This window comes from Mytilus californianus, unplaced genomic scaffold (assembly GCF_021869535.1).
Source record: "Mytilus californianus isolate M0D057914Y unplaced genomic scaffold, xbMytCali1.0.p SCAF_4, whole genome shotgun sequence".
Classification (NCBI taxonomy): domain Eukaryota; kingdom Metazoa; phylum Mollusca; class Bivalvia; order Mytilida; family Mytilidae; genus Mytilus; species Mytilus californianus.
The window spans coordinates 75620195-75692283 of record NW_026262690.1 but is presented as its reverse complement, the minus strand read 5'-3'; the positions used below and the strand labels follow the sequence as shown (position 1 = coordinate 75692283).

Sequence of the window (72089 nt, the reverse complement as noted above, 5' to 3'; positions counted from 1 at the left end):
CTTCAACAATGAGAAAACCCATACCGTATGGTCGCCTATAAAAGGGCACCGACTTGAAAAATATGAAACAATTCAATTGAGAAAACTAACGGCATAATTTAAAAAAACAGTTTACGAAAAACAAATATGACAGACATGAACCAACGACAACCACTGAACTACAGGCTCCTGACTTGGGACAGGCACATAAAGAATGTGGCGGGGTTAAACATGTTTGTGAGCGCTCAAAGCTCCCCCTAACCTGAGACAGTGGTGTAACAGTACAACATAAGAAGGACGTGGACGGGTACTTATACATCTCAAAAACAAAAAGACACTGAGTACAGATCTTAGAGTACTCGCAGTTACTGACAGCTAGTTCAAAGCCAATAACAACTAATGAAAAAAAATCGTGTATCTAAGACTATTAAGATTAAGATTGTATATTTCAACAATCAAAGTTTTTAGATCGGACAGTTAAGGCTAGATTGCAGTAAAAAAAATCATTTACATATTCCAACCTATTTGCCTTTAGACAAAACATCTGCGTTTTGATGTATGTTTATTAAACATGTGAAAAATCAAGTAGAATGATAACACAGTTAATATATAATTTATGTTTTGAGACGGTCCCTGTATATATGTGTAGTATTGATACAACGTGCTATTGTGCATTGTGAAAATACACCTGGGAATAGTATGCTGACAATATATTATGTCCCAGAATAAACAGATTATTTTTTACCGTTTACCACGTGATATTTTGTATGTCCATCATAGCCTGAGCAAATGCCGGAAAGCAAGAAGAAATTTAACGATATTTCTCTTAAAAATGGTTATCTTAGGTCGGAAAACACAGTGGTCAAAAACTAGAAAGATAATTAAACAAAATGATTTTTCTGTCAAAATATTTAATTTCGTTAATAGATACTAACAGACCAAGGGAATATCCATTGAAATTATAAAGTTTAAACTGAAATTAAATTTATCTTTGATAGAATATAATTAATAATCATAGTTATATTATGTCCAACAAGTTTAAACAGTGAATACAATGACGAAAATTATATGCAACAAATAAGCACCAATTATCAGGAATGCACACAAACAGATTAGTATCTGTAACTGTAGTGAATGAAAAACCAAAACAGTTGCATGGTTTCAATTCACAAAAATTTTTAAATCCTAGCATCTCACAAAAATATAATTGATATTTTACAATAATTACTTAATTACTACGCTAATTATTTTAAACCGTTTTGAATGGTTTTGTATAGCAATATATTCATAAAATGGAAAGTTAGACTTGAAGAATAGAATAATTTGACAGAAAAATGTCAATCAGTAAATACTTTACGTTTGTGTTTATTGATAGTGTACAAGTACGCAGCCACGTCCAGTAAGAATAGGAACGTGAAATCCGATGCTTCGTGTAAATAAAATTCCACGCTCTTTGCACGTTAAGAACCCTTGCAACAACTTTTAAAGGCACAATTTCTGTCCCTATCCTGGACGTTTAGCAACCAACAGTCAATCAACCAATTAATACTATTTCTTGCGCAAGAAAAACCACGTGCATGCATAAATATTAACTTCATTCACGGAATGTGAATTTTCCCATTTCTTAACTAAATTCAGAACACGGCAGTAAGAGCTTGACATGTGACTTTGAAGCATGGTCATTATTTAGGTATTCTGACCTCTAGTTGTTTCTCATTTCATTTTCTTTGTTTTTGAATGACTGTCCTAGACATATAATAAAAAAAGGACGATATAAAGACCTTAACTTCTGTTTATATTATAAAAAATAAAAGCCGGTAATGACGAATACAAAGGAGATTTTACGGGTAAAATGTAAAAGTATCTGGGATTCAGAAGAAAACAGAGAAAGTGATTCAATGGAAAGTTTAAGTTTTGGAAGTTGTCAGTGTTGCTGTTAATGGTATAAGATTTTAAATGCACTGTTTTGTCAGTGGCATTTAACCAATGACCAAAGCGAGATTCTTTCACCTGACGGTAAAATAACTGAAGATTGGAGATGTTCAAAATTTTGCCAAGATAGTAATTACGAGGAAATCAACCCTCAACAGCATTGATGTCTACGTCGGACAAGGACTCAGCTGTAGTAACTACAGACCTTCTAAAATTCAAACTGACCATTATTCCGTGCGTTCATCGTGTATCGTGCGTGTTGCGTGCGTGTACCAATCGTGCGCTCATCATTCATCGTTCCGTGTATTTTCCGTGTAACGTGCGTGCATCGTGTATTCTTAATCGTGTATGGTGCGTGTATCGTGCGTTCATCAATCATTCATTCTTAACCGTGTATCGTGCGTTCGTCAATCGTGTATAACTGTGTACATCAGATAACGTGCATTTGTCAAACGTTCATCTCTAATCGGGTAACGTTCATTCATTGCGGTTTTTATATGATAGTCGGTTATAGAGCTCACCAGAGCTTGTATTTTATCTCACGGTTAAAGTGTATATATATGTTCCGACTTTAAATAAAATTTACATTCATACTTACTTTCTTGTGAACACTTAATTAACTTCATCGTACATAACGTTCATACAGATTCATGAATTTTTGTGTAAAATTTATTTATCATCTGTAAACATTTCGTGGTTATTCAGTGAATATTGGCTGGGACTGACACATTTTAATATAATGATACATGTTCTACGTACAAACAATAACATGATGACATTTCTACGACAGGACAGTTAAAATTGGAATTTCTATTCAACTGAGCGAAATGGGCTTAAAAATATACTGTTGGCCAACTGTTATTTGTTAAAAAATATTCCGCCAATTAAAAACAACAGTGCTTTTGCAAAATTTAGATGTGGGGTAGCTCCACTAAAAATAGAAGCTGGAAAATATGAAAGAAAAGAAGTCCACGAGATGACATGTGTTGTAGCTCTACTATTGAAGATGAACTTCATGTCATTTTAAAATGCCCATTATATGTAGATTTAAGACAAATTATGATACATTAAGCTAAACATTTTAATGAACATTTTAACCTTTAATTATCAGATAGCGAAAAATTTATATTTTTATTTAATAACGGCAATGTTGCTGCTATAGTTGCCAAAAACATCAACAATATTTCATTGAAAAGAAACGGCATTTTATTTCCTAGTTCTCAAAGAAAAAATGTTTTATTTTCATATAGTACAGGTGGACACTGTAAATTTTAAATGTAAATGAGTAAATATATTGTGTCTTAAAAGTCTCTCATTATTCTTTTTAAGATTGGTACATACAATGCAAATGTTTTAATGTTTTATGTTTATTTCTGTGATTCTCATTTTATGTTTGTATGTGGTGAGACTATAATAAAATATTGACTCAGTATTAACATGATTAATGTTCAACTTGAGTCATTTCTCCTATGTTGAACAATGCAAGATTATAATTCTTCGCTTATTTGGCAAATTCATATTCTACTAAATATTCAAACATTTAAGTTTTGATAAATACCATTACAAATATATTTTTTGTCTTCGTTTCTGATGGTCACGTGCAGGTAAGGTTATTCCATTGAGAAAATACAATATACAAGATTGTCGGGTAAATGTGGATTGCGGATTAAGATTTTAGATGTCAAACTTGAATTAACAAATTAAACTGAGGCGAATTTAACACGAATATGTATTTTCTCTTCAACAGTGTTTTTATTCTCTGTTCTTTATTTTCATTTAAAATAAGCTAAATATGTTTTGTGGAAAATTTGAATACAAATAAACATATGTATTTGAAGGCATTTTTTTAATTAAACAAGTATAATATCACGCAAATATATCCCGTATTCCTTAAGAAGGATTTTAAATTGAGGAACTTTTTAAACTTGAAATTGTGTTTACGAGTTTAAGGTAGCACAATACAAAGATTTTTTTACTTCCAATCTCCAACCTTTAAAATGATGTTACTTTCTTATGACTGCATACAAATTAATAAAAGAGGTATATATAGATAGATAAAAGATTAATCTTTTAAATGAATGCAATAGTTTTGTTATGCAATCATTATGTAATCAATTATTATGCATTTAATGCCAAAATCTTGGTCAGTTCACTTGAATGAATTTAGCTCTGACATCCCTATAACTACACAAGAAATTTTAACGTTATCTTAATCAACACAGCAGGAGCTACAAAAGGGTGTCTCAAATTATCGCTATCGTATTCCATTCTCTCATAAATCTGTAATTAGTGTAAATATCCTTACCACATAAAAGTAGATTATTTGATTAGGTGTTAAATTTGATCTATACATTCTATCCAAAATCTGAGACACGCTTTTGTAGATAATGGCTCTAGGAACAACATATTAGAAAATCAACCCTCTCGGGGTATCCATGAAGAAGCTAATTTCAATTGAAAGTGGAAATTTTTGTAAAATTTTGTAGACACAGTTATAATTATAATTAATTACATAATTGTTGTATAATACTAATATTACATTAATTTGAAAGAGTAATCTGTTAGCTATCCATAAATACCACTTTTATAAATTTTCAAGCATTATAAAGAAAGTTACAGCATTTTAAATCTGGGGAGTTGGTGGTATAAAATCTTTGTATTGTGCTACCTTAAGATATTCTTTTTTATTTAAATTTGATAAAATAGTTAAATATATTGTATTATCATAACAAGTCTTTATTTAAATGGAATAAACATGGAACACTTTCACAGATTCACTTTTCATTGTGTTCATGGTTGCATATCAAGGACACCGTTTTTAGTGTATGTCTAAAAGATTAATATCCGAAAAAATAATTCACAATAGTACTTTGTATTAAAGAATGACGGATTATTTTACCATGGGGGTATTTTTTGTTCCGTTACTGAGGACATTTTTTGTCCTTTATGAATCCATATGACAAATTTTACTCCAATAAGGATAAATTTTATCTTATAGAAAAATCGGTAGTTTATATCCGATAGATTTTGTGTTCATCTTTATCGGATATAAAAGATTGAAAAATACAAACAATTAATTGAAGTTTCGTATGCATCTATCACGATCCAGCAACTTTTGACTAGTATAAAGGGTTGCCTTGGTTTTATAGCTCAAAACGGTATCATTTGTTTTGCTTTACATTGGGTTAAATAATGAAATATATGTTTCAGAAATTTACACAAGTTTGATTTCGGCTTTGACTCCCGGGGACACTGTCGTTTACAGTAAAAGACGAAAATCTACACATGTACGTTCTTATAAAAAAGAAGTTGTGGTATGATTGCCAATGTTCATCATTATATCATAATTATTGTACTCCCCCTAATAATGAATCTATAATATATGCCACTGGACGTTAAACGATCAACTATTAATTCATCCATCTTATCCTTTTAGTTTTGTGATAATTTGCATATCAAATACATGAAACAACAGGGGCGGATCCAGCCATTTTAAAAAGGGGAGTTTCCAACACAGGGCAAAAGGGGGGGGGGGGGTTGGGGGTTGGGGAGGGGTTCCAACTATATGTCCCCATTCAAATGCATTGATCGTCCAAAAAAAGGGGGTTCTAACCCCCTGAACCCTCCTCCTGGATCCGTCACTGAACAACTGCAGAGTTTCACTAAAGTTAGAAGGCCGATATTATTGCACATATAAAACAGACATTAACATCGATCCCTACGTTTTGATCCCCTCACAAAACAACACTTTATAAATTTCATGCATCTATAACGCTTTTCTGGATTTACTTTCACTAGTAACGCTCAATGCTAAATATTTGAAAGCCAAAAAATGTATAAAATAGATAGGAGTGTAGAGCTATGTGACCAACAAAGGGCCTATACACATTCACAACATTCTGTGTATTTATGTGTCTGTCCAAAGTCAAAAGCACGTAGTTCAGTGGTTTTCGTAACATTAATTCTGTTATATACATGTATTTGGGCTTTTTTTTGTGGCAAGATACATGTAGCTTTGAAATAAAGAAGGCCGTTAGTTTGCTCAATTGAATTGTTTCATATTTTTTTCATGTCGGGGCGGGGCCTTTAATAACCGACTTTACAGTTCCCGTATTTTTTCATCATTGAAGGTTGTATAGATATAACTGCTAGCATTCCTCTTGATTTGAACTTTCTTGAATAGTTGACTCACTAGCAATTATACCACATTTTCTTATTTTTACATAAGCCTTCAATCCATCAAAAGCCAATTTAGTCTGCTGTAGCTGAAACCTACGTTTCTTAAAAAAAAATCTAAATTTATATACTGACAATTTAAGAAATGTTTGTCATAGATATCTGTTCGTGATATAAGTATCAAAATATTTTAGCTATGAAGATGTGTAAACCCTTAAATAAACCCTATTTCTTTGGGCAATACCTACGGGAATTAAAATAATAAAAACCATTATTAGAAAATCGGAATATATATGTGTGTATGACTCGGAGGTGCAATGGAGATCATAAAGTTTGATGGCCACGCGTGAAGTGCGCTGGTCTGCGCCGAAGTGCGATGAGCTGTTCGATGGTTTGCGATGGTTTATATAACGCGGGATACCTAGATTAAAGTCTACAGATGTGCAATTATTATGAGCAGTATATTTGTTTCAATGTCAGTATATAAAGCATTTACTAGTGTTATTGTCTATGAATGTAATAGTTAAAGTTGCCGCGTACTAATTTAGAGATCGTCCTATTTGATGTTTTGCATGTGGAAATTATTCTTGCTTCAACATGTATCTTTACTTAATTTGTTCCTCTAATGAGATCATCATTTACCGTTATATAATCATAAGAATAGTTTCACGGTGGACCCGTATGTATTGAGGGAATGACACTTCATCGTACGTAAAAACAAATATTTCGTATATTTCCCGTTTCACAGTCCTACATGTATATTGAATTTTACCCACAACTCAGAAAGTTGACCAGCGCGGGGTATGCTTAAACCTCTTATTCTAGATGTCAGGTAACTTACTCGTGTTTATGTTGGATTGCTGTCTGATTGACGAATATCCGTCATTTTATATATATATATATAACAAACAAATTTAAATTATATATATAACAAACAAATTTAAATTATATATATATATACAAGTCTAAATTGAAAACAACGTTCAAACCTATGATTGCGTTGGATAAAAATATATATATATAAAGAAAAGTTAGGGAGAATCCGTATGCTGGTAACATATAATAAGAAAATTAATAAAAGATAATAACGGTTTCAATTCATCACTTTTACTAGCGCTTTCACTGCTTTTACAGATCTTCAGGTAATATATATATATATATATTAAATTTGTTTTTTAGGGATGCATCCAGTTGCACCTTTTCATTTAAAATATATTTCCGTGAAGTAATCTCAAAAGATTACTCACTTCAATAAAAAATAAATAAGGGAAATGAAACCTCTTCTCGCATGTTGCACTTTGTGTTATTGTTCTCTTCGACAAAATACTGCCTTGAACTCAATTTTGGTATAAATATAAAGAAGCCATATTTGGTTCTTAAATGGATATTTTTTAAACACCTAAAGCTAGGTAAAGCCTATCTCTTGATATAGGCTCTTAAATTCGGCAACTTTTAGAGACCGACGTGCTTGGGCTGTATATCCAGTCAAGGTCGCTAAACTCTCATTATCCGTTTAGAGATTTTCTGAAATTAAATGGTTACTGTCTCATTAGAAACTAAAACCTTATCAAATATGGTGGCCTTCGGCTGTCATCTGCTCTTTTCGGGTTGTTGTCTCTTTGACATATTCATCATTTCCATTCTCAATTTTAAAATAACTAAAAATATGATAAACAGTTGTCAGATCAATATTCATTTAACAAGCCAGTGCGTTGATACAGGTTATATTCTACTGAATTTACTATATCCGTTATTATTACGTAATTATATAAGTCCCGTGTCCAGGTAAAAATAACAATTTGTGGTTTGTATGTCAGGTGAAAGTGACAACGGATAGTATGTATACTAAAATGTTTATCGTCTTCAATTATACATGAGGTGTGGATGGGGGTTTATAGAATAGAAAATTATTGACCAAAAAATAAAGAATACAAAAAATAACCAGACAAATATATAGAAAAGAAAATGATGAGGTACTAGAATATATGGAATAAAGAATGATCGACAAAAGGTATAACGATTAGAAAAAATTGCCTAAAATGATAGAATACAGAAATAATGAATCCCTATTCAGACCCTCATAATCTGACGATGACATTTAGCTTTAGGACAATTATGAGCATGTGTAGAGTTTTAGAACCACAGTGATATTTTTTTACAAAAGTTCACATATATACAAGCTAATTTTTACAAAATCAATTTGTATATGTAAAAAAAATTATATCTTCATGTGCTAAATTTAAAAGACAAATGGGTTTGAATTATTCGACATTAAAAAATTTTACTTATAACTTTTCGGTTTCTTGGACATTTTTGTCCTTTGAACAGACATCCTTAACTTTTTTGTTTCAAAAGATAAAGATATGCGGATTTCGGTAAAGAGATTAGGAATATCTTCGTTATAAAATTGGGCTCTACATTTGTGTAACAATTCTTTGTTGATATTTAATTTTTGTGAAAAGAAATTGATACAAGAAGAAAAAACGGTATTTTTGTTGTATATTTATCTAGTTAAAAAAAAGTCGGTAATTTCTTCATAAAAGTTGCAACGAATAATGTTCATACAGTATCAAGCAAAATGTCATGTCTAAAATGAGGGGGCCATAACTGATAACACTTTTTCCTAAAAAAAATGAAAACAATAATTATTTGGATAAGAAAATAACCCAGATATTTAGATATATTAGAATAAAAATATTTTTTTTATTTTTTAAAAATCATTTAATATTCATCGGTTTATGATTAAATGAAAAATATAGAAAATTGTTAAGTTGTTTTTAAGGAAGGAAAATAATGTTTGTCCCGAGAAAAAAGCCCACCCCCCCCTATAAATGATCATTAATTTACCTAAGTGCGGGCTTAAATTTGGAGACCGATCGCGAGGCCTGACTGCCATAAACAACAGATAACGAACAGCAAACAGTGGATACACCAATTGATATGTATGAAAGACAACGGCGGACACAAAATGATTGCACTGAATAATTTCAACTACCATTGAGATCGTTTTTTTTTCAAATCTCCTTATCAAATTAGAAATGCATTTTAAAAAACCTTGGGATATCTTTTACAGTTTGGAATTGGAATTGGAATTAAAAATTGCATTTCCCAAAGAGTTTCAGGTAAAACCCCGAGAATCTCACCTCCTAGAAATTTGAAGTGCCAGGATGTTTGAAAATATTTATGAATTTTATTACATACTTGAAATTGTAAAAGGAATATAAAAAGATTCAGTATGTTTACTGTACAAACAAACAACAGACACCAAGTAATGGATACAATTGTGGCTTATATTGTTTAATTCATTTTTACTGAGAGCAAAATTTGATTGATTGATTATTCAGTGGTTGTTTAAACGTCCAGTGGCAAACATTTCATGCATATTCAGGACGAAAAGTCGTTTCAGAAGTATATTATGAAGTATTTGGTATTACAAATGTTTAAATTTTCTCATTATTTGGTAAATTTCATTTTCTTAGCTATTTCTAATTAATTTGTACGAATCAGATTTTTCTGACAAATTATATATTTTGCTCTAAATTAACTCATACGATTCTGATAATATAAGGAACATTGTAACTTAAGTAAAAAAAAAAAGAGATTATGATTGTTTAATCAGTTGTTATGTAAGTTCGCTCGTGTCAGTCGGATCACTGATTTTCGGCAATATCAAGGAAAAACCGGCATGTTCCAAATATTGTTCAACTACTCATTTAATGGTGATTCTTTTTCTTTAAAAAATGGAATTTATGTAATAAAAATCTATCTATCTCTACCATAGTATGAAAACAGAGTACAAGTAACACGTCCTTTCTAGTCCTTAGTGGCATGTTATAAGTCCTTAGCAGTGTTTAGACGTACAGGCAGAAAACAGTCGAAGACCACCAATGGGTAGAAAATCCCGCACCGAAGGCGTTTTTCAGCTGGTCCCTAAACAAAAATGAATTTTAGTTCAGTGATAATGGACATCATACTAAACTTCGAAACATACAAATATTTCCTAAATTTCAGAACGTAAACATATGATAATTAATTAGTTAAGGCGAAGTGTACGTAATTGCACGCCTCTAGCGGAATTTAGGATAAAAAACGTGCGTCGTTAGATACGCGGGTTATCTCACCTACTCCAAGAAAGGAAAAATGGGCACATGAAAGAAAAATGACTTCGTGCGGTCTATCATGAATCCAAACAAGTATTCATGTGCTATCTCAAAACTTCAAAGAAATTATTAGAATGACTCCAATCAGAAATCTGAGTATCCTATTGTGAGTTAGTCTGACTTTATTACCACTGTTTTTGTTTTAGACACGCAGGAGCAGGTACACAATACGACTCGTGTTTTTTTCAACAGAAGGTAAAAACGCATAAACAACAAAATTATAACCAAATAAACAAATAAACCAGTGACAATTCTGCTTCTATTCGTATCAAATTCATTAAAATCAAACCAGAATTGACCCCACAATATTTTTTGAAAAACCATAGTTTTGAATGAAATTCACAGTGTAGCGTAAAATTGTAGGTAACGAATAATTATATTGCATGTGAATTTGTGTGTTGAACAAGAAAGACGTTGGCATGTCCGTTTTTATGCAATTGAAAATTTTATGATGTTTTATATTTTATTATTTATGTAAAAAGTATAAAAGATACTAAGGGGTAATCGACAACTAGTACAACATAATGAACATTTATAAGCCGAAGGCGAAGAAAAAGCCAACAGCAAAAAAAAACCCATCAGATTCCGTCCTCAAAACATGACACACTCAGAAACTAAGAATTGAGCACTATTACATTTATCTCAGAATAAGTAAAATATATGTCATCCAAATCTCAGTTTTCAAGGTGCAGAAAATAAACAGGTGTCTTCTATTCCGTCCGCAATTTTTGGGGAAAGTAAAATCTGAATTTAGAACCATGGTTGAAACTGAAACTACACATGTATGATAAAAATAGAACGTGTTATTTTTCTTTATCAAATATCAATTTCGAAGGGATAGCGAAATATGTTTTCTTTTGTTGTGCTTTTGTGTATCATTCAGCAGTAGTATAAGGTAGGGGAAGAAGGGGTAGGGGTGAAGAAAATAAGGTCTACAATGTCGGGGCTTTTTATAACCGATTATACGATATGGATTTTTCTCATTGTTGAAGGCCGTATGGTTGCCTGTAATAATTTCTTACATCCACATCATTTAAGGTAGCTGGACGATAAATTTTTCTTAAACTTCCGTAAAAGACTTCTGGGTCAATGTAATTTCAAATTTCAATATAAAAACTGGGGATCACGGACCTTGTTTTTTCGTAATAACACATTGAAATTAACGTAATTTGGGTTATTTTATATTGTTAATATAGGGGAAACTTAAGTTTTCCTTATTGCGGAAACATTAAACGATAGAATTGGCTAAAATTCGATGAGAAAATTGCTTTTCATTAATAACTCCGAAATATCAAAAAAAATTGGGGGTCACGGGCCTTATTTTCTTGAAAAAATCCCCCAAAATTTTAAATATACTTTACGACACTTAATTTTTTGATAGTTCAATCTTTAAATTTCAAGTTTTAGGTATTTTGTTGTATATTAAATGATACTTGGTAAAATATTTTTAAAACAAAAAAGTATTTTTGCAACATGATCAGAACGGACGCTCAGAAAAAGACACCCGATCTACCGTAAACTGTGGCAGATAGTTGTCTCATTTGCAATCATATCACATCTCCTTATTTTCATATTATATTAACAAAACTGCAATTCATTTGCATTATATACAGGGACAAGTTATATAAAAAACTCCGATCTGTTTTACTTTGCTAAAATTCATATGCGGGTTCTTCTTTTGACCTTATTACAGCCATAAAAATTCTCAAGATAATATGCAGATGCAGTTTTCTTATTTTTTGGGAGTCGTGCATGTGGATATTCAACAAATAATGGTACAAGAAATTATTTCCTTTTTTACTTAAAATCTCCAGCAAACATTATATTATGCTTTGTCGTGTAGTTAAAGAAAAGGGAAAGCGATCGAGACAGGAATTTTTTTAAATAAAATTGCAGAGTTGTGTCACGTGCACGTGTGATAACCTGACAAATAAAATGGGTTTTGTGCGCAATACCTCGAAGAGCGCCGGAAATGGTGAGGATGAAAAGATGCAGCAAATTATATACACTTTTTTAAAATACAAACATGCAGAAATAAGATTTTAAAAAAGACGTGTATACGCGATCCCAATATTATAACCGATTATTAAAATACGTATAGAATCATTCTGTCAACGCTGTGTTAACCGGGACAATTTCAAACTTGATATTTGATTCATAATTATTAGAACAATACAATATAAAAATAAGAAGATGTGGTATGATTGCCAATGAGACAACTCTCCACAAGAGTCCAAATGACACAGAAATTAACAACTATAGGTCACCGTACGGCCTTCAACAATGATCAAAGCCCATAGTCAGCTATAAATACAAGCATTTCAAAAAAGATGTGGAATCCTGTCTAATTAAGAAAAGATGGAGTTAAAGTCTATACAGTAACTTTCTTTCACTTGCAGTATATTTATTTGCCAATTTGCTTTTTTTTGGCAGCAGAATTATCCTTAAAAAATACTCAGTTTATTTCCTTATCAATTGATTACGCTTGAGCATTTGCAATAATTAGGAAAATGGGTTATAAATAATTCGTAAATATAAATCAACATGTAGACATCTTATACGTTCAGGTATTTCACATCCAATATTTTTTGGTAATATTCTTTACAAAGCACAAAAATGTCGGCATTCACCTCAAAAGCTAACCAAAACTTTAAACAGACTTATTTGGAAAGGATATAGTTACGATACTGTTGTCAGGTAATTAAGGATTGCATATTTTGGTATTAATATTGATTCACTCATAGGGTCTTTGCATCGGAAATAAACACTATTATTCTAAAACCAGTTGTTGGCATGATACGGGTTATGTTCTTCTCATATATTTTATGATTGTATGATACTAAACCCCTAACGGGAGGGATTGTACTTGATTTTCATATGATGAAGACATAATCTTTCAATCAGTTTAATTGAGGTCTGGAGCTGGCATGTCAATAACTGCTAGTAGTCCTTTGTTAATTTATGTATCATTGTCTTTTTGTTTAGTTTCTTTTGTTACCTATTCTGACATCGGACTCGGGCTTCTTTTAAACTGAGTTATACTGTGCGTATTGCTATGTGTTTCTTTATTCTACATTGGCTAGAGGTATAGGGGGAGGGTTGAGATCTCACAAAACATGTTTAACCCCGCCGCATTTTTGCGCCTGTCCCAAGTCAGGAGCCTCTGGCCTTTGTTAGTCTTGTATTTTTTTTTTAATTTTAGTTCATTTATATGTTTTGGAGTTTAGTGTGACGTCCATTTTCACTGAACTAGTACACAATTTTATTTAGGGGCCAGCTGAGGACCACCTCCGGGTGCGGGATTTTCTCACTGCGTTGAAGACCCATTGGTGGCCTTCGGCTGTTGTCTGCTCTTTGGTCGGGTTGTTGTCTGCTCTTTGGTCGGGTTGTTGTCTCTTTGACATATTCCCCATTTCCATTCTCAATTTTATACACACTCACGATTTTGTTTCGACACTGTACGGTATAATAGCGTTATAGAGTTATGTCTAGTAGAAATTGTGATGACGTTACAGTAGACATCAATAACGTCGCCGAATGTTTTTTATTCTTTCCGCTAAAAATCAAACTTCCACAGGATATAGCTTGAAAACTAGCACGGTTGCTAAGGACTTTCTTTGCACCAATGGGTTCGTCGTTCATTTTTGAATCGCATATCGATTTTTAAAAAAATTCTGTGGACCAACGAATTAGAAAATCTTGATAAAGTAAAAATATCTGCCGATTTTTATGATTTTCCCTATATATCCTTTGTATTTTTGGCGTATCATGCTGTTAATTTCAACAGCTTGTATCTGAAAAACGAAAACGGTTACCCCTTTTTTTATTTTATTGTCTGATGTATTTTTACAAGCAGAATCCACATGTAAAATTAAAAAAAATTCTGTGGAGTAGTTAATTACGTACACTTCGCCTTAAGGTTACAAATTTAGGCAGATAAAATGAAGGGGGGAGGGGGGGGGGTCAATGCATTTGAATGGGGACATATGGTTAAAACCACCCCTTTTATCCTGGGTTGAGAACCCTCTTTTTAAAAATGGCTGGAATCGCCACTCTTTAAAACGTAGCAATTTATAAATTATTTATATTAAGTAGAATTATAAAATCGATGAGTTTTATAATTTGACAACACTCATTGATATTGGAAATACTATACTACAATTAATTTATTTAATACATGGAGTGTTTAGTAAAACTGTCGACCAATCAACACAGAAAGCGAGATATCTAAAATTTGTATACCCTTATAGATTTTCATTATCATACATCAATTTTAAATGCAATTCCAAATAAAATGGCTTTGAGAACCGTGTATTAAGCGCTTATCGTTCATTCGTCAATGAATCATTCACCGTGCGTGTATCGTGTGTTCATCATTCATCGTGCGTGTATCGTGCGTTCATCATTCATCATTCATTTTTCGTTAATCCTCCGTGTAATGCTCATCGCTCATCGTGCGTGTATCGTGTATCGTGTATTCACTGTGCGTGTATCGTGCATTCACCGTGCGTGTATCGTGCGTGCGTGTATCGTGCGTGTGGTCAGTATGAATTTTAGAAGGTCTGTAGTAGTGTTCAATGTGGCTTTTTTGTACATTATTAGGTAAAATAATAGTGCTGTGAATCATATTAAACTAAAAACTATCATAAAAACATAACAAGTGCTAGAATCATATAATAAAAATATATTATACAATACTATACAAGCCTGCATGCACTATACGTTTTCCGCATTCATTCTTATGTATTAATTTAATTTAGATATTCATCCGAAATTAAAGAAAGATAATATGGTAAATAAAAATTCAACGACAAAGAGAGAAATACACTATCATTGTAAAACGATAAAAAAAGGATGGGAAAACTAGTCCGACAAGACTGACTAAATATTGAAACCTTGCAAGAGTGTCTAAATACTATAATACGGACCATACATGTATTTCGTGCACTCGAATCACGTTCAAAGAAAATAAAGTTATACTTACTTAAACGAAAAACAAAACACTTGATAAAAGTTTCGGTTAAGTTTTAAATCATGCTCTTTTGTATCTTTTATTATGTGAAGATGAATTAAGCTCATCTTAAATCGGAATGAAATAAGAATCAAACTATCTGCGTCTAGATCTATACTTTAAACACCTCTTTCTATATATGGCTACATGTAAAACAATTCTTGTAGTTAATGTTAAAGTCAGGAACATAATAAAACCGTGACAATGCAATACTTACATGTATACACATGTATTAGTTGATTGGTTTGGCGACAATCTGAAATGTCCATGGACTAATATCTTGTAACAAGAAACAAGTTTCACATGCGATTTCCTCAGGACTTGTTTGTTACCTTAAGGATGTTCGCTACTATGTTTCAAAATAACAAGCTTTTTAAAAGACTGTTATAAATTGATAGTATACAAATGAAGGAACTGAAAATGCAGAAAAAAATTAAGGGTCCGTGTGCTTGTTTTCTAGATATAAAATATTTAAAATTTGGCGGGAAATGATTCTCTCTAGATTTTTCATACACTTAACATTGGCACCTTTGTTCTTTCAAAAACAATGAAAAAATAACATGGATTTAATAAGATTTTCAAATATGGCTTTTTAAACTATATGTAATAAAATTATGAAAAGAAAAGTAGGGGTTAGCGGGCAAAATTTTTAATGGCACCACATGGATAAAACCAGAGGATTCCGAATATCTGGCAAAAAATCAAAAACAAGAGGAGCGAACATCCTTAAGGGCATACGATACAGTTACAGGGGAGGTAATGACATCACTAACGTAAAATGTTACTTTTCGCGACGTCAAACTGTGACATATCGAGAAAAGAGGCATTTTTCGACTGATTTTTATCACCCAGACTGATTAAACTTGAAAACGAGTTCATGGGCCCCTCTTTCGAAAAATGACATTAGGCTTGATTATGTAAGGATTATTTGTGCCAATTTTTGTGAACAAATCACCGATAATTTTTTTTAAATTAGATGAATGTACAGCCAAAAATGCCGTTTTTGACTAAAATCATGAAAATATGATAAAAAAGAATTATTTCCAAAAAATTGTTACACAAACTCAAAACACACTTATGTACCGAAGATATAATTCCAGATGTTTTTACGAAACTCCGCTTGCGTTTATCTTTTGAAACAAAAAAGTTAGGTGTGGCTTTACATTGAATAAAAATGTCCAAGAAACCAAAATGTCTAGTAAATTGCTAAAATTCGACCCCATTTATCTCTAAAAGTAGCACATGAAGGTATATTTTTTATTACATATTTGAATTGACTGCAAGAAAAATAGCTTGTTTGTAAACTTTCGTCAAAAATTCACAGTGGGATCAAAATTGTATCGTATGCCCTTAATTTGTCTCTTTATAATCGATTAACTAGATTTGGTCATCGATAAACTACTGTCACCATGATTCATGATAGTAACTAAAGTATTTTAAGGATGATAATGTCCGTTGCTCTGCTTTATTAAGCTTGATTATGTAGTTTTAAGTTAAGATTAAACCTGAAACTCTTTTACCGAGAACAAAGTAAACTTAGAAATGTAAGCGCAAATTACTTGGGCAGATGCATATGGCGATTTTGAGGGAAGCAATTTTTCAAAAGTGTCATATAAACTTATATATGTGTAATGTATGGTAAAAAATTCTTCAATATTTAATGGTTTATGTATTTCCACTCTGGAGAAAATTTACATTGCGGCATAATTAATATATTTTGACTTTTTCTCTCGAGTTAGTAATAACTATTTGGGGAATTGTACAAGATATTATTAGATGTTAATTTTTATGCAAGAATGTAAAAATATAGATATGATTAAAAAAAGTAATAAATTTAACTAATTAGAATGTGTTGTGTTTTGTTATAAGATGCCAGAAATGCTTTCAAGAAAAGATCATTTGTAATTAAAACTTTAACTCTGAATTACCAAAAACATTTCCCTGTCCAAACATAAACGATAGGTAAACTAATTACATGTAGTAGAAGTATTTAGGCAGTTAAAAGTATTCCTGTTTTACATTACGAAATTATCAAGAAACTATTGTACCAACGCTCTCAATCAAAGCTGACCTTATATAGATGATTTTGTGTATTTTTTTTTATATCCCTTTTGACCATATAGCTCCTCAAGTATAAACACATCATTTATCTTTTTGCTTTTTGGTTTTGTTTTGAGTTTCTATAAAGAAGATAAATCTAGAGGAGCGAGTCAGTAGGCTGTAATTCAGTGGTTGTCGTTTGTTACTGTATATTATTTTTGTATTTCTTTCATTGTTTTGTGCATAAATCAAGCCGTTAGTTTTCTCGTTTGAATTGTTTTACATTTGTCATTTCGGGGTCATTTATATCTGACGATGCGGTATGGGTTTTGCTCACTGTTGTAGGTCATACGGTGACCAATAGTTGTTAACTTATATGTCATTTGGTCTCTGGTGGAATATTATCTCATTGGCAATTATACAATACCTTCTTATTTTTATATCTCAACTAAATACCTTCTCTGATATGCAAACGTTCTGAAATTAAAAGAGAATAGAAGTATCGCACTCAAGTCGGCACTACGTGCACTCGAGTTAAGATTTTCGTTATCCCGTTATTTCTTACGTCTCTTGGGTATTTTCAAAATAATTGTTTGTACCTTTTAAGAGACGATGAACGTTTTCCTCTTCAATAAACGAAATCAATGTGTATACATCTGTATAAATTTGTATTTGCTTTTTCGCTGCCAAGTAAGCGAAATCATAAATATAAGCCTGCTCGCATTCAGAAAAAATAAAATCGAATGTTATACCATCTGTCTATAGACAACATACAATAGATAATAGTTGCCTAAATCCTCATCATTTGGACTCTGGAGGAGAGTTGTCTCATATGGGAATCACATAACATCTCCTCGTGTTTATATTGTCAGCATTCATGCTTATATTTTACCACGAGCATCACTAAACATAAATTAGTTATCGAAATGCGCATCTGGTGCAATACAATTGGCACCGATTATGTTATTTTAAATAACTCGGTCAACATATATGTCCATGAGAAAGCAGATTTTTTATTCATACACTAAGTTGTATCACATCAACATGTTCTTATTTTGATAATGATTGAACGATTATCCGACTGCATATAAAAATTCATCGTCATTATTTACTTCTAATAATGATACACCGGAAATACGATCAAGATGTCTTCTTATTCTTTTTGGGTGAATTGAAAACAACTATTACAATTGTCTTTTTTCAATTTCTATGTAATCAAAACACGTGCATATAGCTTCCGGGTAAAATGCTTTATTGTTGAATCATGTAAATATTTTGTCTTTCTTTGCTATAAAAATATAATTGTTTATTCCCTTTTTTTAATTATGATAGGTGTTGTAGCGATAATGCCAACAGAACTTAAGAAAATACTCATTAAAGTGTAAAGGTAATGGAATAAAACTAGATTAATGATAAAATCTACAATTTATTGTGTAACTCTACTCTCTGTCCCCGATCCGCCAGCCTGCAAAAGATGTCCACATATTGACATTGCTTACTATTTTTCCAACTGGTGTATATGTTGGACTAGTTCTTATGAATGTGACATCACCTTGAGCCAATTCAACAACTGCTGTTGTGGAAGATCCTGTATAGTCACATCCGCCGGCAGATTCAGGAAAAACCACGCCGTGTATTTGGTTATTTGCAACAAGTTCAAATGCGCCATAGCTGTTGCAATCTGGGACAATAGTATATGAAAAAACGTAAAGACCATCAATAGGTGCAGTAAATGCCCCTGAAAATTTGTTGTAGCCATTTCCACTGTTTGTGCTGATGATGTCAAATATGATAGTATGATGTTTCGCAGGCGTTTCAGTCTTGGAAAGACGAGCATGGAAAGCTATGGTAATTACTCCAGGGCTTGCACTGAGTAGACGACTACCTAAAAATTATGAAAATCTTATTAAATCCATCGACACCTAATAATATCTATCTAAATGTTAAAACTTATGTTTTTGATGACGCAGAAACATACACTGTTCTTGTCGAAGTAGTAAATTATTTTATAGAGTGATAATCTGCAGAAATGTTCATTTTTTAATTTATTTTAATACAAATAAACTCATCGTAGATACCAGAATTTAAAGTTGTGTACGCCAGACTAGCAGTTCGTCTACATAAGACTCATCAGTGAATCAAAAAAGTTTAAAAAAAAAAGCCAAATAAAGTACGAATTTGAAGGACCCAAAATTCCGATCGGTTTTGCAACAGGTCTTGATATGTAAAAATTAAGGCGGTGGCTCAAATAGATTTATTTTACTAATTATGCAATAACTTAAATATTTGCAGAAAAAAAATCATTGGACAGCTGTTAAAAAATCTGAAAGTATTTTTTCTTAACTTTTCCTCTTAATTTAAATCTTTATTGTACTAACTTTTATCCAAATAATTCATTTAAAGTTGGTGATCTACCATTGATGTACTGTTTCTTAAAAGTTTTTCATAAGATGGGGCGAAAACTTAAATGACCAGGGCACAGTATAGTTTTTGTCTCGCCTGTGACCAAAGTCGCAATATGCGAGACATAGGTATTACTATCAGGCGGCGACGGCGGCGTAAACTATTTGTATAAAGCTTTATATCTCAGAAGGTAGAAGACCTGGATGCTTCATACCTTGTATGCAGATACCTTATGTTACGAAGTTTCCGTCTGTCATATGCCCATAGTCTTTGCCTCATTTTCATGGTTCAGTGACTACTTGAACGAAAATTACAGTTATTTGTCATGTGAACTTCTCACTTATTATGAGTAATAGGATAGCTATATTTGGTATATGGGTTCCTTGCAATGTCTATATATCCGTCAGACACGGTTAACCTGACCTCGACCTCAATTCATGAATCAGTGATCAAGGTTAAAGTAACGTGATTAGGTCCGTTACTCAGATACTACAAGCAGCAGGTCAACTATATGTGGTATATGGAATGTTTGTAAGGTGTTCATGTCAGACTGACAGGTTTCATCTAACCTTGATCTCATTGTCATGGTTCATTGGTCAATGTTAAGTTTTGTGTTTTGGTCTGTTTTTCAAGTACTGATAGCAATAGGTCAATTATAATTGGTGCATGGAATGATTGTAAGGTGTACATGTCTGTCTAGCCGGTTTCATCTGACCGTGACTTCATTTTCATGGTTCATTGGTCAATGTTAAGGTTTTGTGTTTAAGTCTGTTTTTTAAGTATTAATAGCAATATGTCAACTATAATTGAGGTATGGAATGATTGTAAAGTGTACATGTCTGTCTAGCCGATGTCATCTGACCTTGACCTCATTTTCATGGTTCATTGGTCAATGTTAAGTTTTTGTGTTTAAGTCTGTTTTTCAAGTATTAATAGCAATATGTCAACTATAATTGAGGTATGGAATGATTGTAAAGTGTACATGTCTGTCTAGCCGATGTCATCTGACCTTGAACTCATTTTCATGGTTCATTGGTCATGGTTAACTTTTTGTGTTTTTGGTCTGTTTTTCAAATACTAATAGCAATAGGTCAACTATAATTGAGGTATGGAATGATTGTAAGGTGTACATGTCTGTCTAGCCAGTATCATCTGACCTTGACCTCATTTTAATGGTTCATTGATTAATATCAAGTTTTTGTGTTTTTGTCTATTTTTTCAATTATCATTAGCAATGGGTGAACTATATTTGGTGTATGGAATAACTGTAAGGTGTACATGTATGTGTGGCAGTTTCAACCTGACCTTGACCTTATTGTTATGGATCTTAAAAAATGTTAAGTTTATGTGATACTTGTAGTAAAACCTTTATCTTTAAGACTTCCAACATATAATCAATGGTGAGTAAAACAGGCGAGACATTTCAGCGTGTGCACGCTTGTTAATTTGAGGGACTATATAAATGGCAATGACACAAGTATTATATATATTTTATTTAAAAATCTATACACACAGACAGTGGCAACGACAAGTGGAACATATCCGTGGTCATCTTAGACATACACATATATTCCATGACGGTCAACCAAATTATAAGAAAACAAAAACTGCTATTCCCAATATATATCTATTATCATCCTGTGTCATATGGTTACCGGTAACGGATATATCAATCAAGCCAAGAAGTTGAGGAATTCTATATAAAGGGATTAAATCATCATGTCCTGTCTATAGTGTGTGATAACATTTTGTTGGGGAATTCGATTTTTTTTATACCACGGTTCATTTCAACGCACTTTATGACAATACCACTGTACCAATCAGTATGATTTTATTTTGCAGTGTTTTAAGACATGATTTTACTTTGTATCCTTGTATCCATGTATTATTTGTGTAACATTAAATGTTTGAAAAAGGCAAATTTTCTGTATAAAGTCAATACTGATGTAGACTTTTGAAGCCCAAACTTTCTATTGCCTTACATACGCAAATGGAAGATCCGAAAACTATACCAATACATAACGACATGTTTTTGAAATTAAAGCAAAAGTTTTGGTTGACAAATTTTTATTCGATTTTGCAAAAAATTAACTTAAAATATCTGTCATATTCTCCTTACCCAGTTTACCACTATTACTTATTATGATGTGGATAGGTCATTGTTATTGAATCTTACGCAATTTGATTGGATTTAATTATTATTAGTTTACCTGCAAACTGTTTATTTTTTTCATACACGTATATTGATTAAATCAGAACATGCATGCATGTGTACAGTAACTTAATTGACCTCCAAACTGTACACTGGAGAAGTCCATATTATTTGTTATCAATTAAACTAATTAAATTAAGGTACGAAAGGTAGAATTGCCACTTCTTATATTTTCACAAAAAGTTTTCCACATATAGAATAGATAAATTATATTTTAATAATTCAAGTCATTTTTCGAAGAAGAAAATGCCGAAATACATTTTACGCACGGCTACGCCAGGTAAAATTATTTTTTATCTTAACAAAATAAAACATTTTTCATTCTCATTATAATGTTATAATTACAATTAATCCTAAACAAAAGTAGTTAGTAGATAAAGTCAAAATATGTCCGATCTGCCTATTTTTTGACATCAAAATTCCATACGATCGTTTCAAGGTAAATTTTGTCAACCTCACAAAATCTTCTTCGGCACTATAAAATCAATGTGAAAGCTTGTCTCAAAAGCATTTTTGGTTCTATTTCAAAATTTTGAACTGTGGTAGGTCTGGTAAGGGAGCTACCATTTGATTTTTATCGGGGGCTAGGATGGAATTTGAAAAAAAGGCAGGACAGGAATTTTGAATAAAAAAAAGCCAGGATGAGCAATTTTGCACAAAAAAAAAGGCGGGATGACAATTTATGTAAAAAAAAGTCAGGATAAACTAAAAAAAAAAAGGCAGGACCGAATAGAGTGAAAAATAAAAAGGCAGGACAGAGATTACAACTAAAAGAAAAAATGCAGGACAGAGATTACAACTAAAAGAAAAAATGCAGGACAAAAATTTTCACCCTAGCCCCCATAAAAATCCAATGGTAGCTCCCTTAACGCCATTTGAATTAATTCAAAAATAAAGTTATATTGACACACGCATACTGTACTACGAAAGTAAATTAATGAAATAAACACTTTAATGATGTTCGAAGCGCGTTTCTCGATTAACCTTCGTCAAGATCGCTCAAACCTAAACATTTAAAAGACCTCGATGTATGTAGAAACTCATCAAAGATACAAGGTTGATACTAAAGTACGCCAGATGCGCGTAGACACTGATAACTAAAAGTTGTTTTATCTCTTAAATAAGATTTGATAATAAAATAATCCGTAGAAAAACTCACAATTCCCAAAATTTGTTAGGAATTTCAGGAAAGACGTATTAATAAAACCCATTTTGTCAAAACCTAACATTTTCACACAATGTTAACGTTGCAATTATGTACATTAACAGCTTTAATTTGCGTTAATCTTTGACTTCATTTAATAAACAATTATACAAATATTAATGAGGAAAACCACAAACATTATCATCTGATACCTGCTTTACCCCGATGAATTTTTTTTTAAGAAACAGAACAATGCTATCTGATCGGCAATAACGCTACTTTGCTTTAACAGTAACTGTAAATACGCTCAAGGTTTTTAGTAGGGCCACTGATTTCATGGGAAAAGAATTTTGAAAACTTTTTTTAGAAACGGACACGAAGAAACGGGAACAATTAAAACAATTAGAAATTGATTATACAATACAAGTATTCTATGTTACTCGACTACCCATTTATAATGCGTTTATAATGCCATATACTAGTAACTGCTTTTTCAACCCGGTATAATTATTCCCTATCTTGTAATATATATGCCCCATTTCCATTCTCAATTTTATCAATTTTATTTGAACATTTTACTTCATTTCTATACTATGTCAATAGACTTCCATTTTGTACTAAGTACAAATAAGTGATTATGTACCTCTCGTTAACTGCTTGACTTTATTGTCCTGATACACTGATCTTTGCTGATCACCACGTTGTTCCAACCTTTTGAGTTGCTCCTGTTGTCTTATAATAATCTCATCCAGTTGTGTATTATTTTGACGGAGAGTTTCTACGTTTTCTTCCAATCGAATTATCTTTGAATTTTGGGATTTAACGATGTTTTCAAGTTGCGCTAATCGTGTCGAGATATCTGACATACCACCCTCCGCCCCAAACACATAGAGCATAAAAAGTACAGACGTATATATAAACATTGTAACTAAATGCTTACACCTTTCAAAATACGCAGTACAAAACCAATTATAATAGAATGACACAAACGCTTATCTGTTCCAAACACTCCTGACATATAAACCTTATAAACCACGACACCAAATAAAGGAATGTCAGATAAGAAATACATGTAATATTGGCCTAAATAGCAGTGTATGGACAGTGCGAATCAAGAAAAGCCATATTTTGTTTTGTAAACGAGTTGCATTGGGTGAAAATCTCAGACCAATGTTCACATTTATTGAGAACAAAAGATGATTTTTGGGTAAAGAATTGTTTTTCGTATCTAAAACAGGAATAATTACATTTTTTCAATTGAAACAAAATGCGGTTTTAAGTAAAACACGGTAGAAAATTTGCTAAAACATAAAAAAGTATAGACATTACACTCAAAAGGAGAAGGTATGATAAAGCCACTTTTTACCACTTGAATTCAAAAATCAAAAAGTATTATAAATCTAACAAATAACATCCTTCAGATGTTCATAAGATAATAGTCTGTCTGATAGCAGTATTTATAATATGCTTATAAAAAATAATGCTATTATTGTACCCCTTGATAAAACTGTAATTTGTACATATATTTATTCATTAAATCTGAAGAATTGTCTTAGTCGTGTGATATGACTTTTGTTGTCAACTGCTTCCGGTTATTATTTTCGACGGGCATTTCGACGTCACTCTTCAAATTCCGTAAAATACACCTCAATGGTACGTTTTTAGTGAAAAACTTAACAAAGCAGGATAAAAAAAACAAAAATTGGGAAAGAGGAAAATATATTATTAAAAAATGCAAAACAAATAATATAATAAATGCATTTTTCAAAGTTTTAAAAATAATTCTTGTCTGTATGTCTTCTGCTGAAATATATGATAAAAAAACATAACATGTAATTTTTCATATCAGACCCCTTATCAGCCCATGGTCAAAATCATCCCTCGAGCCTGTCGGCTCTCGGGCTGATATCATGACCTAGGGCTGATAAGGGGTCTGATATGAAAAATGCCATGTTATAATCTATATTTATATATTAGAATTTTGAATCACATTTTGGTATTAGGGCTTCAAACTTCTTACATTTAGTGCAAAACAGTAACAACTGACAACATAGCCTCATTTTGTGATCTTGTCATTATCACTTACGTATGAGACACAGCTTTACCATAATATATACTATAATAAATGTATTTTATAAACATGTTAATAATTATGTTTAAAATATCTTTTTAGGTAAAGTTGTCATATATATTTTGACAAAAAACATGCGTGAAATGACTACGTCATTATGAGTCAACGAGGCAAATTTTAAAGAATTGAGAAGCGCTAGTGTTAACAAAAAATCTCTAGTTTAATGAAAACTAAATATCTCCAAACATCGTAGTACATAAACCGGTATGGACTTTTTTGTGTTTAATCTTTTTAATTATTCAATCGTCTTACAATGAAACATATATTACTTTCTAATTAAAAACGACATACAAGTCAGACACAAAACAAAAGTAACAAAGCTAGTAACAACTAGCCGTATATTCTGCACTGTAGTCAGGTCAAGGTCCTTGGCTATCGCTTTGGATATGACCGGACTACTCGTAGTGGAGCGACGAATGTTGAAAAAAGACTCTTAGTTAACGAGTTTAAATTACCTAAATACCTCATGGAATAGTAATGTCTTAAAATGTCTATCGATTATTCAACTTCAAAAAAAATTTTTGTCGAAAATGTCAAATGTGGTACCAATGACGTTTAAAACGACATTAACTGACGTTACCCAACTGTCATCGAAGACCCCACTGCTGTTTCGATAGACCAATCTCATAATTAATTTGTGAACCAAATTGGTTAATAACATTAACGATACCAATTTTTCTGCACCAGATGCGCAATTTTATAATTAATGTCTCTTCAGTGATGCTCGATCGAGGCCAAAATATTTGAAAATCCAAAGCTTATTAAAAAGATGAAGAGCTATAAACCGAAATGGACAAAAAAGTACAACCAAAGCCGGATAAGGAATTAGAGCTTTGCATGAGGGAGATATATTCCGTAATTTAATATGATTACTCTTGAACTTCATACATTGTAAGGGCATCTTTGAAAAGTGCTATATTTAAAGCACAGAGCACCAAGTAGCATTAACAGCACGTGCAATAAATGTGTATTTTTTAAAGGTACAACCGTAAAGCCGTCGTATAGTACTTCAATCGACCAGATTTACTTTTTCAAGAAAATAAGTAACAAGCAATATAATCGGTTGAACATCTGCATTTTATCAGAATTTCAATTTCGGATATTTGTCATACATGAACCGACACTGTTCTGATATCTAGTTATAAGCCCACATTAGGCAATTTTTGCGATGGTCATTTTAATTATTATCACGCGTATTTCTTGTTTACTTTGGAATTTCTGAAGCTTTGCAATTTATTCATGGTGTTAGGTATTTTTGTTTAGTGGTGTTTGATGAATAAAACAGTGAAAGAGATAATTATTGAAGGATGAGTATTGGTTTTCAGGTGTGTTCGATCTATTGGATATTTAAGGAAACGGACAATTATACTAGTTTGTTAAAACTGGCTCCGTCCGATGCCTAGAAAAGGTGCTCTGAGGTTGGAGTTGACAAATAAATTACCTGCAATTGTGTATTTGCTCAAATTTTAAGAAGAGCAACAGAATCAAGAAAAAAAAAAATCTGCTAAATGCTGCAGCAGTGAAACGTGATGATTTATTTATTATTTGAATGACCTATATAATGATACGTAAACTGATTCAATCATATTAAGATATCAAAGGTCTTGTTTTAAAAGCTACACAGGTAGACACAATTTGAAATCATGCAGTAGCACGGCTGAAAAGGAAGCACCAGATATAAAGCCAGATTTATCCACTTCATTGTTGATTGAAAGTAATCTTGACCTGGCCTCTCGAAACATTAGAGTAAATAATTTGCAAGAAAATGTCACATAGAAAGTGAAAACATTACATACCATGCTGGAAGATTAGCAAATCTAAATGATGGTGCTGTTAAAGCAGGCAACGCAGATACAATAAAAAATATTACCGAATAAAGCACGAGATTTAATCAATAACGCAGTTTATTATGCTGGATGTTTGACCACATGCTTGGCATAAAGACCAAATTACACAAAGAGTCGTTAAAATTAGAGACAAAGACCTTATTCGTGACAAAAAGACTTGTTATTTTATCAATGTTGATAATGTACCAGTCTTTCTTACCAAATATAGCATAGTAAGACTTACTGCAATTACTCTTAAACTCAAGGCTAAATTTAAGAAACACAACATGGCTGCCATAGTGTTCTTTTCTAAACAAGGTCATGACAAATCGAACATTTAATTTGCAAGCGTCATTTCTATTGGCCACGCCTTTAAAGCAACGAATAACATCAAAGCAAAATCGAAAATTGTTTAAAGCCGCCAGACAGTAATATTATCAGTTGTCCGACTTCAAGTTGTAACCATGAAGAGGCACATACCATAATGATTTTCCATACTTTTCATGCTGATGCTATGTATGGTGGAAAAGACGATGAGGATAGAATTGTTATCAAATCAGATTATACTAGTGTTCTTGTTATGGCTGTCCATTTCTATCTGACGCTTAAAATTACAAAATTAAGACGTATGTGTTCAGACTGGTTCAAATGACAGCTTGTAGAATAACAGACGATTTATCCCAGTTCACGGCACTGTTTCGTCTTTTGGCCCAGTTGTCATCAAAATACTGCCGATCATCCATGCCTTGAGTGGATTTTATTCAAGTTTTTGTGGGATCGATAAAAAGTCGGTATGCAACCTCCTTAGGACGAAAGCAAGCCACTTCAGTAATCTTGTAGCATTAGCACACGGTGATGTTGATAGTGCTATAAATGATGCTAGTGTGTTTGTTACTGCGTTATACGACTTAGAATACAAGTTAAATAAATTGAACAACAATTTAAATTTAAAACAGTTGGCTATATATAAACATGAAAGTGTAATAAAGCTTACGCCATGTGAATTAGTGTTTAAGCAACTCGTACTACATTTGTATGTGCAATATGGCAAAGGAAAGTTTGGGTGTAGGCAAATGTTGCTAACCCAAATAATGGGAAGCCAGGTGAGTTTGGTTAGAAATTTGGAAAAATGACAAGTAAGAGTCAGTTTTCTTTGAAGGACATATGACATCAGACTCTCTACAATACCTTGTTTGTTCGTGTAAGGGGGAAAGCATGTGCAAGTAGCATGCGTTTTCAAGGAGCAGCGACTATTTTTACGACATATAATTTCAAAAAGTACACGATTTAAGCTTTTCAATGAGCTATTATAATGCCATGAGTTATGTAGGTAATTTTAATTTCTAAAATTGTCCACTCCGCTGCTCCACTATCGTGCAGAAAAACTTAACGGCAACAGTTGTTACCGGCCTTTTTTTTCCTTTTTTTTTTAACTTCTGTTCTGTATCTAATATATATACTTATACATAAAGCATTTTAAGGTTCACCAAAAGGAAGTAACACCACAACTATACTCGGGCAAACCAGAAACCTGTGCCACTTTACAACGTATTAGGCATGAAAGAACCTAGATTTTAAAAGGCGCATATGAATTGTGTGTTTCAAAAAACAAGCAAAAAATTTTATATTGTTAGCTTCTTGAAAGATACAGTCAACTCAGTTATACAGTTTAAATCACCAATTGATGTGCATATATTTAATGTTTTTCCCTTCGCTTATATCAACCTGCTAAGTTGCTCCGTAATTCTCGTATCAAGGTTTTGAGATGTGAAAGTACATTTATCAGCGACGTCACAATGTCTAAAGAAAAATTATCACCGACGTCGCAATATGAGAGGAGACATTATCAAGCTTACTTTCGTCAGGCGTAAAAATGTATAAGGAAGAAGAAAAGACTAGTAATAGTATAGATATTGCTAAATATCAACCGCTCGACAGAATGTGAAGCTTTTTTGCCCGTTAACTACGCTCACTGTTAAAAAGGTCCACAGTGTGGCTTGCTGTTGATATTTAACGATATCAATATGTGAAAAACCCGATATTCTATACCTATTGTCCATGTCAATCAATACAATTCACTACAATTATTACAGGATGGTAACATCTAAAACGTTTTTCCCATTTTACATTAATTTGGCACCTTTTGTAGGAACAACAACAATGAATAATCAAATTCAAGGAAAGCTTTTACTTGTTAAAACTTAAAATACATAAACATTTAACCATCTAGGTCCTTCTGGATTTTAACTCTGCCAGGTGCACGTGTTTCAGGTTTGTCTGTATTATAAAAAAAAAATGGTGCCCAGCAAACACAAAAACATCTTAAAAATGTTTTTAAAATGTTGTGTCTAATGTCATGAAAATATCACAAAAAACGTGAGAAAAACATTAAATGTATGGTAGAATATATATCGCTAAAACGTTTTCTAATATATTTTTCTAAAATATTTGCATAATATAATTAAAATGTTGTAAAGAAATATCATGATAATGTGAAAAACAATGGCGTATAAAACATTTTGATAATCTTTTAAAAAATATTTTCTAGAAATATTTTCTGAACGTTTGAAAAACATCATGAACATCAAATAATGTTATAAAAATGTTTTTTGGATGTTTTCTTGCAAGTGAGACTGTTCCTAAAAAATGTTTTCAAAATGTTTTAAGAAGATGTTTTTGGTTGATATCTAGATTATATCAATATAAATATTTCTGTACTTTTGATTGAGTTTCCTGCTTTATTAAATAAAAATCATTTAAATTAATTTATTCACAGTGATTAGTTCTATATACAAACAAGAATAAATCAGTTGTTTTGCTAAGCATATGAAATTCACAATTCAAAGTCTCTAAAAACAAGAAGTATCTACAAATTTTGACACATCCAAAATGTCAGACACAACTCATCATGGTCAAGCCACTTACCATATATGAAGTCATTCTGTTCATCAGCATTACTAATTAAAGTAATGAAAAATTTGAGAACATTCAACAGTTTGAAATACAATGTATAAGTAAACAGGAAACAGGTGCCAGATACAAAAATGTTCACACATCACAGTTCATCACTATCAAGCAGCTCATTAAATATGAACTCATCTTTATCAGCAGTTTGGGGAAAAACAGTGTTGAAAAAATATTTTGTTGGACAAAATCCGACAAATATAGGTGGACAGACGACAGACAGTGCAAGAAAGCCCACATTCCAACCACAATGGTATAATGTTTAGTTTTTCACTCTCAACTTTTATTACCTATCTTATACACATCATGCATATGTCAACCTGAACATGCATGACATATATGCCATTGGACATTATGCAAACATTATACACATTTTTAAGTTCAAGTTACATTGACTAAAACTTGTGTCCCAAATTCTGATTTTTCAATACAACTTCTCTTTCTAAACTAAAACGCTACACTTCTAATAGGGTTACATCTTAAGTCAATAATCATTGATAATTGGCTGAACAGATGAGAACAAAACACCATTTTACATCAAATATTTGATTTATTGAAGAATACACTGAAAAAGTCAATCAATTGTCTTATTCAAAATCACTTGGAATGTCTTGTAGTGTCTTATATCTTTTTTTTGCTGTGCCATGCTGAAAAAAAAAATTAATCTTACATTCATATATAAACTTCTTGCACATTCCTTTATTATAGAACGTTTCACGTTGCCTGAAGGATATACATCCCCTCCCCTTTAAAGTTTTGAAACAAATAACGATGATAGTCTGTCGGAAGGGGACGATAAATGGCTGACCGTGTTAAAAGAGAGCAATATGCCACGCTGAACTTCATTTAGTTATTAAAAAAAAAACACATAAAAAACTTAAGACTAGATATGTGTCCAGTCAAGAGTCTTATTTCATTATACTCGTTGATTGTTGTCTATCATATTTTTTTTCTTTTATTGTTTTGTATAAATCAGGCTGTTGTTTTTCTTGTTTTTTTTTTTAGTTTTCATTAAATGCATTGTATCATGTAGGGGCCTTTAAAAGCCCTGCTACATAATGTCTTTAAACATCTTATTGTCCTTTTTAAGTGTTAAACTCTGTAGAGTGACATAGTTTATAACTTGTCATTTGTATCTAAGGGCATATGATACAGTCCTAGAAGTATACTATAGGCACATACTAACTTATCGAAGTGTTACGCATTGTTTTCGCAATGATGATAATAATATAACTTAACTTCCGAGAAACACACAGATGTCATTAAATGAGTTGTTTATATGTATTTGAAATACTTCAAAGAAAAGCAAATATGTTGTAAAGGAAAGCAAATATGTTGTTTATGAAAGCACACTGTTGGACTAAAAGATTGATTTAAATAAACAACTTGTTTCTATTTTGTCACAAAAAAATAATTTATTCAAATATCCAGATATCTTTTCTGTATTGCAATGTATTGTATGCCCTTAATCTTGAATGTAATGCATTGTTTATGCTAAATATTTGAATTAAATATGGAATAACAGTAATTCTGTATGAAAATCTTACTTCAAAAAAAAGTTCTCCTGAAAGGTTGTAGACATTCCAAAGAACCTGCGCCACTTCCAAATTGTAAACCTGCATATTGAACTTGTCCTTTGTGGCTTTTCTTTTAGCTCCTGTTAAAAAATAAAAGATACATTGTATGTACATTGTGTGTATGAAGCAATAAATATAATTTTAAGCAACAGTTTATATTATCTTGCTTGTACTGAAGTCTTACATAGTCTTTGTAATGTTCATTAAGCTGTTAAGGGAAATTTAATTTACTGTTTTGCAAATACATACATACACTGAATTTACTAGAAAAAAAAATCTCCATATTCAAATGGTGCTTATATTAGTGTTATTGTAACTTGTTTGTGTGCCTCGGAAACAAGGTATTGAGTCATGCTTATTGCAATAGTTGTTGTTGGTTTAAGTCTGTGAAATTTCTTTTTCATAACGTGTATTTAATGTAGGCAGTTAGTTGTTGTGTTTCAATTGTGTTGAGAAAAATTTAACATTTGTTTGTCAAGGCTTTAAAGTGACTATATGGCATTGGTTTTCTCAAGTTTTAAAAGCCGTACACTGACCTATAATTTCTTTTATCCAAGTCATTTAAATTCTGGTGGATAGCTGTCTCATACACCTTATTGCTATTTCAGTATTTGGAAATCTGTCCTGCTTGAACTTTTTACATCAGCATACGTCATACAATAATACACCTTATCGCTATTCCCGCTTGACCCGAGAATCTATCCTGCTTGAACTTTTGACGTCAAACAACAATCACTTTTCCATTGTGGCATCAGATATTTTTTATGATGTCAAAATTTTAAGGGAACTTGTGACAGTTGTGTGATGTCCAGTAATGGTGGACAAATAGCGATAAGGTGTATTACTTTTAATTGTGGTGTCAAATATTTTCTAATATGACGTCAACATTTTACGGGAACTTTTGTGATGTCCATGGCCAGTAATGGCGGACAAATAGCGATAAGGTGTATTGGCAATCAAACACACAAGCCACATATCCTTATAATTTTTTTATATCAATGAACAAATTCATAATTGGTGTACGTAGTTGCTTGAACAGTGGCGGATTTAGGGGCCCCGACCCCCTTATGGACTACTTATAAGATAAATGTATAGACTATTTACAAGTATCACTCCAAACGTTTGCTTGCCTTGGGCAGGGGCCCCCTTTTTTCAAAACCTTGATCCGCACCTCCAGAAACAGATGTAATTTGGTTCCGATTATGATTGAACACACACAATGAATGCACAAGTTTCATCTTAACAGATTAATCATTCTTACCAAGTGAGTATATATCGCGTAATAAACAATTTTCTTGGCTCTCTTTGTTGATATCCTGTCTTCGTTTCGAAATTCAAATTTCAAAATCATTTCCGGTGATAAAACAAAAGTCGATTCCGGAAAAGGTAGGTTTTCCGTAAGGCATATAAACGATACGAAAATTGAACTTAGTACAGTTACAGTTTTCATTTCTTAATTTCTTAAATATACACGAACGAAATGAATAAACATTAAAGAAAGGTGATTGTTAATTAATACATTATTGCTTAATTTAATGTTGACTCTTTTGAATTTTAATATAAGAAGGAATAAAATCTGACTTCAAGGATCTTCAAGATATCAAGTAAGGATTTCAACCATAGTATCTTGCTTGTCATGATATTGATGACATGTAGTACTATATCTTATCCTGAAAAAAACGAGCTAATTCCACAAAACGTTGTTTGTGGGGTTTTGAATAAAGTTTAAATAAAATGTTATTTTTATATCCGTAAAATGTTGAATAAAATATCAGTAAGACTATTAAATAATGTGTATGTCAAAATATTTTATAGAAAACATTTAGCTGATATTTTTCAGATGTTTTATGTAAAACATTTTAATTTTACGTTATAAAACATTTTATGCAAATAGCAAAACTATATTTTCTGTAAAACATTTTTTTGCAGAATGTTTTTTGGATATTTTGAAAATATTTACTTTAAATGTTGTTAAAATATAAAATACCAATTGAAGAAAATATTATTTTTTTATATTATAAAATATCTACGGGATATTTTAGAACAATGTTTGAGAACATGAATAAAAGATATTAGCAAATAATATTTTGTTAATGTTGTAAACACATTTTACTTAAATGTTAGAAATAAAACATTTCAAAAACAATAAAATAAACATTTTTTTTATGTTTAAATGATATCTTATTGAAATATTTTGTGAGAGACGTCCATATGACATTTAAAAAATGTTTTTAAAATGTTGTGTGTTTGCTGGGTGTAAACACGGCCGTTAATGTTAGTTCCTTGTGATTAACTTTAAGTTTTGGACACACGAAATTTTAAATAGTGTTATTTTCATTTATAAGCACTGGGGCGATACATTTGCTGGCGGACTGTCAATCCCCGAGGGTATCATCAGCTCAATAGTCATTGCTTCGGTACTGAATTGAGTTATAATATACTTTTCTAAAATACCCCGTGAATACTTTAAGAACATAAGGTCCAAACTTCATCAGGGGTTACATGTTCATAGCAATATATGTTACTATAGAACGCTTTAAAGAAGGAGTTAGGATTATTTAGATAAAAACAATTATCTACGTTGATAATCTAAACCTCTTTTAAGTTGTCAAAATATACAAATGCAATTTTTAATATTCTACAATAAAAAGGGTTAATTTACTATATAGTCATAAACGCTTTTGATGCTATATGCAAAAAGATGCGCGAATATATATTATATATCATTTTCAGATTGATTGTAAAGAAACTAGCATAAAACATCAGTTAGTCTATCTTCGTATCCATTGTATGTCTAAAATACGATAATACACGAATTGAAGTATAATCCACCAAATTACGATTAGTCTTGAATGAGAAAAGTTAAAATTGAAATGTAGGTATGCACCAATTTTGAAAAATCTCAAGCACATTTTTTATTGTCTAGTTTTTATTTCATCTGATACAATGGTTAAAAAAAGAAAATATGTCGCTTTGCTTCTGAAACTTAAATGAGTAAATACACCTAATTACAATGTTACCCGGAAATTAATATTGCTGTCAAAATGTATGAATTTTTTCTAAGGCATTCAATATTTATCAAACGAAAAAGAAACACATTATCCACAAACACGTATGCAACAATGTTATTCATTCCCTCCCCTGAAACAACATTTCAAGACACACATAAATACAAGTAAATATTCTTTCATTCCCAAAACCGTTTATTTAGTGATTTTAAATATAAATCTGGATGCAATTTATTCAATACTGATCAGAAATACACCATTCAGTGAGTAGGTCAGCTTTATCTTAAAATTTAGCGGAAGAATTATTTTGTACACCATTGGGAAAATCAATAATAACCATAAAAAAAATCAATAAAATCATTAAAAAATGTTTTCTTTATATTCAAAGTACGTTGAAGTTCAGATACTAATCTTTGTCTAAAAAACTGGTGAGGCCCCAGAGTCCATCGCTTTAGGGAGCTACCATTTATTTTTAGGGGGGGTGGGATGAAAATTTTTTTCCTGCATTTGTTTTTAGTTGTAATCTCAGTCCTGCCTTTTTATTTTTCACTCTATTCGGTCCTGCCATTTTTTAATTAGTTTATCCTGACTTTTTTTACATAAATTGTCATCCTTCCCCGTATTTTTTTTTTTTCTGCCAAGTTGCTCGTCATGCCTTTTTTTTTACTCAAAACCCCTGTCCTGCCTTTTTTTCACCCTAGCCCCCCATAAAAATCAAATGGGAGCTCCCTTGGTTTATTGAAGGAACAGACAGCATGTAGAGATTTCTTACATATAATGGTACTATGGAAAGCCGTTATAATGTCAGGAAATTATCACACAGAGACTTCATATACCTAAAACAGCCAGAATATTTAGAAAATTGTATTTTTTTTATCTAGTTTCATACTCATTTCAGTACGGATGACACGTGTTCCCTAAATATGTTAAGGTATGTTCTATGACGAAAGGCTGCTGAAACAAATACATTAAAGTTTTATGTGATCATCAGAGCATAAAAGAATCACAATACAAAGACAAAGAATCAGATCTTTCCGTATGACATTTACAATTTAAGTTTTATTACAACTCATTGCCTAAAACTTTTGCAATCTAAATTGTAATTCAACAATTGCCTAAGACATTTTCAATCTAAGTTTTAATACAACTACAATAATGCATGGAAAATAAATAGAAAAACTGTAGCAAGATAATAACGCAAAGCATATTATAATTGTTGAAATCACGGTTTCTCAACAGTCGTACCGACCCAGTATTATTTAGAAAAAGATGCATAACAGGATTTTTGGTGTACACGACACACTTGCATATTTACGTATGCAATAGTTAAGGTGCCGTAATAGCAAAATATTATCATTTGTAATCTATATAAGACTGCTTTGAGCCCTATCATTTTACAGACTAATTTTAACTTTATGAGGACGAGGTGAAGCTCTTCTCACTCCTTCAACGGCTTATATAAATTCTTTAAATGTTTAACAAAGCCTGGAATTCAGTGGTTGTCGTGTGTTGCTGTGTAACATATTTGTTTTTCGTTCATTATTTTGTACATAAAATAAGCCGTTAGTTTTGCTCGTTTTAATTGTTTTACATTTTTCATTTCAGGGCCTTTTATAGCTGACTATGATGTTTGGGCTTTGCTCATTGTTGAAGGCCGTACGGTGACATATAGTTGTTAATTTCTGTGTCATTTGGTCTCTTGCGGAAAGTTGTCTCATTGGCAATCATACCACATCTTCTTTTTATATTAGATATTTTTTCGATAAGATGTCAAATAAACGATATTCCTGAAATATAGTCATTAAACCTATACAAAATATACTGTATCAAAGCACATTAAAGAAAATCCAAAAACAATAACTTTGTGATGAAACGTTATTTTATCAATCCAAATTTTTTTTCTTTAGTATAACATAGATTCTTCTACATTTGATTTCATCTTAACAAGTTCAGTTTCATGTGCTGCTTGATTTGCTTTGTCTTGCATCAATCTCCTGTTGTGGTATTTCCATTTAAAACATTCACATATAAGAAAACTAGAAGCGATGAAAACACCAATGGCTATAACGTAAAATGAACTATGTATATCAATGAGAGTTATTGGTGTAGATTCTTTGCGTGCAATATTGTTGCAAATTCCATGTTTCGGCCAGTGTTTTAACTTCCACAACTGAAATAGTCCATTCCCAAAAATGGCCGTCATTCTAAAATTGAAATATGTGGAGTTCATTACTTGAGACAGTTATAAAGATTTAACATATTTACCTGAACTGTAACTTATTGTAACGGGAGGTTACGGTCATTTTGTGCAACGTTGGTCTAATTATTTCCAAAAAAGTAAAGACAACGTAATTTATAATCTGTGCATGTAAATATTCTTCTACATGCAAATGGGAAGACAATCATGTAAATATACATGGAGGGTTATAAGTAAAACACAGTGATGTTATCGTTGCTAAACTTTTCCGTAAAAGAAGCGTTTTAAACAATGAATGTTATACCATCTCATATAGTCATTGCGTTTTTTGTCCTTCTGGGACCTCGAATCCATAACATGAAATGCGTTGATCTTAAAGCTACAGATTCAAATCGTACAACAATCTAAACTTCTTGTAACAATGAATAATTATTCAAAGTAGCATAATTAAATTTTAAGCTGCAAGTGTGTACGATACAACAAGGACGTATGATCATGAATACTAAACTTAAGTGTGTGACATTTACCCGCAAGCTACATATCATAATATACTCTTCTAACGATTTTTGAATTGTTGTGGATAAACATACATACAATATTTATAATTCTGAAACAATTTATAGAGCGGATACGACTTGTGCATACCATAATCGAATCCAGAATGCTGAACTTAGTTTGGTTCCTTTATCTTCATATCAAAAATTTTAGATGTGATTGTTTTTGGGTAGGGAAATATAGTCACTAGGACGTCTTGACTTACATCTTGAAATTGATAATGAGGGTCGGTTAAAAACAAAACATTATGACAAATAGATGATTTCAGGTTCGCAATTGTGAACTTTTCATTTCTATGTAGCAACATTCCAGCAGCGCCTGCATACGGAAAATATATCTTACAGTTAATAGATATTCCAGGGCTTGTATTACTATCATGATTTCCTTGACAGAGGGTTTCTGCTCACAAGAAAGCTATCAAACCAAGAGTTCCAAGTTGTGAAGTTGAAATCCCTTAGTAAATTGTACAGAAGCCATCACGAGTTAGTTGACCGTTATGTGACCCACGAAATTAGATTTATTACCGGGTTTGTGTTAACATGAGCAACACGACGAATCCACATGTTGAGCAGGATCTGCTTACCCTTCCGGAGCACTTGAGATCACCCCCAGTTTTTGGTGGGGTTCGTGTTTCTCAGTCTTTAGTTTTCTGTGTTGTGTTTTGTGAACTATTGTTTGTCGGTTTGTCTTTTTTTCTTTTTTAGTCATTGCGTTGTCAGTTTTTTTTGACTTATGAGTTGAATGTCCTTTTGGTATCTTTTGCCTCTCTTCTTCAACAATTTAAATCCTTACTGAGAGGCTATGTGGTTGTCCATGGTGTATAAGAACGGAGGCTTCCATAGTTGAAATGAAGATGTTAATTTACCAGATTGCCAATTGTAAAGGGGGAGAGAAAGAGAAAAAGTAACTTTCTCTTAGCAGTCAATTCTCGATACAAACAAACTCGGTAACTTATAATTGTTTTTACCAAAATCTAAAGACGATAAATAAGTAATTTACACATTCAAGTAAAAAATGCAGAGACTAAAGTTAAAAAATTTCAGCGGAAGTAAATGAGCATTTACTACCATTTAGCTATAGACAATATGAAAAAATAAAAATACCAGGCTGATAGTCTTGTACGTTAGACTCGTGTTTCGTGAACAAAAGACTCATAAGTGACGCTCGAATCAAAAGATAAAAGGGAATCAAAATCAAGTTCATAGTTGAAGAGCATTCAGGTCCAATTATTCCGAAAAGTTTTGCCAAATACAGCTACGGTAATTTATTTCTTGCGTTGAAAGTCTTTAGTATTTCAAATGCCATTTATAGTATATATACACATTGACCCATTTTTATTTTACAACACCAATAACAATATAGCATTATCTGTAGCAACAACAACATCATCAACAAAAAATACTGCGTTCTCCTTTTCAATGAAGGAGATGTTTAAAAATCAATTAATCCATTATATTTTACAATTCATTAGGTTTATTATAGGCGATGCGATTTCATTATTGCCCATCAATATTTTCAATATGATATCGTCTTTATTGTATCGATCAAAAAGTAATTGTCTTACTCTTTTCATTAGAAATACTTTCAGAAATGTAAATAAGAACTTTTCCCCACCGTGTTTCTGATGATTGTTATAGCCATATAAAACTTCAAATCAAAACAAAGAGTTAAATATGTTTTATATACTTGAATGGCCACGTTGTACTATAAAAAAAATTATAGCTGAACTTTCTTGTCAAAAAAAATCCTTTATGTAATCAAAATCTTAATAAATGTATTTCTTTTGAAGTATTGTCTTCCCGTATACTAATTTGACGATCTTTCTCGTATTCAGTAACCTTAACTACGAGACTTCTCGTTAGAACTTCGACCTACAAAGCGCAAGTGCGAGGGGAAAACCGTGATGAGAAAATGTAAATAAACGTGTGCTGGAAGGTAAATAGTAATAATTGAACATGAAAGAAAAAATTTGATACAACAATTCATTAAACAACTGCGAAGTTAAAGTTTAATTAACTAATGGGAACACGTGGAACATAAAAACAAAAACAATACATGGCTCTATTAATTCAATTCTTTTTCAGGTGCTCAACGTGTTGATTGTATAAATGTCACGATCCGGTAAACTTCAGCATCAAACTCGAAAGTTAATAAGCTTGCGTTGAACAATCACCGAATAAAATAGTATTTGTCGATAATACGTTATAGATTCGTAATAAATATAAAAAACGTACTTACAGGATTAGTCTAGTATATATGCATATATGTATGCATTGGTTCAATAATTTCGATAACATTAAGATTACAAGAAACTCGTTTCATATGACATTATTTAGTGATAAATTGATCTTGATATTTTTTCAACATAAAAAAAAAAACACTTTATCTATTTTCGTGCGTCCGAAGTGTTTTTTTTTTATTAACCGTCACCAGGAACAGTCAAACCATAACATTTAAAAGCCATTGATATATAAGTCCGTAGAAACGTTAGGAGCTGTATGAACAAAAGGGACTTAAAAAGAAATCTAAAGTTCATCTACAGTCATTTTTGGCTGGGACAGTTGGAACCTAAAAAATAAAATTTATCAGATGGGAATTCTATAAATTGTTTTATAAATTATGAAAGTATCGACTAACTGACTACTAGATTATTAAATAGAAAATGAATTATCCAACAGAATTTTTTCCCTGATAACTGACAATTGTTTATTTTAACTGACGATATTGTTGCATTTCATAACACTTATACGTTAAAATTATCAGAAATAAGAATTTCGAACTGCATCTCAAAAATTTACTTACTCATCAGAAAAAATCTTTGTGAATGGAGATTTGTTAGGAAGTGCTATTGCGTATTGCATTGAAACAATATCCGATAAAGCCATCGTCAGATGACAATTATTAACCATAGTTAATTCAATGTGAGTTTTGTCACCAACATATGCATAATCTCCCTCCATTACAAGTCGTACTTGAACATCTCCGTTTGCACTCAGTATACTTGGTTTCGTTTTATTATAGGAAACCACTCCCTTCCAAAACTTAACATAATCTGGTCGAGTGGATGCCTGGTAATATAAAATATTTAAAACAAAATTACCTGAACTGTCGGAACATGAAAATAAGTATTTACTCTGATTTTAGCAATTAAAAAGTCTGAACTAGTCCACACTAATTACATAAATGAATAATATAGTATGCTAGTTTTTTTAATATCTGTTTTACCTTTACAATATATGGTCTTGTTAGGCTCACGTGATTTGCGCGCACGTAAAATCTTCCACATTATTTGCCTATACAAAAATTTCATCACAGATATCAGGCCTATTATTTCTTACTCCAAATGAGCGTTTCGTCGATACGAGGCTCATTTGTGGCACTCCAATAAAATAAGTTGAAAAGCCAAAATCAAAAACAGAGTTAATGAGCAATGAAAACTAGAAATTCAGAAAAGTTGTGAAAAATAAGGATAAGACTATTGTCAGGAACAAGAAAGATTATCTAAAATATTAATCCCCTTTAACATAATGTAATTTTTACCTTGAAAATCGTTTCAAAGACAGTTCCTTCTTGTGTTCCCCATCTATAATTGCCTTGTTCTACAAGTCCGGCAATATCAGAGAAAGGCAGCTTTTCTTTGGTTACAGTAAGGAAGGCCACGAGGTTACCGGTGTATGTAGCCATCATAATTATGCAAAATATCCACCAAGAGCTCAATAACGTACGACCTGAAGACGAACCCGCCATATGTTCACCACCTATGTTTAGAAAATAGCAGAATAACAATCCATCTTATATAACATTAACGGTACAATTTTTACTGCACCAGATGCCTATTTTGACAATGAATGTAACTTTAGTGATGCACGAGGCCAACATAATCAAAAATCCAAATTTAATTCAAAACGTAGAGCTAAAAAAAATCAAAAGGAACAAAAGTATAATCAAATACAAGTAAGGAATCAGAGCTTTGCAATAGGGAAATATATAAGACTCATAAGCATATTTTAAATAATCAATTGTCTGATAACGTTCTTTTGTAAAAAACAAACAAATACATGTATTTCATATATTTAAATCACAATCATAAAGAAAAGCAACTGTAGACAAGAACAAACTTTTTATTTGTAAGTGTTCTTACAATTTACAAGCAATTTATAAACTCATATATATATATATGTAAATCACAGCAAGTATCATATCAATATAATATTTTATCTCGTCAAATCTGATTACATGTTTATAGAAGTTTAAACATTTCATAGATACCAGTGATACCTTTCTATTTTTCCCGATATTGACACTCATGAACGACTTAAAATCTATGACAAACGTATTGACTTTTGAATTGTCAACTTCCAATTTCTCAGCAGTAATACACCTTCAGCTCCTTCGCAGGTCGTTTACATATCGCTCGTGCATGTTCACGCTATACGGATATCATTAGCAAGGTTTATTTGTTATGCAAAAACTGTTCAAATATAGTTAAGATGACAAACGACTGAAACCGACGTAAGTTCCCGAATTGGTTACAATGTCCAAACTCACTATCGACATGCTTTAAAAGTATTATATCTTCCAATCCCAGTGTAGACGTCTGATCCGTAATTTTACCAATTATGTCCGAATCCCGATTGACTTTTTGACTGAGTGTTGATTCGAATTGCGGGTGATGCACGCAAAGCAGGCGACGCTTATCATGTCAACGCACCCGTTCTCATTCCTTTTGGAGTTCATACGATTTTTTTCGATTTGTTTGTTTCACGTTGATTTGTCTCTTCCTAATCGATTTACGAGATTTGAAGATCAGTAAACTATTGTCGCCTTGCTTTAGACGTTTGATGTCAGAAAGGTAGCGTTTATAAGATATCATGGTGCAACAGTTCAAGGATAGTCGTAGGCATATAGTTCCGAAACAATTTTGAAATGGCACCATAGTAAAATCAACTGCACATGATGGTAACAGTTATTTTACTATGCTTTAAATATGGAAGTTTACAGGAGCTGACTTCACACGGTGTCATAATACTACCCTGACTACGATGCAATAATATTTAGACATAGTAAAACCCTGGCAAATCAAATATCAAAATCATGCTGTAGTATGATTAACTGCACAAAATGATATACCATACTACATACATGTATATGAAAAAAAGGAGATGAGGTATGATTGCCAATGAGACAACTATCCACCAAAGTTCAAATAAAGTGGACGTAAGCAATTATAGGCAACCGTACGGCGTTCAACAATGAGATAAACTCATACCGTATAACGAACATTTTGATTTTTGATTTGAGAGATTATATGAATGAATCATTTTTAAATATCATTGAAGAAAGCTTCAACATGAACATGCATGCAATATTTGCCACTGGACGTTAAGCAACCAACAATCAATCAATCTTCAATCGGTCGCCTGTAAAAATGTGTTATTGAGGGTTATCCTTGTGGCTATGCGAGATGTGAACATCAAAGCCATATCCAGTAGGAACGTTTAGTGATAGGGCCACGCTTTCTGTACTTTACTCTTGCAACAAGTTTTTTCAGGAAACAATACGTAGTTTTTTGCAAGGCAAGTATTTCCACCAATATCAAACAAACTGTAATTTTCTGTGGATTCAATATCCACACCCTTCATCTCGGTCGACCTTATTTTATAACATATCTTTTCATTGCTAATTTGTTTTTGTCCAGAAAATGCATAAAATATTTGCATACTGAGAAACAACATTCAATCGACACAGATCTCCACATAGTGGTGTGTGTGAGAAGAACGGACAGAGGAAGTCTATTATTATTTTCCTCAATTTCGGCCTATCCTGGGGCAGTAACATTAAGATAAAAAGGTACATAACCACAACAGTCTAGCTACAATGTTTTTAAAGTTTCATAAATGATACCCATAGACAACAAAAGTATGAAAATCGAACACTGTCATGTATTTTTAGTAATTTTGTCGTGACAGTGAGTGTATCATAGGTTTTGGTGTTTGTTTGGTTTTTGGCTATGGGCGACACAACTGCCATATTTCAAAAAAAATATTTAAAGAGTGGTGAAAATATGTTTCATCAATTTTCAAGGTATTTCATTTATCATGTATATCTATTATTCAGTAGAAAAAAAATAAACAAAAGAAAAACAAATTCAAATTTTCTTTTTGTAATTATACTATGTTAAGATCACTGTGATACAATACACTGGCTGATCCAAGAATGAGGGATCGCATCCGCTCGGAAATCGTAAAATAGCTTTGGTGATTAAAGTTTTGAGCAATTCGATATTTCGATCAGATTGAAGCTAAGAAACACCCTCTTGTTTGAAAAACCATCGATATTATATATGAAAAATATCTTAATCATAATAATGATAAACAATGAAAAAATCTCAATCTTTTCTATGGAGTTTTCGAAATCCGATTCTATCTGACTATTAACAGTCACATTTTTCTTTGATAGATATAAAAAGATGTGGTATGAGTGCCAATGTGACAACTCTCCATCCAATTCACAATTTGTAAAAGTAAACCATTATAGGTCAAAATGATGTTCATAAATTTGTATAATAATTTAATCACACTTAAGTTATTTATTCAAATGCTAACATATTTCAAAGAAATTGAATTCGAAAATATGAAGGAAAATATAGGCCCTACCTTTATTAAGGGTGAAGTTACCTTGTGTTAACAATGCACCATACATATACCAAAAAGAGTCGGAGAAATGATGCAATCCTCTAACTGTATCTCTGTCTTCCATTCTTCTATAGTATGGAGTACATTTTTCGAAGAAAAACAAAAACAGTGAGGTAACTGGAAGGAAAATGAATATACACAAAATTACATATTCGCTTAAAGGGTCTATTAATGTTCTCCATTTTGTTGCATTCGGGTCAGGCTTTTTCAACAAAATAGCTGCAGAATCATAGTAATACGGAAGTGTGAAATCGACAGCATTTTCCCTGGTAATTTGAACAGTCAAAGGAGCTGCAACTAGATCTACGTCCTAAAATAAATATCAACATTTAATAACCATTTAGTTAATATACATCCCGCCATTGTGCTATGGTCAATTTTGAGTTCTTGTCTTTTCTTTTAGCTTATGTACTTTGTGTATAAGACATTTAGTGTTTTTTTGTTGAAACAGTTATGCTGTTCTCCAGTTTATGACGTTTTTACTTATTATGTCTGTTTGCTTTTCTCACATATTGTTGTCAATATAATGGAATTATATGCGACTGTCATACAAGTGAGAGGTTTAGCTAGCTATAAAACCAGGTTTAATCCACCATTTTCTACATAACGAAATGTCTGTACCAAGTCTTTCCCTTGGAGTTCGGTATTTTTGTTATTTTACTTTTAAGTTTAGTTTAATAAATATTTAAGAACATCTGAATTCAACTCATTTTCGATATTATTAGGACAAAACATAGTTTCTATGTTGTTATTTGTCTTTGTTGTAACAGTTGTTTATCTATTTACTCTTCTAATGTCTTACGTGTAACTGTGTGCTCTATATTACATTGCAGGATAATTAAAAAAAAATGAAAACACATCATCAACACCGGTGTTTCATTTGATAATGATTTTAATATTTCTACTATATAAATGAAATCTCAGTCTTCATCTTTTTCATGACTTGTAATCATCTGCAGAATGTTTAACGTTCCTCCAAAAACCACATTGCCACTTGTCAATACTGTCTAAGCGTTATTTCGTACGTCTGCGACTATATCGTACGACCTTTGTGTATTTTCGGCAATATACTTTATAATTTGAGCGAACTGATAAGAAATTAATGACACCTTGAACAGGCATTCGAACGTAGTTTTCTTACGTAAACAACAACTACCTTAAACGATTCAATATATCAAGCCGCAAAATAACTTTTTTCATAAAATAAGTAGCTTATAAGATTTTTCTGTGATATGGGGGCTTTTTATAAATTTGATATCTTTGGTGAGTATTTTTTTTATCACACGTGGAAGCAAACACGCAAATAAATATATGTTATTTATTGTATGTCATTCAACATACACGAAAGAAAGACATGGTCGCACTATTATTAGAAGTGATTATATTATTTTTTTCGGCGCTCTATTCATTGGATCTATTAGATTTCGTTTTCTTTTTAACTTACATCAGCTTGTCATGAAATTATCAGTCCTCCGTTTTACCTGAACCTCCATTAAAGAAATTGTTCCCCCCTCTCCATTTATTCTTACTCGTCTTTCAAGTTGACCTATTAAACCATTCCATGATCCATTCTCTGTCTGAGCACCCCATTTACCGTCTGGTGGTCGTGATATTTCATATCTGAAATGTATATTTTAAAATGTTTAAGAATAAAAAGATACAGTTAAAAATAATGGAATTAAGTAGTTTATCGACTTTTGAATATTGTACATCAATTGAGAATATTCAAATTATGATTACCAAAAAAAAAAACCTGAACGGTTTGCATCAACCTTACGTAGTTAAATCAGATGGGATGACTGATACACATACATCACCCGCCATACTAATCAACAGTCGGGGAAAATATGAAAAAATCGGTAAATTAACCAATCATACGACTTTTCTGGAATTTCATAATTAAAACCGCAAGAACTGGTCAGTGGCGAGTCACGACACCGACTCTTCATATCGGTCAACCAATTTCTGTTAGTGACCGTATATGTTATGTAGTGTCAATTTAGGTCGTTCGTATATATAACCCTGCTTGAGCAATTTGAAATGTCAAGAGTATTTCCCTGTTTATGAATGCAGTAATTGAACATGCACGCGCCATTCATGAAAAACTATTATGATATATGAAAACACCTTACGAAAAGGTTAATGGTATGTTACTGCTGAAAGATTGTCACGTTTGTGCCTGATCTTAGTTTAAAGTTTCCCGTCTCTTTCAATATCAGAAAAAAAATCCTTAAAATGTTAATACAAAAGGAGAGATGTACGGATTAGTAAGATTCCAAGATTTGCTATGAAATTCATGATATATTCATCGACAAAATGATGATATCCTACTTTAAGATCTCTCCTTGCATTGCTTTATTGCACAAATATAATATTCTTGTAGAAGTGTATTCGGTTGCAATCACACTAATGTAAATATAGTTTACATACTAATAATGACACCTTTTTAAGTGAGAATTGATGTAACTCGTTGTGTTAAGATTTTATTATGATTACTATATTATAATAAACATCTTAAAAGCCCCCGAGTCTTCCGTACGGATCGAGGACAACGATGACTAATACAGGCATTACAGTATCATAATTGTATGGTTGTTCAATATTGTCTAAAAAGTTACTTCAAATATAGAAAAGATTATACTTACGTGAAGTTGAGGGCTAATGCAAGATGTTGTAGTAAGTCCATGGTAAATCCAGAATATTCCTTTCTTTTTTCATCATAGACGACAAAGGGATTCCACTATAAAAATTACAATTTCCTTTTTAAATTTTAATCAGCATATTTACTCGCAAATATTAACACTGCTGTTTCTATGCTTTGCGATTTTTAGTTACGTCCCATCACCATCGCAGTCGACAATAACGGGATGATTTTTAAACATTTTGTAGTATTGCATTTGATAAGAAATGTTGGTATTTTATTTGACGAGTTGCCACCGCTAATTTGATTTTTGGTTTTTGCGGTGGCGAAATCCTAAAACATAATATTCCTATTCCTTAATTATGATTATGATTGACTCAGACATTTACTGATATTTTTAAACCTCGCCGAAGACTAAAGATTTTTTCCGTAGGATATTAATTATCAATGTCTCCTTATTAACTAGTTGAAGTTCTGCATTTTGTTTTCTGCAAATTTGTGTGTTTTTTTTTTTTGTTGTTATTTTTTTTTTAATACTTTTTGTACTTATTTTCCGTTTCTTGTTCTTGTTCGAATAACAACAAGGCTAACAATATATATGATATTTGTTTTAATTAAAGTCATTTTTTCACTTAAAGTCATAACATGCATTGTATTGATATAATTCCATTTACATGTACAGCACATCATCATTGACAGTAAGCATTATAATGAAATAAATTATCAGTCTTTAATTTAAACATACATTGCAATATAACAAAACATTATCTTTCAATATAACAGTAATCATCATAATATAGTACAAAATCAGTCTGAATGTAGAAGGTAGGAAGCTGCATCTGAGAAATTGATAACATCTATCTGGCCTTGCTGGTATCTGTCTTAGAGTAGCTGTAGTCTTTTGTTGAAAACTCCTCGCTTGCGACTGGTTGGTTGACGGGCACTTCATGCAGCATACTGGATTATAGTGCATTCTTTGAAGGCCTGGGTCTTTTGTAGGACATCGATTAGGTTGTACAGGTTTGGGTGGGCGTGCTGCACTTTCTTGTTTATTTTGTTGTGCCTTCTAGGTGGTTGGTTGTACGGGGTCCTTCAGTCTGGAAGTGGTTCTATCATAAGAATATGTGGCTTTCAACCCAATACTCTGTCACGTAGTCTGTGAAAACTGTTGTGTCTCGGACGTTGTCAGCTTCACCAATGTCTTTCAATGGGTTGACCCAAACATCTTCAACCTGTTGCTATGGGACGAGTAGTAGGTAAGACTGTTGACTAGTTGAGTGATGTCGTCGTTCCTTTCGTAGTAGGTTTGAAGTCCGCATTTCTGTGCTTTTCTCCAAATACATTGATTGAAGTGGGAGAAACAACCATTAACTGTTACCCACTGGGAAAGCGGTACATCCTGCATTCTAGGTGGTTGTCTTGTAATCGAATAAAGCTGTGTCAGGTTGAAATTGAAGTTGGTGTAAAATTGTAATACAATTACATATGTAGAGCTTGGCTAACCTTTCGTTTACGAACTTAAATGATAAGTTTCTTAAAGGCAGCTTTTTATAGTTATCTATAAATTTATGGGCGTGGGAGCAGATTTAAGCTCATTTCATGTCACTTTTTTTATGAATTAATCTTCAATCTTAACTTTTTGTTATATTGTATTTTGTAATATTCAACAAGAAAATAAATATGACAGAATCCTTATTTTATTATTGAATATTTTACAAATAATATATTTTACTAAATAATTGAAGTACAAAATTGTACCTGTATTTAATAACTTCAATTTTTTTTCTAAACAAATCATTTTTAATGTTATAACATGAAGACAAAAAGACATTAAAACAACAAATACCCAAATGTTTATAAGGCATGTAATTGAAAGTGGGAGAAACAGGATGTCACCCTTTTATCACAGATGTTTGTAAAACGGAGTTCATTAACTAAGTGTTATGTTTTGTAAATTCACTCAGTAGTACCATAGCTATCATACTTTTTTTTTAATTTGTGACAGTGATTTGCCAAACCATGAGTTTATAAATGCAGGAAACACGAATTTGGAAAATAGTGGTTTATAAATAAATCTCACATAGAAATATATAATATTTCAAAAGACCCTTGACTTCAAAATGAAAAGATGGTAGCTGCTGGTGTAAGGATGTATATCGATATATAACGATGTCTTTCTACATGTACTCATTTACATGGTAAGATGACAAAATAAATCAACTAAAAAACAGGCAAATAAAATCATATTGCAGTAGGAACTTTACATGTCTAGGAAAAGAAATCAATTTCACTGTATAACTGAAGCTAAAATAAATTTTAAAGATATAGATAAATGTGCCTTAGAAAGTTTAGCGGTAAGGCATTAAAAAGCGACTGCTAATAGATCAATTTGAAAGATAATAGGTTTGTCAATTTTATGATGAAATGGATTAAGTTCCTTGAGAAAGTTAAAAAAAATCATCATCGAGTTGCCTTAAGTTCCCTACACAAGGTTTCATAGCACATACGTTTTTTGTGTACAAAGAAATTGTGTGGATGATAAATTACCACATTTATAAGATAGCGTTGTACTATAATCAAGGTATTAAGGACCATGTTTATTCAAACTGTAAAAATATATTTCCATACCAAAGATTTCAATAGCAGGATATATAAAAATTAATGTGAAAACTAGTTACAAACAATTTTTTTTAAATTTTGGACACAACATTTTATTCCAAAATGGCCAGTGGCAATTTTTGTTTTTAATACCTTGATTACGATACAATGAAATCTTACCCCTGTGGTCATTCATGTGTAGTTACTTAGTACACGGAAAAAGTTATACTATGAAACTTATAAGGCAAATTCAAGAAATTTGATTTGACGAGAAGTTGTGAGTACGTCAGAATGATGACCCCTTTCTCTATGATTAAGTACGAGCGTTACCGAGTACTTAACATTATCTTACAAACTAAAAATATTGTAAAGTGCTCAAGGCTCAAATGATCTCTTGATTGGTTTTAATCAAGAACTTGTTTCATTGTCAGTACGATGTTTTAATTAATGCACAGCTTCCTTTTTAGGCATTTCATCGATGGATTTGTTCTAGGGATGTAAGGAAGTACTTATAATTTGGGAAATTTTAATAAACAGTGTTTTAGACATAAGATGACACGAAAATACAATGAAATGGTATATGTTTCGAATTGTAAGTGTGAATGTAAATTATGTAACATTTAGGTGAAGAATTAGTGATTTGTTTATTTAAAGCCCAATTTGATAAATTCAAGATTGAAGTTACAAATAAATTGTATTCCGGTATTCCACAGTCAATCTTATTCCAGCTCTTCAAACTAAATACTACTTAATTTACTAAAATTAAAATGTTCAAATATAAAATCACTTATCTCAGTTTTGGTAAGCTTATTATAGGTTGAATTTATTTCTTCTTTTTGGCATTGCTTTGATATGGCTTTTGTTTTTGAAATTTTGAATTTCTAAATATTTATATAACACCATTCAAGCTGATAAATAGGCTTTGTGGGAGTTGTAACTCATTTACGGAAATTTTTTTTTTTAGAACTGTAAATAGGCCAAAACAATAAAACAGTCTATTACAAAGAAGATGATTAAAGTTCATTCTTCACAGTAAAGGAACATCAAATCCCACAATTCCATTGGTCCAGAGCACGTTGCTAGATTCTAAGGTATATTATATAGAAATAAGAAGATGTGGTATGAGACAACTCTCCATCCAAGTCACAATGCATAAAAGGTAAACAATTAAAGGTCAAAGTACGGCCTTCAACACGAAGCCTTGGCTCACACCGAACAGCAACCTATAAAGGGCCCCAAAACAATTCAAACAGGAAAACCAATTGTCTAATCTATATAAAAAAACGAGAAATAAGAAACACTTGTGAACCCCATCAACAAACGATAACCACTGAATAACAGGCTCCTGACTTAGGACAGGTGCATACAAATGCAGCGGGTTTAAACGTTTTAACAGGCACCAACCTTCACCCTAACCTGAAACAGTAGTGTATCATTACAACATAAAAAGACACACTATAAAATATCAATTGAAATGGCTTGATTAGATCAAAAAGATATATAAAAAAAACAGGTAAACATACACTGAACGAATAAATTAGATCTATGACACAATGTAAATACAATATTAATATAAAAAAATGTAAAACATTGTCAAAAAGACAACTCTAACCTGGGACAAAATGGCGTTAAATGAAATAACGTACACAGGAAAAATCAAATATAATAACTTTGCTATACAACGTGTCTCGGTATTTTGTACATCCAACATTCATGTATTTATTTTTGATGTTTCTGTTATGGCTTCGGTTAGATAGTGTGTTATGTCTTATTGTTTGTAGTCCAGATAATTATAAAATTGCCTTTCAATACCATAATTGTCATGAAAACTGTTTGGACGAGTATTGTGAAAATAATTGTATAAAGTTCGAGATTGCATGTTAGTAACGTAAGCGTGTCACTGTTTTTGATATCCTGTGGTGTCTGTCGTTGATGGAATATGGTCGTTGTTGTTCTGCGGTTTGCATGTTGTGTCGAATATTATTTGTTTGTGCGTTTCTCTGTGATGAATGTTCTTACGTTTGTTTGTGCTGTATTTCTGTTACTTAGTGTTGTCATTTTAGCGATATTTGTCATAAAGCGGGAGGTTTAGCTAGCCATTAAACCAGGTTCAACCCACCAGTTTTTCTTAAAATGTCCAGTACCAAGTCAGGAATATGGCAGTAGTTATCAAATAGTTCGTTTCTATGTATGTTTGTGTTTGTTGCACTTCGGTGTTCCCGTTCCTTTGTTTTCCTCTTATAGTTGATGTGTTTCCCTCGGTTTTAGTTTGTAACCCGGATTTGTTTTCTCTCAATCGATTTATGACTTTTGAACACCGGTATACTACTGTTGCATTTATTTAGGAGTACGGAAATATTTTTTACAAAATAGATAAATTTGTTGTTCACAGTACGAGTACAGAAGTGAAAATGTTTTTCGTCATACTAAATACTTCGAGATATAACACAAACTAAGTTAACATTGAATAACAAAAATGCATTAAAAATTGTGTCAACAGGTCAAATAAACACGAAAGTACGATTTGATGGTACTCGCAACTACTGAAAGCTAGTTAAAAGCCAAAAACAGTTAATAATAAAATAAATCATGCATCAGAGACTAAAATCAATTAAAACACATCCCAGGAATTTAGTGTTTTAACTCTATGGACAGTCAAAGAAGACATGACTTGTGGAATGCCAAAATAAAAGTATCGATAGGCAGTAAGATAGTTCGGATTCAACCTTATAATGAATATGTATCATGTTATATTTAAAGCAATCTCTAAATAGAAACAAAACGTGGATGGATGTTTATACATCCCAAAAAACCATTTCCAAAAGAATACAAATTTAGTTATGTTTTAATTTATTGATGACAAAGTCGATGTTAGTGCCAATGTTAACAATATTCAAAGATTTTTAATAAGTTTGTATTAGAATGTTTTAACGCTCGTACTTCATTATAAAGAAAGGGATTATCATTCTCTTACATATACTAATATCATGACATCTACTAATTAACATATATATTTGAATGAAAAAAATTATGGATTGTACGTCAACGAGATAGCAATTCAAAAACACAATAACACTACACGTGTGTTCATGTAGATGGTTCTAATTCAAAACTTATTAAACAATGTTATATGTAGCCTTAATAACATTAACGATACTAATTTATGTCCTGCACAACATGCTTATTTCGATATTATTGTCTCATTCGGTGCCAAAATACTTGAAATTCAAAACCTAATACAAACGTCGAAGCGCTAGTAAAACAAAAAAGGACCTTATGTTTGGTAAAATCCAGAAAAGGAATCAGAGCAGATAAATATACACTATAAACAATAAAAACATGACCCAAAGAAAGGTTATACATTTTGGTATGTAAATTATCATGAGCATGATTGTTCAATAAACTTCCACGAATCATTATTACTATAACTATTTATTACCGTTGCTAAACTCATAATGAGATAGCACGAAGTACCAAACACATTACGCAGTACTCAAACTAGTCCAAACCAATGTAGACATTTTCTATATATGCAATTTTGTTTTCCGAAATTTTAGGATTTAATTAAGGAGGTAATAATTATTTTGTAAATGTTGTAATAAAGTTCAGTAGAGAACAAAACTTTACTACACAAGAGATGATTTCAGCTTTCTAATTGTGTATTTTCCATTTCTATGTACCAATAATCCAGCAGCGACTGCATATGGAGTATATATCTCCTAGTTGATACGATATTCTAGGGCTTGCCATTCCTTACATTATTTCCTTGATAGAGGGTTGCTGCGCTCAACGAAGCAATTAAACCAAGAGTTCCAAGTGGTGAAGTTGAAATCATCCCTTGATTCTACGAACGCCATCACGAGTTGGTTGCACGTTATGGAATATCTGTTTCACAGATGACGACAGATTTGTTCCAATTGTCGTAATCGTAGGTAGACTAATCATCGAGTTTGAACTTACATGAGCAACATCTTTGGTGCAACATATGGAGCAGGATATTCTTACCCTCCCGGAGCACATAAAATCACCCCTGTGTTTGGTTGGGTTTGTGTTGTTCAGTCTTTAGTTATCGACTTTTGAGTTTGAATGTCCTTTTGGTATCTTTCGCATCTCTTTTAAAGCGTTAGAATCATTAACTAAATTCAACTGATCATGTGACATCATCATGAATAAACCACACAAACCGCACTATTTTCTATGGGAGATGTCTGTCTTATGTCAGGAAAAGGATTTAATTAACTTAAAATAACTTATGCAAATTTTACAGACGGAGGTTAAAACAGTAAAAAAGACAACAACAGGAAAAGGTTGCATTTACATGTTTTAATAACCAACATATATATTTCACAATCATCCGATCCGCTGCGGATATTAATTGTAATAAGTTTGCTTTGCCTATATCAATTTTAGGACATTTTCCATTATTTTAATGATACTTCATAGAAATCTACACTGGCAATATTTCTTTGAAGATGCATACGTGACAATAGTTATTGGACGGAAACAGTCTTCTTATAGCGAACTATAAAACATTAATGATTTTTACTTTAATTACTTTTTAGAGACGAGATAATTTGAAACGAACGAAAATGTTTTATCACTAATTAATAGCTTACAGGTAGTGTGCTAACCAGGAATTTGCGTTTATTAAATCCCATCTTTGAGTTCGGAAAAATTTCTTTTAGCGTCATGAGACTTCCTGATAGTTGCAAATAACCAACGGTACTAAAACTTCTCTTTCCCTTCTCCCACATCAAGGTTTTTATTGGTAACCAATCACAATCTTTCGTGTGGCGAAAGTCCATCTCAAATGATATACAATAAAAACATCTAAAAAAATACTTAATATCTAGGCATAGTTAAGCGTTTTATGCAAATTTGTCACATTTATTTTACAATGACTTTCATTGATCTTTTCTAGTAATGTCGTCCGCCTTTCCTTGTTGATGACTCGCCCTGTGTTCTTCACTTAAGCAGCATGCAGGGTGCCACTAGGAGAACAACAACCACTTATCTGTACGGAACACCTAGTTCGTTATTTTCGTTTTCTTTTCTGCTTGGGGGAAGGGAATTAGTATTGCTTAGTTTTCAGAAGTCGGTTTCACAAAAAAACATACGAACAAGATTGATCGTAAGTCATGAACAATTCAGTATACTTACGATCAATCTTAGTCGTAAAATTTTTGTGAAACCGACTCCAGTTGTCTATTTAATGTTTTCAGAAAAAAGTAGTGTGTTGATATTCGTCTTGTTCTATGTCCGTGTTATTGTTTGTCCTTCAACTGATTATTTGTATTGTCTTCTTTGGTATCATTTCCTTTTATGATGCAGATACAGTACATTACATTTGCTCCTTCATATTACATGTAAATATATATGGTATTACATGTATGTTTGGCCTCTGTTGATAGTAGTAATGCCAAAAACATTTTGTGTTTTCATACATCATTGGCTTTCAAATAGTTATAATTGAGCGTTCCTGATAAAGATTTAAAAAAAAGCATTTTGAACGCACTTAGTTTATCAAGTGTTATTTTAAGTGACAATTTTATTATTATGCATGCAGTGGTGTAACTTTTGTATTTTGTGTTTTCAATTCCAGCCTACGTGAAAACGACGCATTCTATTTTGTATAGGAAAATACAGCTTTGAATGCGTTGTTGTGTGTTGATCATATAATTGATGATCTGGATTGTTATATGTGTCGTTAAATAAGAAACATATCGAACACAAGATTCTTTGTGTTGTTTTTTTTTTTCAATTCTAATATTCATCATAACTTGTCTGTGTAACTAGTAAACTAATACGCACAACAACCTCAATAAAAGAATGCGCGACAAATGTAATGCACCAACTTAATTTATCTTCACAACACAAGCTTTCGTTCACATCTCCATATAATTATAACTTGAAATATTACACTTTCGTATGTTTAGTTATATATAAGTTGTAAATTTCGGCATGTTACGTATAGATTGTTCCATGGAAAGGATATTTACCCGAACAGTAACACTCGTGTATCAGATTTCCGTAGCTCTGGTGTAGATATACAGAACTTTTAAAACAACATCAAACTTACATTAGATAGTTTATCTATGACAGCTGATACCAAAACAGATTCATTATTTACTATTTTCGCATCTCCACACATATTTTTGGTCACATCAGTTTTCTTCTGAAATGGATTCTTAATGAATTTTGAAAATATTGTAATTATTTCATTATATCATTATTTTTTCTTGTAATAACTACTGCAAGGACTATCTTGTCATCCTAATTTTATTACAAGTTACTTGTTTTTATCAATAATCAACCAAGTATTTCAGCAATTTGGTAATTTAATTGGTTTAAAAATTAAAAAAAAATTAAAGCGAAAATTAACGATTTATTTCATTTTAGCTTCTTTTTAATGCAAGATTTAGCACCAATAAAGTTCTATTCTGGCTAATTAATGGTCTAGTATTTCCAAATAATTGCATCTAGTGTTTTTGTACAAATAGAATAGAAGAGTATATGAAACATGTAATGGAGGTTCATAATTTGTAATTTTCCGCATCTTATATACGTGTTTATACTTAATTTATAGTATGGAGCTTCCAGATATTTGTAAACTTTTAAATTAAAGACAAACTTTCACTAAACAGTCGATTATGGTAAGTGCAAATACTTGTGGCTTATTTTTTTGCATAAGCATAAAATTCGCCAAAAAAAAAAAAATCATCAGAAAAATAAAAGATTGATATTTTTCAAACATTAATTTGCATCTCTGCACCGTGCATTAGTTTTTTTGCAAAACATCCAAAAACAGGCAATACCCTCATCGAAAAGAGAAAGTCGGTACACCTTTTGATGTTCAGTCGTGTTATAGCAGACTTTTTTGTCTCGAAAACGTATAAAGCAACGATATTTGATACACTTCTTGCTTCAGATCCTATTATATATATGCTACATTTTGATATGATAATATTAAAATTTCACAGTACCAAAAAAAAAATATATAGGTCTAGCGTAATACCTTTCTAATGAGTCATAACAACAGAGTAGATTTATTTGAATTACAAATTGTTAATACAAAATAACAAAAAGCACTTGACGACAGACTTTACAAGTGGATCTCAAAAATGCATATCTTCAAAAATTTCTCATTTTTTGTATGTATTATCTAGAGTAATTCGTCCTCAACGTTTGCAACTTTTTAATCTGCCCTTCCTAGAAATATTTAATTAGAAAGTTTTAATATTTTTGAACTTTCGAAAATTCATCCTGACAACCGATCAGACAATAGTTTTAAGTTGACAAAAGGCGGCGTAAAAGTAAATTACATGATGCTTGATAGCTAGTAGATACATTTGTCTTAAAAAATACAACTGTCATGTAGGATTTGTAATGAGGCTATGAGGATTTATCTGTTTTCAAGAGCTAAATTGACAGCGCATCATCCCTACAATGGCTTTCATTTTCGCGATTGTAAAAATCAGTTGGTGTAATGGGGAGATAATTTTAACGAAGTAGAATCCTGACTGATTAGTCTTTTGTAAACGAAAAGCGCGTCTGGCGTACAATATTATTTTAATCCTAGTATCTATGATAAGTTTATGTAAAATCATTGTGTGAACAAATTTACATGCAGCATAGGTAGATGTTTCCTTATTCTTTACCTGTTTTATATAATAGTTATTATTATGATAACAATTGTATAGATAATTATTTCATGTTACCGTATCAGCATGATGTTGTGGTTTATTCTTAACTGAAGTTGGGAATTGTATTACTGCTACATTGTCTAAAACTGTACTGCAGTTGGTTTCCAGAACAGATAGGTCTCCGTTATGAAATATTCCAAGTAACCATTTGGAGTTGTGTATTAAAGATGACCTGACAATATGTTTACGTCCATACTCGAAAGGCTGAAATTATAATTTACCAATAATGAAATACTTTAATGGGATTGGTCAATTATAATTAGTTATTTATTTGGTTACACTTCGATAGATCTTGTTGCCAAAATTACTATTGAAACCTTTGTGAATGGCCATATATAAAAATGGGGGAAAAAGATAAGATAATAACATTAAAGACCATCAAAGGTCTATTGACAGGAAAATTAATTTATCCTAATCTGCAGGTAGTATTATAGCTTTCAAAACTAGGTAAATGTTTGCTTCTTCATGTTAGTAATGAGAGACCCCACGTAAAGCAGATAAAAAATAATCAATAAATAAATTGATTGATGAAAGGTTTTACGAAAAAAACCATTTCTTATCATTATAAAAAAAGGTGGCGTGATTGCCATAGATGCAACTATTCACCAGAAACCAAACATGCGGATGTAAACAAATATAAGGCACAGTACGCGGCCTAAAACAATGAACAAAAATCATATCGTATAGTAAGTTATGAAAAGCCCGGACACGACAAAACCATTTAGAAGGGAAAAACAACAGTCTGATTTATGCTACATCATAATGACATTCTTTTGTCAACGCATTAATAGATTATATACTGTCTAACTGACTTTCCATTAGTTTGTTGGAAATAACAGTTATACACTGTCACATACAACTCTTAAATATGTAAGCTGCGGAGTCGGAAGTTCAAAATTTACAAAAGTATACCTTCCATGACAGTATTTTATACTGTATTATAGATGCAAATATTCCCTATAAAATTAATGTACACCTTTTTAGACTTGGTCGAATTACATATTGACGTTAGATTTCAAGACTATCGGAATACATATTAGGTTCGAATTACATATTGACGTCAGTTACCAAAACTATCGTATTACGTATTAGGGTCAAATTACATAATGGCGTTAGATATCAAGACTATCAAATTACCGATTAGGGTCAAATTACATATTGACGTTCGTTATCAAAACTATTGTATTACGTATTAGGGTCAAATTACATATTGACGTTATATATCAAGATTATTACGTATTAGGGTTGATTTACATATTGATGTTATATATCAAGACTTACGTAATACATATAAGGGTCGAATTACATATTGACGTTAAAAATCAAGACTATCGTATTACGTATAAGGGTCAAGTTACGTAAAAGGCTCTCAAATTACATATTGCCGTTAGATATTAAAACTATCGTATTGCGTATTAGGCTCGAATTACATTTTGATATTAGATATCAAGACTATTGTAATACGTATTAGGGTCGAATTACATATTGATGTTAGATATGAAGACTATCGTGATACGTATTAGCGTCAAATTACACATTGACGTAAGATATCAAGACTATCGTTATACGTATTAGGTCGAATTACATATTGACGTTAGATATCAAAACTATCGAATTACGTATTAGGGTCAAATTACCTATTGACGTTAGTTATCAAGACTATCGAATTACGTATTAGGGTCGAATTACATATTGACGTTAGATATTTAGACTATCGTATAACGTATTAGGGTCGAATTACACATTGACGTTATATATCAAAACTATCGTATAACGTGTTAGGGTCAAAATACATATTGACGTTAAATTTCAAAACTATCGTATTACGTATTAGCGTCAAATAACATATTGACTTAGGGTCAAATAACACATTGATGTTAGATATCAAAACTATCCTATTGCAAATTAGGGTCGAATTACATATCGACTTTAGATGTCTAGACTATGGTATAACGTTTTAGGGTTGAATTACATATTGACGTTAGTTATCAAAACTTTCGTATAACGTATTAGGGTCAAATTACATATTGACGTTAGATATCAAGACTATCGAATTACGTATTTGGGTCAAATTGCATATTGACGTTAGATATCAAAATTATCGTATTACGTAATAGGGTTAAATTGCACATTGACGTTAGATATCAAGACTATCGTATCACGTATTAGGTTCAAATTACATATTGACGGTAGCAATCAAGACTATCGTATTACGTATCAGGTTCGAATAACATATTGACGTTAAAAATCAAGACTACCGTATTACGCATTATGTTCAAATTACATATTGACGTTATATATCAAGACTATCGTATCACGTATAAGGGTCATTTACATATTGATGTTAGTTATCAAGACTATAGTATCACGTATTAGGGTCACAGAGAGGCGAGAGGTGACATATTGACGTTAGATATCAAATCTATCGTATAATGTTTCATTGTAATTTGAGAACTAAATGTCAGTATTAGGTTTTATGATTTTATCTGCCTTAGTGTATGCCCTACATTTCCTGTAATTTATGTATATTTTTCTTGATTGAAATATCCATGTTAATCCTGCAATTTGATTGGTCACCTTAACAGGGAATATGAGCCCATATAATCTGTGAACACAAACAAAGATAAGCTTGGTGAATATTGTTAACATCTAGACACTCAAATATAATATAATTGTTATTCGGGCTTCGCAGGGGATATGGGCTCAAATTGCCCTGTGAAGATTCCGAAAACATGTAACCATATAATATTTTCCTTTAATAATGCATAATTATATTCAATTCTAAACAGTGTTCAACACAATCAAATTTTATTTACAGAAAAATATTTTGGTTAACAAGTGATAATCAAGCAAAACTTCATAAGTCGGTAAAATGTTCATGGATGCAGTATGCTCGTGTGAAAAATGTGAAAAAAAATTATACATGATATAGCATGATCACATAAAGCTTGATATCAAATATCCGATAGCTTAGATTCTTAGTTCAGGCGGAAAATTCGACAAACCGGCATTTCATACATGTTAAATGTTTATAAAAATATATAAATATTCGGTTCAGACGCAACAAGGGGTATGGCATGCTCTATTAACACTTGATGCCAGATTTCATGAATTTCTCATTTGTAGTTTTTGATAACAATGCGATGAAAATTTTATTGGACTGACAGACGGACAGAAGTAAAACAGTATACCTCTCTGAAACGGACTGAAAATGATATAAGAAAATGTAAATGTTAAGACTTATTATTATACCTTTGCTAAGTAGTTTTGGCACGCATTCAGACTACATAATAAAGTACAATTTAGGCTTGAGTCGTCATGTGCTGCAGTTTTGTCTGACATCAGAGCGTCTATTCTTTGTGACGTCATTTGTTCCATCCTTTGTACATTCCCGAAGATTCCAGCACCGGACAACATATGGTGCAACATCGTTGCTTGATATTCTGCGAATAGTATACAAATAAAAAATAAAAGCTTTTAATGCTTTTGTGGCCATCATGTTTACAAAAAAAGTTATCCCAGAAACGTCTGTGACATTTGTGCATAATACGAACGTCCCCTCATTCTTTATAAAAACATAAATACTTAAATATAAATAAGAAGATGCGGTATGAGTGCAAATGAGACAACTCTCCATCCAAGTCACAATGTGTAAAAAGTAAACAATTAAAGGTCAAAGTACGGCCTTCAACACGGATCCTTAGCTCACAGCGAACAGCAAGCTATAGAGGGCACATAAATGACTAGTGTAAAACAATTCAAACAGGAAAACCAACGATCTAATCTATATAAAAAACGAGAAACGTGAAACACTTGTGAACCACACCAACAAACGACAACCACTGAACAACAGGCTCCTGACTTAGGACAGGTGCATACAAATGCAGCTGGTATAAACGTTTTAACAGCCGCCAGTTTTCATCCTAACCTGAAACAGTAGTGTAAGTTTACAAGATAAGTATTGATTTCTAAACGAAATTAGGAGACAATAAATGTATATGAAACAAGAATTGTCAGACCATCAATTAATCAATCTTAATTTTAAAGAAAGGTAAAGATAAAAGATTTGATACGAAACGTGTGCATCCTCGTATGTTTTTTACGATGACGGTCCATGATACAACTTGAGAAAAACAAAGTGAAATGTTCATGCATACATTCAAACTATCGTTTAAAATAATTTTGTAAAAATAAGGTACGTCTGTTAATGCATAGTGGAGTTATTAGTAGACATGTGTTCTACTATTTTTACTATTAATATCAATAACACATTAGTCTCTAGTATATTACCATTCTTAATAGCTTAGGAAAGTTTGGGGGAAATTCTTCGATGCATAGTTTTGTTAATGAACGACGTGTACAATACGATTAAGTTGCTTTTATTAGATTGAACCCCAGAGCTCTAGAACAACAGAAGCTAAAAAGTATAAAGTATGCAGAAAAAAATAAGACTCAAAAACTCGAACATTTAGAAAAGTTTTAAGTAAATCGATTCAATAAAATTGAGAAGGGAAATGGGGATTGTGTCAAAGAGACAACAACCCGAACGAATAGTAGAAAACAGCCGAAGGCCACAAATGTGTCTTCAACACAGCGAGAAATTCCCGCACCCGGATGCGGCTTTCAGCTGTCCCCTAAACAAAAACGTGTTCTAGTTCAGTGAAAATGGACGTCATACTAAACTCCAAAACATATATTGTTAACTTTAGTTTCGTATGTGGAAAATGTCTAATTTGTTTGAAGATTACAGTCTAATTACACAGGAACGACTAAAAGTGTACAGACCCACAGTCAATCACCATTCTTATTAGTTTAGTAAATTTTGAAGTCAATCAAATAAATCATACATGTAATTGATTTGACATTGCATATTTATCAAAATTAAAGTCCCAATACTCACGAAATACAAAAGAAGAAATCACCAAGCCGTCATTGTCATTTTTTTTAGTAAATCACTCATGGCATACTTGAAAAAAGAAAAATCACAAAAATACTGAACTCCGAGGAAAATTCAATCGGAAAGTCCCTAATCACATGGCAAAATCAAATGACAAAACACATCAAACGAATGGACAACAACTGTCATATTCCTGACTTGGTACAGGCATTTTCAAATGTAGAAAATGGTGGATTGAACCTGGTTTTATAGCGCTAAACCTCTCACTTGTACGACAGTCTCATCAAATTCCGTTATATTTACAACGATAGTGTGTTGTTGACGTGTGGGTGAAGATTATGATTTTAATTCTAATTTCTAATTCTCCAGTCGTTCCGTTGTTTGATATAGTCGTGCCTTTGGGTTAATCATGTTTTATGGACTTCCCCTTGTAATGTTCCCTAGAGTTTGGTCTTTTTTGTCATATTCCTTGGAGTTTGGTATTTTTGTATATACATATTTTTCGCTGTCAAAGATAATTGTAATATGTATTTCAAGATTGAAAACCCAAATGAATTCAGGACATTTCTTCTCTCTTACACTTACATTTATCAATTTCTCCCTACTTAATAGGTGTAATTCTTTTTATTGTTTTTAAGATTTGTATCGCAAATTATATAAATTTATTTGAATGAAAAACGATCTAAAATCATTATAACCGAAGAACGGTTTTTTTTTATAGACTTCTATCAATTGTTATACAGGGGAGAAGATATCAGGGGACAGTCAAAAACCAGAAGTCAAAGTTAAATAAACAGAACAATCGAACAATCGTTATGGTGAAAAGAAAAGAGACGAACAGATTATAAAAAGTACACGAAACATTACACACCCCAAGTAAAGATTGCGAAATAAAATGCTGGTGAACTCAAAGTGCTGTACTTGTTGAAATAAACTTTATTCGGGAACGAAAATCTACAATGAGTATTCAGGTTTATGTATCAGTATGATAATGGAAACAGCAGAGTAAAATATGTAATAAAACTGATCGGAATACTTAAATTAACTAATGTAAATAGAAAAGTTATAATCATGAGAAATTTATTGTTCTTTTGGATTTTTAAACATGATTATAATGGAAACTACAAAATTAAAATACTTTGTTAGGAATGATCGGATTCTGTATTGAAAGTTATATATGTTCCATTGATTCTATTTTGTTTTAATCAGGACAAATAACACGCAATCGAAAGTAAAGCATTCGTTTAGAAGAACCCTTAAATATCGTCAGTCAACTGAGGTGCAATATATGAGTACGCAATTCCAGCTCTCTAAGTTGGTGTGCGAAAATATAAGTCGATTTGCAAATGTTGAAAGAAAAGAAAAGTGATGGTATGACGACTACGATAGATTAAGCGTATCCTTGGTCATCTGTGACACATAATTATATTGCACAACAGAAACCAAACCAAGATGTCGTCCGTAAAACTTTTGAAAAGGTGATCTCACTTAAGTGCCAATATTCCTAAGAATCAGGCAGTGGTGAAAACATGACAAACAAAAATCCACCCAAGTTGACATTATATTATGTTCAAATTGTATAATGGTACATGAATATAACATTCGTTTCCTTTTCCTGTTCTGGTAACTCAAGATATAATTTGGTTGAAATGCACTAGAAATTAACAATTAAGGGGAGCTAACTCCGTAATTTGCTATCATTCTAACCAAAAGTTGTTTAGAGACTTCTCGAATTACCAGACACGCACAATCTAAAGACCTTCTATTTCTAACTCAGGATGAGATTAACTTCAAAATAGGATGGTTAGGAAGGTGGAATTTTTTCGGCCATGTTTTGAAATTTTTCTAAATTGCCTGATTCTTACAAAGACTGGCACTTAATCATTACAAAGCATTGGGTTCTATAGTTTCAATGTAAGCACTATTACTGTAACATGGGAACTGTCATAAGAAATGCAAGAAGGCTATATATTAAATATACTTCATATGCAGCTACTGCTGAAATGTTGCTACATACAATGGACACACACACACACATATTTACCAAGATTGACTTTGATGACAATATACAAAAGAAGATTTCTTATAAAAAAAGAAATTCGGAGTATTCTACAAAATATTTGATGCAGACAAAACATATACTTTTTCAACCGAGATGTTTTTCAAATTAAAGGACTTTCTTCATTAAAATTTCAATCTAGTGTATCGTGATTCATTTACAGATAAAACAGACTGAATCGTTTAAGCAGTCGATCATGGCGATGTGTGTTATATGGAAACTATTATCAATTAGATTCTTAATTATAAATTACATACCGAATGTTATTATGTTTTATTATCGTACCAATTTTATTATTATCCCTGTTGTATTACCATACCTGTTTCATTATCGTGGACGATGCAAACAGAAGACCACTTTAGATAGACTATCACAGACATCAAAGACACAGCTACTCCGGTCACGTTTTGTAGTAATGGTTCCCGGAACAAATAGTTTCCTTTTGGCAATAAGCATTCAGTAGAAGTGGTATTTTTACTCATTATCCTTTTTCACCTGAACACATAAAACGTTAATCTTCTTCTTGTTTTTTGCAGTCCTCCTTGTTAAAAGAAGTGATTTATTTAACCATTATCCTTTTTCACTTGAACACATACCAAATTACTCTCAAGTTTGAATTTTGTAGTCTATTCAATGAAAAGACTTTTTAGTTTATCAACCGATATCCATTCTCACCTGAACACATAAAACATTAATCTCAACCTTAAATGTTGCAGTTTATTTAGTTAGTAAGGAAACTGTCGACCATCCGATTCATTCCGTCACAGTAAACATAAAGCTGAAACTATTAGGTTATAAAATAAATCAATCGTTATTTATGTCTCATTGGCAATCATACCACATCTTATTCTTATAATGACAGATTTATCATAATTAATTTGAATACATTAACACAACTTTGATAAAGCAATCTCGAAACCAAAGTTGTTTTACAGCATGACAAAAATAAAACGTGTGAGATCACTATAATTTCCATTCTAGGACACAATTACGCATTATCTATGATTGATTGTTGCTTGCTTAACGTACAGTGGCAATTATTTCATGCATAATCAGGACGGATTATCTTTGAAGGTGAATCCTTTACACATAATTTTGGTTTTTATTTTTGTAGTCATATTGTTGAAAAGAATACAACAGTTGTTAACAGAGGAATGTATAGCCCTTTTTGGGTCTCCAAAAGTACCCCGTAATAGATCCCATATACAAACAAAACATTTCCGACGCAACTAGATATATATCAGAAAGTAAAATAACAAAAATACCGAACTCCAAGGAACATTCAAAAGAGAAAGCCCATTATCAAATGGCAAAATCAAAAGCTCAAACACATCAACCGAATGGAAAACAACTGTCATATTCCCGACTTGGTATAGGCATTTCCTTGTGTAGAAAATTGTGGATTAAACCTAGTTGGTTTTATAGCTAGCTAAACCTCTCACTTTTATGACAGTCGCATAGAATTCCATTATATTGACAATAATGTGTGAGCAAAACAAACATACCTAATAGGTACAAAATGTAAAAAATTGGGGTACAGCAGTCAACATTGTGTTATAATCTCAATCACTATTAAAACAAACAACTATATCAGCAAAGAAAATCAAAATGGCATTTAGACACTTTATAGATAAAGCACATTACGTAAATGACACACAAGTATACAAAAATACCAAAAAAAAAATTACCATAATAAAATAACACAATGGCGGGATGTATAAATACTGAGCCAGGCAAAAGGATATTATCAAAAATGGACTAAACATTAAAGGTTAAAATATACAAAGCCAATAAAAAGAACCCTATAACATGTATTGAAGATGATTAACAACGTCAGTACCTAGAATATATACCTCAAGACTACCATGTATTATTTGTAAAGCTGATACGGAATATTTATCAACAATGTTTTGGTAACTTCCAATGAACTTTTTTTAGATAAAGGACGAGACGTTCTTTGACATAACCCTGGTTCATCAACTTTCTGTTCAGACACTGGTGACGTTTTACATGGTCTGAGTAGAAGCTGCAAACTCTTGAATACCGATTGAGTTGGGAAATGTATATTCCATATGCAGGCGAAGTTGGTATATTGTTGCTAAAGTGGGGGAAAATTTGTAATTTCCAAATTAAAATCGTCTCGCTTGTTATAGATTCTGGTACTGAGATGACCGCTTTTGTCAAATTCGAGGTAAAAGTCTAAAATGAGGCGGGGGAAGCCGTGTCTGTTGTTTCTTTAATTTCTAGTTCTGGAGGATATATTAATGGAACCCAATCAGAAAAGAACACAAAAGAAGTAAGTAACAAGTTAGGATAATCTCCATAGGTAGTTCGATGGCTTCCTTGTTATTTTCTCATGCCAGATATATATTTGTCAAATAATCATAACTGTTATATCCAAATTTTCAATATTCAACATAAAAGACGAATTAAAAAACGGGCTTTAGATATAAGCGTAAATAACTGTCAGCTTTGTTCTGATGATTTCCTAAACTGATGAATAAACAGTCTGTCTGTTATACAGAATAAATGATGATTTTCGACATCCACATACATTAGCTGAACACTAAGTGTTAAGAACTCTAACATCAAGTGTTAAAAAATGAAACACAAAGGCATTAAAAACTGAACACCACACTAGTTGATGAACACTAGTGCAAACATTTGGAACACCATTTTTGACTTAGAAAATGCATTTGTTTTTTTATTTGCAGGAATCGTTAGATTAAAATGTTTGAATTAGGAACCGGTAGCCAATAATCCCCAAAAGGTCATTTCTGCATGCTATAAAGTGGTGGAAAAAAGAAAGATGTTGAAAAAAGGTATGACAATATATGTATATTAATAGCTTATGTGGGTGTATCATTTCTATCTGGTTACCTTGGGTCAAGAAATCGACTTTTGTAATTTATAATGTCAAAACTTGCATTTCATTGCTATAGAATATCAATTTGTACACTAGTATATATCGACATTAAAGCATAACAAGCATTGCATAATTTGATGCTTTATGAAAAACTCTCTTCTATTAATTTTTAATTTTATTTTGCAGGATATATAGGCTCATAGACATTCCTTGTTGTGGAGGATTTTGACATTGGAAGTTGATAACAACACATAAAATGCCACCCAGTTGATAGCTTTAAGTGAAGATGCACTGAAAAGTGGAGCGTACATTGTATGTGATCGTACAAGAACTGTTGGAATTTGCAAACTTTTAAACTTTCATTGTGACAAATACCTATATCATAAACTATCTAATTATCACATTGACATGCTTTTTTGGTTAGAATACAAATGATGTTGCAACTATCTAGTCATGTAGGGAAAAATCATTATTTGTGATATATATTTAAGTCAGTTTAAAAACATTATGTATGTGATTTCACTGACTGTTACTTGTGATATCATAAGGTATCTGGTGTACTTTTCTTACATATAATATGCTCATTTGATTACATAAAGAATTACTTGTTAAAATATGTTTTATTGTTATATTTTGCCTGATTGAATATAGTTTTTATAACAGTTTATTTAAGTTGAGTACTTATGGAAAATTATGTACGCTTGAAAATAGAACATGTTCCACATTTGAACACCATCACTTTGAACACTTATGTCAACTGTTCTGAAAGTTAACGTCTGGTGTTCTGAATCTTAACACTTTGGCTTTAAACATGTTCTATGTTTTCAAAAAGTGTTACGTGGCTGTTGAACGCGTCGACGTATTAAGATTTTGAACATTCGGACACGTTAAATCGTTGAACACTAAGTGTTAAGAACTCTAACATCAAGTATTCAAAAATGAAACACAAAGGCATTAAAAACTGAACACCACACATTCAATTGATGAACACTAGTGTAAACATTTGGAACACCATTGCCGGCAATTTCTTGAAAAGTCTGACTCCAAATTCAACAAATATGTTGTCAATAAGAAACTCCAGCATACTGATCACTTGTTCCTTCATGTTTTACCTTTTTGTTCACTATTAACAATATGCCGTATGGTATCCCAAAGCAATAAATGTATAGCGTATGCTTCCATTTTTATACTGAAAAGCATTGTGGATTATTTCTTTTAGACGAATTTTCAATTTCACATGGGGAATGGTGGTATAAAGTGTTGACAAATCAAAGGTTTTGATAGAACTAAAAAAGGATACAACTTAAAAAGCTTAACATTATATAGAAAATCAAGTAAATGCGATTTTTGGTTTCTGACGTCTGATGTTGACAGTTGTTTCCAAGTTGCCACAAAAAGAAGCTGACGTTGTCATGAATAGATCCTAGAAATTGTTTTTAGACCAAAGAACATACTAATAAAATAATTTCTCATTAACAAAACTGTGTGTTGATAAAGATAATGATAACGAGGAATATTATTTCTTTATTCCTCTTTAATAAATGTTTGAAACGCGGACAAAAAAATATTGTTGTCGAATTCGTAGCTAATGCTCCTTTAACATTGCACATCAATGTCCAATTTCAAATATTTCTGAAAATTATTACAATCATGACAGATCATTTTTGTATATAATTCCTTAGAGGTTAGCTTTTATGGCTCAGGCATTGACCTGGAAAACGAGTTATCTCGATTAATTAATTGCAAGAACAAAAAAAATGATAAAGCAATATCAATTTTAACACCATAGCCTTGGTAAAACTTAAATATTGATGATTATGTTTGTCTTTCCATTTACTTTTTTAATGTCCGTTGTGTTTAAATTGATATACGGTTTTCTCTATTATTGACAGATCATCACATCAGCTTATCCTCATTCTTTATTCATATTATATGTTTGAAGACATTTAAAAAATCGTATTGTTTGGAATGGATTTTTTTATTAGAAAGATTTTCCATTATCTTTCTAAATTGTTACAAGTCAAAACTATTTTGAGTATCTTGTTTACTAAAGGATGGTAGCTTCTTTTTTTTTTGGCAGTTAAAACATTTCATTTTTACACAGTGCAGTTAAACTGTTTTTCCTTGAATGTTCTTTATGTGCAACAGATTTCTTCTTACGAACAACTATAATATTGGGCAGGTTAATTAGCGAGTATTTAAAATGACAAACACACCATTGTTCAATCAGATTTCTATTTCTGTTATTTAGTATTAAAAATGCACCGTTTCAAATAAAATTGACTATCATTCGTTGGATTTTGGACGTAGAGCCATTTTAAAAATTCATTGAAACATCGATCAATTTGTATATTATGCTGAAAGGTTCTGTATGAATAAGAAGAAATTTGCCCAAGGGAGATGGAATCTTATTTTCCTAGTAATTTCTTAATTATCAACGGGCAATTTTTATTACTACAGAATTCATCTAGAGGTTAAAAAAAACAATTGAAACATAAATGTATAACAACAGACAATGATTGGCTATGTTCATGAATTGGAATATACACAAAAATGCCTGGCAGAGAAAATCTGATAATTTTAATATCTCAAACCTCTCTCTTTTTAATCTCGTAGTAAGATTGCCAATGAGACAAATGTCAATCAGAGTCCAAATGACGTGGATATAAGCATTTATAGGTCACCGTACGGCCTTCAACAATGGGGAAAACCTATGCCATATAGTCAGCTATAAAAAGCCCAGATGCGAAAAATGTAAAACAATTCAAACGAGAAAAATAGCAGGATAATTTATAACAAATAATCTACGAAAAACAAATAATGATAGACATATACAAACGATTACCACTGAATTAGAGGCTCCTGACTTGAGACAGGCATATAAAAATGTGGAGAGGTTAACAAAAACCTAAAAATAAAATCAGCATAGGAAATGCACTTAATCAATAATACCGGTATCAGAGGTATTCAAAATCCTGCATCCGCATCTGGGTACAAAATTAACATTAACGCAAGAATATACAAAATAATAATTAACATTATCGTATCAAATAATGATTGGGTTACTGAAAGCAAGCTCAAAGTACTTTACTTCATGATATCAAATTATGCTGTCTTATAAACTCTGATATCAGTGACTGTACGTCGTAGTAGAACTTAAATGTACTTTAATGATAGTAGTCAATAAGTTGCATCATTGAATCCTACATAAGAAATTTTATACTGAAATACACTTTTTGAACGCAACATCATAAACATCGTAATGGGACAACAACAGTTCAATACTGCATGCATGCATGTGTCGGAACTGCTTTTTTGAATGGGTACAATGTGTGACACATTTTGAGCTTTCAATTGTGTTACAACAGGCGCGTTTTTTGTCATTACGGATGATTTGGCGTGCCGACGGATCTTTGTTAATCTCTGTACAAATTGTTCACTTTTATAGACTCGGGACTATTCAGAGTTTGATATATCTTATAGAAATCTGTCTATTACTGAAGAATGTATGTTTACCTCTAGATGATAAAAATGTCTGTTTTTTGAGTTGTTGGCTTACTGTCTCGTTAACGTATATTCTACATTTCCTATAATTCATCTCATACACCGTTTATGTAGCTAAATATCAGTGCAGCTGTTTGACTATATTCTTATGTCAGTTGTATTAGATCAAACATTTTAAACGATATTCCCGAAAGATGGATTGATTGATTGATTGGTTGGTTGATTGGTTCATTTAGGGATGGGTTGCATTTTTTGTATTTCTTTTCGTTTTGAGATTTCTTACTATTTCTGTTGCGCAATACTGAGTAATTCGGTTTTCGGACTTTATATACTGTTTAACGCGCCCTTTTCATTTCATTGAGATTTCACACACCAAACTTGTTCGACAACTTTACGTTCAACACGAGTGACGAGGAAGACCAACGTGATGTTACTAACCGAGATAGTGAACCGCCGAATCAAACAGACCCAGGTAATCATGTAGGATTTTCTCCTGAAGACGCCCTTTCTTTGTTTTCCCGTCAACTTGATACTGCTTTAGTTAGACACAAGAAAGAACTTTTCGCACAAATTGACTTAAAGATTGGCAATAATAGTTCACTGGAAAAGAGTTCTCGCGTACCACCAATCGCTCCCAAGTTCAAATTCGAGGGCAATGGAAGGCAGCACGAGTTCAATACCGCTCGTATAAATGAACTTAGCAGAGCGACAGATTTTCTAGATCGTGGTTCTGTCGGCGCAGCAGTTAAAGCCTTGGAGCAATCAGAAGCAGCTTTAAAAGAAAGGAACAAGCTACTCCGCATAGCCGACAAATATGGTTGGGACGTAGTTGAAGAATTCATGGACGACCCGTTAACCGAGAGTACAGAAGAGGCAACTAGGCTAAAGCAGGCAGAATATAGAGCGAAAATGAAGAGGAGAGAAAAATCTGTAAAAGTCGACCGCCCGAACCCTTATTACAGGAACCCAGTTGAAGAAAAGGCTACTTCTGATCTTTTTCGTCGCCCTAGCGCAGCATATACAAAAGACTCATCTAGGAGCAGGAGTGCAACTGATGGAAAAAGCGTTTACACATCAAGCGATTACTTTGGTGGAAAGAAAGGAGCAACCCGCTGTTACTACTGCAACGAGGAAGGTCATTGGGCCTATCAATGTCCCAGGAAAGCAGGCAGATATCCCCAAGAGAAACAGCAGCAGTGAAACAGTTAAGTACCAGTTTTATAATTTACACGAGCAAGATTATGAATATGAAAATTCACTCAAAGATAAAACCCCATTTTATGTTGGTAGCCTTTACGAAAAATTTTCATTTTGGAAAGATATTTTAAAAGCAAACAATTTTGTTCTCAACGTAATTTCTAGTGGTTATTTAATACCTTTCTATGAAAATCCTTCATCAGTTAGATTGAACAATAATACTTCTGCTTTTAAACATTCAGTATTCGTTGAGCGTGCTATTAATAAGCTTTTAGAGACGGGGGCAGCTATTGAATGCAAAGATCACATTCCTTTTGTTATCAACCCACTAACCGTATCAGTTAACGCCTCAGGTAAAGAAAGGTTGATCCTAGATTTAAGGCACGTCAATCAATTTATAGAAAAAAGAAAATTTAAGTTTGAAGGTGTATCGGAGGCTTTACAATACACAATTAAAGACGGATACATGAATAAATTTGATTTAACGAGCGGGTATCATCATGTCAGCGTACATAAAGATCATCAGACATATTTAGGATTTTCGTGGAAATTTCAGAACACAACTAAATACTTTAAATTTTCAGCTCTCCCATTTTGGTTATCTACAGCAGCAC

At 32.0% G+C, this 72089-nt stretch overlaps 2 protein-coding genes and 1 long non-coding RNA gene across 3 annotated transcripts; 1 reads left to right on the top strand and 2 right to left on the bottom strand.

The window, feature by feature from the left end:
* Positions 1-18737: 18737 nt before the first annotated feature.
* LOC127737084 (complement C1q-like protein 4) lies at positions 18738-23923 on the bottom strand. Its single transcript, XM_052247617.1, has 2 exons — positions 23701-23923; positions 18738-19183 (listed from the first exon to the last, which is right to left on the bottom strand). The coding sequence occupies exons 1-2, from the start codon at positions 23921-23923 to the stop codon at positions 18738-18740; spliced, it is 669 nt and encodes a 222-aa protein (XP_052103577.1).
* Positions 23924-36466: 12543 nt separating this feature from the next.
* LOC127737083 (glutamate receptor ionotropic, kainate 2-like) lies at positions 36467-41145 on the bottom strand. The gene is made up of 3 exons (XM_052247616.1): positions 40856-41145; positions 40118-40383; positions 36467-36767 (listed from the first exon to the last, which is right to left on the bottom strand). The coding sequence occupies exons 1-3, from the start codon at positions 41060-41062 to the stop codon at positions 36467-36469; spliced, it is 774 nt and encodes a 257-aa protein (XP_052103576.1). The 5' UTR covers positions 41063-41145.
* Positions 41146-66563: 25418 nt separating this feature from the next.
* Positions 66564-67388, top strand: LOC127738550 (uncharacterized). Its single transcript, XR_008000110.1, has 2 exons — positions 66564-66730; positions 66961-67388. It is a non-coding gene; the product is annotated as an uncharacterized LOC127738550 (long non-coding RNA).
* Positions 67389-72089: the final 4701 nt, after the last annotated feature.

What these genes read in the sequence shown, in the direction of transcription:
- LOC127737084 (XM_052247617.1), bottom strand. Translation starts at nt 23,923, where the DNA reads ATGTCAGATATCTCGACACGATTAGCGCAACTTGAAAACATCGTTAAA. An exon ending in AGTCAAGCAGTTAACGAGAG is followed by an intron (nt 19,184 to 23,700) that starts GTACATAATCAC and finishes CATAATTTTTAG; the next exon opens with GTAGTCGTCTACTCAGTGCA.
- LOC127737083 (XM_052247616.1), bottom strand. Translation starts at nt 41,062, where the DNA reads ATGGCGGGTTCGTCTTCAGGTCGTACGTTATTGAGCTCTTGGTGGATA. An exon ending in TCTTTGAAACGATTTTCAAG is followed by an intron (nt 40,384 to 40,855) that starts GTAAAAATTACA and finishes TTATATTACCAG; the next exon opens with GCATCCACTCGACCAGATTA. An exon ending in ACAAAGATTTTTTCTGATGA is followed by an intron (nt 36,768 to 40,117) that starts GTAAGTAAATTT and finishes TTTCAATTTTAG; the next exon opens with AATGACGGCCATTTTTGGGA.